The sequence below is a fragment of the Falco biarmicus genome, chromosome 6 (genome assembly GCF_023638135.1).
Source record: "Falco biarmicus isolate bFalBia1 chromosome 6, bFalBia1.pri, whole genome shotgun sequence".
Taxonomy (NCBI): domain Eukaryota; kingdom Metazoa; phylum Chordata; class Aves; order Falconiformes; family Falconidae; genus Falco; species Falco biarmicus.
Genome location: NC_079293.1, coordinates 34,488,845 through 34,560,933, shown reverse-complemented (window position 1 = coordinate 34,560,933; position 72,089 = coordinate 34,488,845). Strand labels below are relative to the sequence as shown.

Sequence of the window (72,089 nt, the reverse complement as noted above, 5' to 3'; positions counted from 1 at the left end):
CTGTCATCAGTAGCTAAAAGAGGGGTGTGGGAAGCCTGCAACAGTTCTGTTAAGTAAGCAGGACAAAGCAAAGCAGATAGAGTGGCTCTGCGTGGGAGCCACATTTCTCTGCTTTAGAAATGTTTTTTTTCTGTGTCCTGGCTATTTGTTCCAGTCCCTGCCCTGCTTTTCCTCCTATTGCCTCTTTCCTTCCTGTATCTTCCTTTTCCACTTTCCTCCTCCATCACTGGTGAAAGCATTGTGGAATAGGTTGATACACATGGCGCTCATAGTTTGTGCTGCCTAAAGTATCATCCTCCTTTTTTCAGTCCATAACAGACTTTTCGGCTCTGACTCATCACCGCAGACCCATCCAAACAGTCAGTGACAGTGCTGTGGGGACTCACACTCAGGTGGTGCCAAGGAACTGTGAGTATTAGCTTGGTTAATCAGAATTAGGAAATAAACCATTGCGCAAGAGATGACCAAGACAGTATTTTCCATGCAAGCAATGTTTTCCACCATTGGTTTCTCAGATAAAAGGCAGGAATTGCTTTCAAACAGATTGTAGGGCACAGGTCAACAAAAATGATCCGTTTATAATTTCTGCTGTCAAAACAGTATATGTACATAGATCTCAAACAGCCTTGTAATCTGCTATTATCTTTTCTGTTTGTTTTCCAGCTGAAACCTTAAATGGCTTCTCAGATCATGCCACTGTGCAGTGGACATGTTCCAGCTCCCAAGTGCACTGTTTGGTGATTAAACCCATGTCCCTCCATGCCACCACTCCCAACCAACTCTGCAACCCCAGGCCGGGTGTGCAGCAGCACCCCTCTGCATCTCTCTCTGTTTCAGCCGGGGGAAACACACAACTCAGACTCTGACTTTCACTGGCATAAGAAGATAATTTGGGGAACCCAAATGCAATTTTGGCAGTAAGGCCAGGGAACCCCTCTTTGACTAGTTAAGCTGGTGACACCATGGCATTAAAATGCCTACTAATGACATGCTAAACCGAAAGTCACAGTGCAGGATAGTTGTTCAGGGATAGCATCAAGATGAATTTCAGTGGTGACCTGCTGTGAGAACCCTGACCTCCTGGCGGGCACCAGACATGTACACAACACAACGCTCCTATTTCTAGGAGCCAACCTCCTGTCTGTCCAAGTCATGTTATTGCACAGCTATTGACGCTATCTGCTACGGCAGGATAACACAAGGTGACGTTAATGCACTGAGATGCATCAAGGAAGCAAGAAAGCAGGGGACAACATGCTGTTTACATGTCATAGATATTACCTGACATTGCAAGAACACCAGACTGGGCATCAGATTATGCAGCAAGGTGTTTACAGGCCCAGGGAAGACAATCCAGCACCAAGTCTTGACAACAGCAATACTCACTAGCAGCTGCCTTCAAAGCATCATTACTGACATCGTTACTAACATTATTAGATGCAGACATTAGTAGTTATTACTAGAGCTCAAGACTGCACAAAATAGAGGGAAAATCATGTCTGTTGATGTTGAGATTAACCTGCTAACGTCATTTGCAGAAAGTGTCAGCAGACTGTGCTTTTCTTCCATTGCAGACTCCTGTGCACATAGCAGGCAGAGGCACGGCTCCGGAACAGGGGCAGGTTGTGACAGTGCTAAGAGCTGTGCAGCAGCTCTGCTTCATTGCAAATAACTAAACACATGCTCTTAGCTGGGACATGTGTAATGAAGTTTATCCCCTTTCACCACCCTATGCTGGAAGCAGGGCAAGTCCCAGCTGGGGAGATGGTTTGTGTGCATGAGAGTGAACACAAACCAGAGATGTGGAGGTAGTTCGTGTTCACTTTCCTGGCTTGGTGGTACAGGAAGGGCACTTCACCCTGTTTCACCTCATCAGGTACCACTGGGGATGGAGCTTGGTCCAGCTCTGCTGACTCCCATATGCTCAGCAAGCGAAAGGCAGCACCGATATCTGTGGTAGATCTGTCAGATCCCTATTACTAACTTGCAAAGAAAAAATATATCTATTTGCAAAATACCTCCCTGTTTTGGAAAGCTCCTGTTACATGGCTAGTTGGCATACCTTAAATTTCATTTTTCCCAATGAGATAAGGGTATTGTCAGGGGAGAGGTGGTCGTCCCTTAATCTCCTTCCCTTAATCTTCCCAGCCCATAAATAGATATAACAATAATGTTATCTCCTACTTTCTATTTACCTTGTCCATGTAGATTGTAGGCTGTCTCATGCTTTGTATTTCCTCATGGCAAACACAGGAGTGATTTATTAGTTCTTATAGCAAAGATATAATGTAAGCAAATATGAAAAATCTTGTGACCTGAGAAACTTGAGATATGTAGGTTTGGGTAGTCAGGCAAGGGGACAGCACTAACCCAACCTGCACCAGCACTCCCCTCCCTAAAATGAACCTCACCTCTACCCCTCCAGGTGCCCATGCTGATTCCTCTTTGATCTCACACAGTTCGTTTTCCATTCGTCATTTCTTTCCTATCTTGATTCTAACTCCATTTTGGAAACAAAATTTGGTACAACTATGAAAAATATAAGGACAGCTTCTCTTCTGGAATAAACTGGCTCTGCTGAATTGAAGCAGAATATACCTACATACACTAGCCAAATCCCTGGCCCCTAACATCAATATTTATTAATTTCTGTACCAGGAATGCTAACAGCAAGTTTCAACGTGTTGAAAAGCAAATATTGATCTGTTTGCTTGAAAGTCAGATTAGGCTATGTCCATAGGTAAATATTCCTGCTAGCAAGTAGAGGAGAGATTATTTCCCCTCCCCCCTTCCCGAAGGGAGGCAAACCAAATAAATAATAAAAAAATCTATTTGATACCTAGTGAGTTTTTAATTAAGGAGGCACCAAACCTGAGGGAAACAGAAACCCTGGGGAGCTGTCAAGTCACTGTTCTGGCAGTTTTGTGGCAGGGAGCATGGCTCGTAAAGACAAGTACCCATTAGTGCTTCCACTCCTTCTGAGTGGGGAGAAAATGCTCCTGGGGGACAAGATCAAACTTCTACATGAGCAGAGGCAAAGGTACTCAAAAAAACCTGGCTGAGCACAAGCATTTCACATTTTGGTCTTTGGTTTGCTCCTCAGCTCTGCTGCTTCAAGGCAATCGTTCCCAGTGCTGACACATCCTCCCCTTCTTCCTGGGATGTCTCACATGGAGATAAAGACAGAAGGCCAAATTCTTCTTGGAAGGAGCTCCTCGTTTGGTATTACCAGCATCTCTGACTGTGTGGCAGTCTCCTGCCAGCACCCAGAAACCCACGCCAAGGCCACCCTGAATCCGTCACAAGATGGGTTGCAAGGATTGCTACAGGGTGATGGGAGAGCTGTGGGCTGACAGCACAGGCAGGGCCCTGGGCTGCACATGTCCCTGCCACTAATCTTTCGTGTCTGCACAGGGCAAGCTCAACTCGGTAAGAGCCAATCCACCTGACAAGCTTTTGGAGTGCTGCAAGGGTTACTGAAGGTAAAGATTGCTCAGGACTTTGCCAAACATTAAACCTGGACAGAGGATAGCCAGCTACTTTTTTCTGGTTTGTGCTGATTTTGCATTACTGCTAATTTCTAGCCCAGCATAAGGTACCTTCAGACCCAATGCCACACACCCCTATTTCCACCTCCATAGGACTGGGGACATATCAGCCTCTTGGCTTCCTGAGGACAAAGTTCTCAGTTCTCAATGGCTTCAGGAAACCTCTCCATCATGCCTCTTGATCACAGAGAAGACTCTCACTCCACTTCTGTCACTTATCACGATAGCCCTATGATGGATGTGCAGGCAAGATGTACCCACACTACAAACTTCCTCATACAGGTGTTGGTTACCCATCAAGGTGGTTTCATCCCCCTTGACAATGATGAAAGGCTGAATTAAGATCTGAACATGCAGTTCCAGGGAGTGCAATTGGTTCAAACAGGCTGCTAAATTTCTCAATAGCCTTCAGCTAGCAACAACAGGTATATGAATGTCTTCCTTGCAAATAAAACAAACCTCTTGCTTTTATTATGCTTATTTTTCTTGCCAGTATGGAGGAAATCTACCAAAATTGGAGGTACCAAATGCACAGGCTCAGTTCATTCATGTGGAGGGACTAAATTCAGCTTTAAGTCATCTTCTTGCTCCTGAAACCAAGATGAGAGTATAGTCAGAAGTTCGCTATTCAGAACCACCCCAAGGCTGCTCTATAGCCACCTGGGCTGGTTCCAAAGGGACTGGTTCCCTCTTGGGAGAGGGGATGGAGATGTCTGCCCAAAAGGGCAGGGACACTCGCAGAAGGGGGTAGCCCAGATTGTAAGTGCTGAATACCAACCACAGCTGGAAATTGCTCTTTGCTGGTGGATCTTGCATGTGTTGCTGGTGGGAACCAAGTTACTCAGTGCTCAGACATTTCAAACCTGTGCAAAGAGCAGCGATATCCTACTTACTGGTATATTCACATCTACTTCCTCTGCTCCTCTCCTTGCTTCTGCTCCTCCTGGAAGAAGGCTGCACAGCACCAACAGTTTGACTCACTTCTGCCTCTGTTCCCAAGATTAAAATCTAGTTAAAATGCAAGAGATGTTTTTGTAATTCTTGAGAAAGCAACTGAAGCATGTTTCATCTTCTTCTCACCTCTGAGCAAGGCTGTGGTGTCTTGGTTTAGCCAATAAATGATCTAGTGTGGATTGGGTTTTGCTTCATACAGCACCTAGCACACTGGGCATCTCACCTGAGACAGAAACAATTAGAGAAGAACCCAAATAAGCAGGATCTTTAGCCATGTGTTTCCCTTGGTTGCTCCATTTCTTCCTGCAGAGAATGGCACTTAACCAAGGAGTAGACAGGATAAGGAAAGGGTTATTTCTTTCACCGTCACATCAGAAAAGATACTAATTTCTCCTGTGGAGGCTGTCTCAATGAGTAGTCACTTGTTCCTCTTCTCCCAGACCACATATTATTTTACAAGTTCACATTAAAAAAGGTTAATGGGGGAAGCAAGCACTGACAGTGACTTTCACTCCCCCAGAATGATTCACTGCATTGCTGTAATTTAGCTCAGTGTAAAGGTCCATATAACAGTAATACCTATACAAACTAACTGTTATCAAAATATTGTTTTACTTTTTCAATTTCAGTACAATTTTTTGTCTTGACCCTTCTGTGGATGAACTTTGTCTTGAATAAACAGCAACATCTGGAATTCAGCAAAACACACCATAAAGGGAATAATATGTCCACAGCAGTTTTGCTGGAAAGGACAAACCCATTTATTACTCAAATGAAAAGTTACGATTGCTAAATGTCAGATGAAATTAGAAAAAAAAATTTAATCCTCTCTGTGTCCTTTGTGTCCTTGCCAGCTCAGTGTGTATAGAAAGCTGTCCCTCCGTTATCACTGTTCTGTCTTTCTTCTTCCTGGCTTTGTTGAAAGTCTGCAAGGACTTGCTAATTGCAGACACAAGATCAATTTGGTTACCTTTACACAGGGGCAGAGTTGCAGGCAGTGCTTTTTTAGCTCAGATAAGGCAAATACATCTGACAGAGTGTTTGTGATCAGATCATGCCATGACTCTAACCAAGCTGCATTCTCATTGCCCCTTATCTTGTTTGGGCTGAACTCAGAGGGGCAGCACCCTGCAGGCTGGGCTGGCTGGTGAACTGGTGCTTGGAGGCAATCAGCCACCCCAGGAACCCCCTGGGCTGCTGGGGACAGATGAGGACATGCAGCTAGTGGGGTAATGGGGAGAAGAAAGCACTGAGCACCTCAGAAAATGAATGCCAAATGTCATCTCTCCCTCCCTCCCTCCATCCTCCCAGCTGAGCAGCACATAGATCCTCCAGGAGGAGCAGCACCTTCTGCACACTCTGAGATTTTGATGGCACAGGGCACCTGAGCCCCAGGCACAGTGTGCAGAAAGATGGAATCCATCTCCCTTTGCTTTGTTTTTCAGTGGGTAGCTCCTGGTTTCTGGTCTAGACTTGCTTTCTTCAGAGCACGTGTAGAGGTCATGAAGTCACAGCTCCCATAAATCAACACAAGCTAAACACATTAATCCAGAAACAGAAGGAGGTCTTCAGCTAGTTGGGCAGTTTTTGTCGTAGGAGATTGGTTCAAGGATTGAAACGCTGCCAGCCTGGAGAATAAACATCACTTCAAAGGGTGACTGTGCATTTTAATTTTGTGCAAGGAAACATCTTGGGTTTTAGGAAGGGGAGAGAGAGATTGAATTTATTTGCACAAGGCTGGGGTGGGACCTGCTTCTATGCCTGCTTCTTCCAAAATTTCATATGTGATTGCAGATGTATTTCTGATGGCCAGATCCACCAAGAGACATGACACTCTCAGCCCTGCTGACACTCCTGGGATAAGGCGGGTGACTTTTAAGCACATGTGACTCTTTTAGTTAAACCAGTAAGTTTAAAATTGAGTATTACTGGCTCCATCTCAGCTAGAAAGCTAACCAGTGCATGCCATTAAGTTGGTGGGACATTGTTTTTGGCCCAGACCAAACCGCAGGCAGCAGTGCCCTCCTCAAAAGCACTGGGTCTGCACCTACAGCCCAGATCTGGGCCACCAGGGTGATGATGCCTGTGGCATTCTGCCGCCTTTTGTGTGTCCTTTCACAGCAGTGGTGATGTAGAAAGCCTCTTATCACTTGTGTAATCAAAACCTAAACAGACTTCAGCCAAGCTAATGTATTAGTAAGCAGCATTGTGGGTAAGCGGCATAATAATTTATGTAAATAAGTGAGAAGTTTTTCCTGTTTCCTCTTCTTCCCCATGGAGAAAACAGAGGTTACATCCATACTAACAAACTCAGCCTGAAGGTCCGGGATTGCAGGTTTAGGCCCCCAAACTTGCTCACAGGTACTGTTAAATTGGCAGTGCTGACATAGCACAGTTTAGGTCTGAGCTGTCAGTACTGTCCTCGCAATCCCTGTGGACAGTTTAGGATTTAGCAGGGGCCAGAGGTTATTCCTAGCTGGCTGTTTGGATGTGGCCAGCCTGACTGGAGGTGCGGGGATGACACTTGTGGGCAGGCCACGTGCCTGCGGCTGGAGAACTCTTTCTGGCTGTTTAAATTCACCAGTGAGGATATACCCTAAACGTTTATGTTTCTGTCCTTGGGATAACTGCAACCTGAGAGCTACCCTGCAGGGCAGAAGAGACAAACTCACACCGTCCTGGGTGATACTGCAAGAAAGCAATACCTTAGACCATAAATAAGTAAAATTACATTAAATATAACGTAGCCCTCACTGTGAGCAGGAACTGCTTAATAGTGTGGGTTACACATCGGTTAACCACAGCAATCACATCTCCATGGAGTACATAATATTATTTTAGTTAACATAACTACCTGAGGGTGTGCTTATATTAGATATTTCCTGCTACTAGCGGGGCTGAAGTCTCAGCAGGAGGTGCAAGGGACCCTCCCTTCCCTGGCTGGGTCAGCCACTATCCCAGGGGCATCGCCACCTGCCACCAGCTCCTGGGAATGAGTGCCTGGGAAAACAGCTTGTTTTCCTCTAGAAAATGATGGCTCGTATCCCCCCAGCTGCAAAGGACAAGCAGCCAAAATGACAGTGTGTGCTTTCAGCTCCCTGCATGCTCAGGGTAGGGCATTGAGCTGGGCAGTCCCTCTGTCCTAGCCAGCTCCCACCGAGCCCCCCTCACCTGTCAGGTCCCACAACGTGTTTGGACCTTCTCTAGCCCATTGCATTTCCCATGCATGTCCTCACCAGCCTAGTGCAGCCACACCGAGTTCTGCCAGGCAGCAGCTCTGCCTCACCGCCACATCCCTGCCAGTGATGGGGCAGAGCAGAGCACTGGGGCACTGCCTTCAGCCTGGCCTGGGATCCCAGGCTGCTTGGGAAATGCACCCGCTCCAGTCCTCCTCTCTCACTTCCTCTGTTTTGACAGCTTTTCAGGGATATTCCTGCTGCAGACTGGGCATGGTCCTGGATTTTTGGCAGCTTTTCAGGTGGGGGAGTTATTTTACACCCAGCTTGAATGATGAGATGTTGGGATGTGTACAGTATCAGGGAAATGTAAATTTTTATAAAAGCCTTACATATGAAGGCAAGGTTTTATAGCAACAGATATGGAAATGAGGTGGCTGGCTACTGCCTGTTCCTCTTCTCTAGTTTCAGGAATCCTGTTCCTTGCTAAGGAAAAAGAACACATATTTTATATTTTACTTTAAACCAAAATAGACCCAGGATATAAATGGGACCATGGATTACTCCTGGTATCCTTCAAGAAAAAAAAAAAAGTTCCAAGAGATTCCCGTAAGAAGCAATGAAGCAGACCTTCAATTTCCAATAATAAGCCTACAGTCCATATAAACATATGGTGCCGTTGGGTTGGAGATGCGGGGAGATATAAATCTTCAGTGGCTAGTCAACTTCATGTCTGGTATGTGCCTTGCCTCTACTGACATATCACATCCATCCAAGGACTACCATAAATTTTAAATATTTCACATTCTCTTGATCTTTTTTCTTACAATACCTGGAGGAATGCAGTATTTACCCCAGTACATGCAGTGCTGCTATTTATAACCCTGGACCTATCAAGATGTTTTGGGTTTTTTTTCCCTGAAATCTTGGAACAGTTCAACCAAATGAAAAACAATCATCTTTCATTTCTTTTATTTAATGCATTTAACTACCAGGGCTGAAAATGTGGAAGCAATCCCAATATAATGTCATCTCAGATGATACTGAATTCTTGCAAATGATTTATCTATGACCAGAAGGACAGATTCAGTGTCTGCTGCATGATCTACAGGGAACCATAAAGAGCCTTGCCTCACAGAAATTAATGCCTGTGTTCAGCCACTGCATAACAGACCAGACCTGGCAATGCCCTAAACTGTGCAGAAAGTCACACATGATCTAGGCCCCCAGCAGTATCGTGCCCACAGTGAAGCTTGGCAAAGGCAAGCATCTAGAATTATCCCATCCTTCCACACTCCCACATTTTCATTTCATTCACTTGTTACATCTTTCGCTAAACAAGAGAATGGGCTCTTTGCAGAAGGAACATTTACTTTATTCCTGGCTTGTACAGCACTTGGCGCTACAGGAGCCTGTCTCATTCCAGGCAGGGCTTGTTATGGTAGCATTGCAGTGTGAATAATAGCTGTATTTTGAGTTCCTGCCTCCTCTTGCTCAAGTTCCTTTTGCTCACATATGCATGCACATACCCAGGCTCTCCAGGACCCATTAACAGCCCCTCAGGAGGCTTGAGTCTGACCTAACTTACGCCAATTTTATGAGTAACAAAATTTACCTTGATAGAAATTGCTGTTGATTTATACATGAACCAGAAATAGGCACTGGACAGATATTGCTGGAACTGGGTACATGTGATTATCCTTTCCAGGAGATGAAGAACAGAAACAGAAAACTCAAACACAGGCATGAGAGGCTGCGGAGACAGGCGCTTACAAATGCAGATGTGGAGTGAGCCCTGTGCCAGCCTGACCTGCTCTCCCTACACACCCTGGGCACAGTTGGGCATGCATGGGTGGTGCACACCGGTCATGCTGCTGCTTCTCCTGCACCTGCAAGGAGGCCAGGGAGTGCAACAAGCACTACCCTCAATTGTTACTTATTTCACTTCCAAGCAGGAAGGTATTTTCACGTCAGGTTAATTTTTGCAGCTGTAGGGATGTTTTCTTCCCCCAGTGACATACTGTGATTTGCTTCTGCTCAGAAGAAGTAAGGACCAGGTTTGTCACATGCTTCCCTGGAGGCAGAGGGATGTAAACCAGCTGGGAATTGCTAATGGCTTGTAGGAATATAAAGAGAAAGATTACATCTTGGTAAGTGAAAGTACTGGAAATTCAAACTGGGTTAGCTGAATCCAGGTAGGAGGTAGAGCCTCCAGCTGTAGCCATGAGGTGTCCTGTGGGACAGCAAAGACTTTCTACAGCCTGATCCTTCACCCCAGGTTCTTCCCACCAGGGAGATCATGTACCGTGCTCCCCTTGGGCAGAGTGAAAGGGCTGCAGTCACCCAGGGATGCACTACCAAGATGTGAAGGGTGATTTCACATGCCACGAATCTGTCACGAGGTTACATGGAAAGTTTCACCCCCCTAACTGATCCCATCCTCCCAGCTGTCAGACAGGGACCCCACTGCAGCTGTACCGGTAACTGCGCAAGGTGCAGAGCACCAGTAAGGCCAGGCTTTCCCGGATGAAAGACCAGGCAGAAAGGTCTCAGCTCAACACATGAAAATCAGGCAGCCACAGCCTGGAGAGTCTTGTCTTGCTGAACTGGTATGTGCCAGAAAGGAGCAGCTCCCCATTCACCCCAACACATCACAAGAGAAATTTTACTGTTACTGACAAGTTAGGAGCAGATGGAATTTACTCCAATTGAAACTGAGGAGTCCCAGCAGCCAGCTTCCTAGTGCTGTAAGAGTACACTGTTTGTAAAGGGCAAAATGTAAAATTTCTGGTTGGGAAAGGAAGGCTGAGCCGAAATGAGATCACCGACAATGCTGTATCGGAGCATAAGCTGGGGTATTTCTTCTTCCTTTCTCTTGCATGTGAATAGTTTTATATGGTACATTTATCTGTAAGAATAAAACTCTGCTCAAGTGCCTTCTGCTTTGTCTGTTTTCCAATCTAGGGAGAACAAATTAATTTTAAAAGTCCAAGAAGAAGCTCTTTTATCAGCTAAAACATCCCCAGTGTTCTGAGATAAGGATTTATTTCAGCAATTTCAAAACTCTTGCTGATCCTCCCCAGCGTGGGGGTTGCTGGACTCTAAGATTCAGTCATAAATTTTGCAAATGCTCCCAGCAATTTTAATTAATGTAAAATTTGCATTTTAATGAAGAGGGTCATGGAGCCCTCCAGCAACAGAAACAATTACATATTGACCTGATGAAATAGCAGCAGGATTGTTGCAGTGAGCACATTTAGCTTGGTTTGTGATGGATTCAGAGTGTTTTCTTGGGTGCAAGCTGTGGTGATCCAGCCCTGCCCACAGATAATGAGCAGAGTTGCAATGCCCAGGAGCAAATGCCTGGAAGTCCTGCTGATCTGGGCAGGTTACATCAGGTGTTAGCAGCTTCACCTACCTCTTGATTAGAATTGCTCAAGGAGCAGAAAGTGAAATGAGGAACTGAGCCTTCTTTTCTTCCTTGTCCCCAGCATGGGTCCTGGATGTTCTCTGGGAGGATCCAGTGGTGACCTTTCCCTAGCACGGGAGCACAAGAGAAGGTATTCTGCAGTATTCCTTGCTTTTCCACATTTGCTGCCCTAAACAGAGACAAATGGCAATTTAGCTCAGTTTCTTGGTTCAAATCAGTATGAAACATAGAGAATTCTTTCCACCACTTTTGCAATCCCTCCCTCCAGTAAAGCAATTTTCACTTTTTCCAGGTGATGATAATCTGCATAACTGCATTTCAATATGCAGGACCTGCTATGGAAGCTTTGAAAATCTACAGCACTTGGCAATGTATCAAAAGGACAGTAATTTTTTTTGTATCAGAGAGCTTGCCTCAGCATGCATGCTTGAGAATAGGGCCGAGGCACTAGAAAATGTTTTGCATCCAGAAATTATTTATAAGCATAGATTAAGTTTAACATGACAGGAAACATTAAGACTTCAGCCTGTTGAACAGAGAGGAATATTATATAGTTTCCTAGCAGGTCTTGCTGTTCACAAGATAATTTATACATTTCCTCTCTCCAGATGCTTTACAATAAGTAACAAATGAATGGCCCGGGGGTTTTTTTCATTTAGACAGGGACAAGTAAAATCTCGGTTGAGAACTGATTTCAGATCACCTGAATCCAAACTCAGTCTTACTTGTGTGACCACTTTTTTCTCCAGCACATCAACCCCAATGAGAGCATGAGCTCTACTTATGCCCCAGCCCTTAGAAGCAACAGAGCAGATGTGGTGTCTGTACAAGTGGCTCTGACTCAGTTTACCCGACTGTCCCTATCTTCCTGTGAAGTGACACACTGGGAATTGGATCTCCCCAAATGCTCATTCACCTCCAGGTCATTGATTACCAGAATAAAAGGGGAAAAACTGGCAGGAGCAATGGAAGAAGGATATTTTATCTGCATATCGCAATATAAGAGCTATTTAGTCAATCTCCTAAAATGATAAGAGGGTAAGGTTTACACTGTAAAGTCTGGAAGAGAGCAATGCAGGCAGATTTAGCCAACCACAGTAAATGTTTTTTCTCTAGACCAACCTTTAAGAAGACCTTTAAGTCCTGACTGTACTGCATTTGCTAAAAACTCGGCTCCTCTTAGCCTAAATAGCAGCTCTCCTTTCCCCACCCCCATTGCTGCGGTCTTGACCTCATGTGCAGTCTGTGCGGTTATGCTGGTATTATCTGATCAATCCCTCTGTACTTTCACTGCCTCCTCTGCTCACTCACCCCCTGTTTTTCCACTGTAGGGATAGTGGTACATTACTTTTTGTTATTACGCCGTCAAGTGCCATCTTGAGCAAACCTGCCTGCAACATATAATCTCTACCTCAGCAATCCTTCCTAAACAGTGATTTGCACAGCCATTTGCAAGTAAGAGCATGTCACAAAGGGAGCATGGGAGCATGCAAACCAAACAGCACTCCTGAACTCTAACCAAGTCATTACAGAAAAGGAGGCAGCTGGTGTTGGGGCCTAGGTTCTGCTTAAGTCCTACATTAGGTGCTCAAGTGAGGATCTCTATTCTAGGAATTGCATCTCAGTCTATACTTGATCTTCACTTCTTTCATTCTCCTTGTTCTATTCATATGGGAAAGAACATTTTGCTACTTCATATCTGTCAGGTCTAACTCATCTCCCCACTCAGCAGTTCTCATTTTACATCTCTTTTTCCCTAGCTCTGACACAGCTGTGTCTGTCAGTCTTTTTTTTTTTTTTTTTCTAAACCCATTAATTGTCTACTTACTCTAGCATTGCCCTTCCCTGCATATTTTCTTCTTTGGAATACCATATCTGGATAGTTTTAGTAGCTGTGCCTTAGAGAAATCCATCCTTTCCACTCTCCAGGCTCTGAGCTTCTCAGTCCAGGTGACTTTGTTGTTTCCTTAATTTATCAAAAGTCATCCTTCTGAATACTGACAACCTTGGCAAATTATATATTTCGGTTTACTCTTCATGCAGTTTGAATCAAATCCACTTACAGTCATGCAAGCTGAGGCCATTTCCTACAATCAGTTCTCTGTCATAGCCATAGCATAACCAACATTAGGTAATGTAAATCAGAAGAGTATCTCCAGTCTGGTCATTAGTCAATTACATCTAAAAGAGACAGCAAGAAAAAGTGCAGCTTATTTATTATCCTAAAGTATTCCCTGTAATTATAATAAAAAGAAAGGAGAAGGGACAAATTCTTGCCTGCCCTCCTGAGAACCAATGAATGCTCTGAAGCATGACAGCAAATTCTCCAGTCTAACCTGCTGATTTATAATTTCAGTGAGTCTAATATCATACTATTCACTACTTGACCCTGTTACCTGCATTAGCCTCAAAATCCAGGTACCTTTAAAGTGGAGGAAAGCTTCTAAGCTCGAAGAAAGTTATGCAAAGGGGTCCTTGAACCTCTTCTGTACTCATGGGCTGTGGAAGAAAAGCACAAGACAATTTATTACTGCCCATTTCTTGGTATCAGGAGATCATTTGAAATCTTGGAGAGATTTTTCAATTCTGTGTCTCAGAATGTAGGGGAAGTTATTCCTTATAGCAGACAATAAACGGATGTCAAAATAGTTGGTTTCTTCAAAGATCTAGTCATTGTTTCCTAGTTTTGTGCTTGGGGATTTGAAGAAACTTTTAAGCTGAATGGATGCTTACAAAATGATAACCAAAGACACACTAACAAAAACATAAGCAAATAAAAATTTAAAAATGTCTACTTCCCTGGCTGGTCAAGGGAGGGCAGCTTTTACAAAATGTTATCAATATGTGTGCCTCTCATATATAAAATCCAAGCTTGAAAAAGACAGCTTATAATTGCCACTAGTTCTAGAAGGACCATTGTGCAAAAGATAGTATGATCCCGTTGTTGTACATAAAACACCTTGCTTTAGCTTACAAAAAATGGGCTACATTTAGAGGAGCAACTTCTCTCAGGAGCTAAAAGTTAGCTTCCAATTTGTGAACCTCCACCATCAATAAAGCTTCTTAAGGATAAACTCTCCCCTAACTTACTATTGTGTTGCTCTATACCCACAGATTTAGAATTTACCTATTACCTCTTACAAGAAGAATGGTTATCTTTAATCAAAAGTGAGAAAAATTCACCATCTGATCTTGTCACCTGATGAAGAGGGGAAGACAGAGATATGAGACATTTTGGGAAACAGTAGATTTGTTCCCCAAAATGAAGTTTCAGTCATTTCAGTACATTCATCTTATTACACATGAGATAAAGGTGACCTGCCTGAATTTTATTCATGTTTTTTTCAGTTGTAGAGATACTTATCTTGCTGGCAGATGTACAACTCCTTTTCCTGCCTGGTGGGACATAATGCTACAGGGAAGTCCCCAACTGCAAAACTACTGGCATTTGTGTGGGACTTTTACTGCTGCCTTTTGACACTTCTCTCCTGAAAACTCATTAATGCAGAACGTGCCACTGAGCTTCTTCTCAGTCAATAACCCTTCAGCTGGAAAGGACTGTATTTCTCATTTGCATGCAGGCCAGCCCAGCAGACTGCACAACCTCTCTAGGCAACCTGCTCCAGGGCTTGACTGTGCTTATGATAGAAACCTTTTCCCCACATCATGTTTGAACCTCCCAGGAACATTTTATGACCACTGTCTCTCTACTTGTTGCTGCAAACCTCCAAAAAGAGCCTAGCTCTGTCTCTTCTGGCAGACACTGGCAAGTTGTCATTAGATTCCCCCAAAGCACCTCATTTCCAGACTAAAGAAAATCATGCCACTTAGTCTTTCCTCACAGGACAAGTGTTCTGGCCATGGTCCCTGACCGATGGCACTGGCAACACTGACCTGAAGAATACTCCATGGCCACACTCTTAAAGTACCTACCAGAAAGCTTCAAATCCACAATTTGCCTAAAATGAAGAATTGTTTACATGCAGCATCCTGAAATATTTATTTCTTATGATTAAACCATGCACAGCTTAGATTATCTGGCAGCATATGGGAGCTACTTTTGTGGGTAGGTGGCAATAATGGTTAGGAAGATAAAATGACATATCTCACTGCAAAATATTTTCAAGCAGAAAAAAAGTAGGTTTTCAAGGGCTTAAATGTATTTCTGAAAAAATCTGCTTGCTCTAAAATTAAAACCTGCAGGTGAAAAATTCTTCAAACAAACATTGGAATTCCAATTTTCAACCAAAAAAAGGGTCAGTTTTTGGTTATCATTGATGTAGCAGCTTTTTTGCCATCAATGGGCAAACAACTTTCTTGAGTAAAAAAGTTCTATTGCACTCTTGTGAACATTATTCATGGCAAAACGTTGTTTTTTTCTAACCAGCTCATACAGAAGACATGATCATTGCCATTGCATGTCATAAATTTGCACAGTAGAGCACTCATGACAGTCTTCTGATGGGACCATTTTTTACACTATAATAAGTAGATCTCCTCAGCCTCTCCTCCAGTCTTGTCATAAATCTGTCACACCAACCCCTGGCTTTCCATTTCAGCCTACACACACCTGCCATAACCTATACTTTCGCTAACATACTTTATTTGTGCATAGCAGCTTTCCTCATGAGGATCTCACAGCTTGGATGCACAGCATCATCCCTGCCTGCCTTTTGAGTACTGCTTGACTTCCTCTGGAGCAGGATGAGAAGTGCCATCAAGGTTGTAGTGGCCAGAAGTCATGAGAAACAGCACAAGTTGCACAAAAAGGCTCATCTGTGCACTGTGCCAAAAGCCCTTCTTCGGGTGAGGTCCCCATGGCAAAGAACTTGCCCTGGAAGAAGGAGCAGAGATTGTAAAAGCACCTGGTGTTCTTTAGCCTTGGCCAACACAAGAAGGCAAGACGAAGATCATAACATTGTATAGGTCTGACAAGAGTATCAGTGTTTTCTTTCCACTTTTGAACTGGAGAAAGGACCAGAACCCTTTCAGTGCCATGCTCCCTTGGATCAAAACAGAACTCCCCCAGCAGCTCCTCCTCCAAATCCACCTTCCAAACATTTTACCACACCATCTGTTCTTATTTCTGAGTCTGGACAACCACATATACATGCTTATATGTACAAAGACCATGTAGCTCTTACCTTAAGACATATAGGTGCCCAAACTGAGCTGATGACCCTCAGGGTAGAATCATGGTCTTGTACCTATTTTAATCATCATGCCTTCTTTGGGGCATGGCCAAAATTCCTGTCATCAGAAGTCATGTTGAGAAATTTTTCATTTTTTGAAAATCCCCCTCACATCTCCAGCACAGCTGACACCACGGTTCCGTGTAATTCCTGCCTCCCCAGCCCCTCCTTGTCACATCCCAACCTTCCTGGCTCCCACAGCAACAGCCTGCATGCTGCTCCATCACAGACCCCAGCTATGGCACACATGAAAAATATTCTGCAGTAGATTCAACACCTGGAGAGCTGCAGCACCTACTGCCTCACCCTCCTGTGCCCCAGCGTAGCCAGTTCTCTGCAGTCCCAGACCTGCCAGCCCCGAGAAGCTGCAGCACTGCAGTCTCAAACCCATGCCCCGGGCATGGCCAAGCCCCACAACCAGAACCATGAGGGCAGCTCTGTGGGGCTGTGATCTCTGTTTGCGCTGACACCCCATGTGTCAAGCGTAACCCTTTGGCACAACGTAGCATCCACCTTTCAACTCGAAACCAAAGCAAGCTGGCAGGGAACTTAACCTATCACTGTGAACCATGCAGTGAAGGCTTCCCAGCAAGGGCTTCAAGGTCAGTCGAAGGTGTGCATCAGGCTCCTGCCTCTTGCCACTGCCTTTGCCCAGGCACATCACTCAACACCTTCTGGACTCTTTAAGAATGACCTTCAAGAAGGCACCCCAGTTGGTCATGAGCCTAATATACTGACCCTGTAGCAGAAAATAAACAAGAAAAAACAAATGTTGTTAAGTCTATGAGTTCCCTCAGAGCCCCTTGGTGTAGGCATCATTCCTCTAGACTGCAACAGAAGCAGCTCCTCTGCCCTGACTCAGGCTCCCACAGTATCACAGATGAATTACATCCTCAAACAGACTGTTTCTCTCTGTTGACTTTACTGGAAGCCCCAGACAGCTGGATCACGGGCATCAGCTCTACAGATGCCCACACTCGGATATTTGGATCCACTGCTCTGGGCCAGCTGCCAATGAGAAGTAAAGCCCTGTTCCTTCCCACTCCTCCAGCATGCCTAGAGCTGCCTGGAGATCACTGAAGCTGTTCTGCAGAAAGGGGACATCTGGGACTGGGCTCCAGCTCTGTACTAAGCCCTCCCCAGCCACTTTTCCCTCATTTTTTCTGCTTCCTGTGCCACACCACGGCGGCACCAGCAGAGATCACTTTGGTTCATTTCCAAATGGGAGGCAGCCTGCAGAGGTGGAGTCAATACCTGTAGAGTAATGAAGCTGGGTTAATTAGCATTGATAATATACAGCTGTGGGCTGGCTTCAGGGGCGGTGGGTTGGCTGATGTAGATAAGGTGCAGCTGTGGCTGTTCTGTTAAGGGGTTGTGAGCCAATGAAGAGGGAGCAGCTGAGGAAGAAGCAAGAGGAGGGAGAACGCATGCCCTGGATGAGGTGAGGCAGCAGAGGGACTGTATGAAGAGTATGCTGGTATGAGGTGGTGAAAGACTTTGTTGGAGCACGATAGTCTGGAGAGTGCTGTGAAAAATACCCAGTTTAGAGAAGTCAAAAGGCCTTCTAAATTATGCCGAGGGTTTTTTTAGCACTCAGTAGCCTTAGGATTGGGAGAGGAGATCAGGAAAATAGTTTTGACCCACCCTCCTTGCATTTCCCAGGTCCCCAGTTTGTTCAAGAGGCCTAGCTGAATGCTAAGCCTCAGATTTTCACCCAGAAACATTAGCATATATTCAATACAAGCATTTTCTGTGCAGCTTGTTTAATATTTAAGTTATAAAATCAAGTTTGTGTCATCTGTTGCATCCTGCTGTATGGGCATAGCTCAGCACTTTTGTTGCTACATGGTACCATGTCAACGGCCATAGGGCTGGTCTCTCCTAATCCCCTTACATGTCACCCCCTTTGAATCCATGCCCTCTAAAAATGTGTTTCTCATATTGCATTGCCTTGGCCTCCAAACATTTATTTGAACAGACAGCTACAGCTGGGGATTTTCGTCTCTGCACAGACTGAACAGCTGCTTGTGGTTACACCCAGCCCAGCTCACAGAAGTGCTGTGCTCTGCCTTTGGTGGGAAGCCTGTCAGGCTGGGAGGAATGAAATAGCAGCAATCATCTGAGAGTCATCGAAAAGCAACAGGAGCAGGGGCACAGCCCTGGCCAGGCAGGCAAGGTCAGCAAAGAAGGGGCTGATGAATTACATAGGACAAATGTGGAGCTCGCTGAAAGTCATCAATGAAAAATGGGGGCTTTTTATAACACAAATGGTAGATGACCCTGGCTGAGGAACGGCTGACTGCATGGGAAACAGCTCTGCACAGCCAGGCTATACCTCTTCCATGTGTCTGTCGGGCCCAGGGGAGGGTCGCTGGGATGTGCACATGCCTAGATATGTTCATGGCACTTAGAGATGTGCATTGAGCACAGATGATGGCATCAATATAAGAATTTTTTACCACTTGAAACTGGAGAGTTGCAGAAGACTTTGCAAACAAACTGTGCCCTTCTAAGAATGCAGCTTATGAATGGCTTAACCCTAGTGGATTAGCTGCCAGTAAAAGGAGTGGTCCTGCTCTTCCATTATCCCATCCCTGCAGCCTACTCCTCCCTCGTCATTTTTGCTGAGCGACACTGGAAGTTTTGTGGAATGGCTTTGTTGATTTGGCTGGGAATTAGCTTAGTTCTTGTTTTAGTGTTTTTTGATGGGCTGATTTTCAAGCCTGACCACTGACCTGATCTGATATACTGAGCAGGCACAAGGGCAGGCACTGAGCTGACCCAAGGAATGGAGTTTAAAACATATGAAAAGAGAATTGCCTTGTCCGCGCAAGCAAAGCCAAAGAGCAGACAAGGTGTCATGGTATGGACACTACAACCTGGCACTGTTACATTTTTCATGCAGTGCCTTGCACTGTGTGTCAGTATGCTGATGGTGTTGCTGCAGTAGAGGTTCACAGCTATGCAGGAGAAGACTTTCCCTCAAAGAACCATCTTCCAGGCAAGCCTTAGCCCGGAGTTTGTGTCTCTCTCTGGAGAAATGTAAAATCTGACTTGTTCTGAAGGGGGTGAGAAAACAACCTAGATTTCTCGCAGAAATGATCCCAGAGACACCAAGGTTTTATTCCTCTATCCAAAAACCTGTAGAAGAAATTCAAAGCCTTTCTGTGGTTTTATATGCAGAAGGCTGCACTAACACATGTCTGGAGTAAGTTGTTCAGATGCTGTCCTTATCAGGGGAAAAAAATCAATGATGCTTTTCTCTCTCCCTCCCATCTGTACAACAGGTCTTCAAGGAGACACACACCCAAGATCAAAATTTGGTGTTGCAAGGGGTATGGCGATTTGAGTTTGTTTTCTCATCGGTTACAGATCATCCTGAAATTTCTCAAAACTATTGTTTTGCTAAGACTTAATTTTTAGATTTTAAACTGTGATATTGAACAGTGCTGTGAAAGCAAATCAAAACCCCCACTTCAAAATAATAATAAAAAAGATGTTTTAGTCTGAAATTATGCTGAGACCAAACACACCTACGTGATTGGAACCTTCTTCTATTTGAAGTAAAACTTCACACTAAATCAACACAGCTTTGCAAAGCATTTTCATTGCATGGGACTCTTTTTCTAATGCAAAATAATTTCTCAGTGAGTTACATCCCAAAACTCTGGAATGTGGGAACTCCAGATCAGGAGCAAGGTTGAGTGTGCCTAGTTGGGCTCTTTGCTAACTGAAATGAATTAAGGTTTTGCTGTGGACTGGAAATTTTCTCAAAGGTGGGGCAGTGAGGTGTTGTCTCTGGTGAGATTAGGAAATGTCTTTTTTTCCTTTCCATTGCTGATACCCCAGACAATATAAATGTGCAGAATGTGATCCTGTAAAAGCTTTCAATCTCAGCTGAGGCTTTGCATTCCAGCTGTCAGGTTTTTACTTGTTTACCTTGGAGACTGGCTTCAAGGGATACGATGGAAGTGATAATTGGAGCGGAGTGGCTGCCAGCAAGCCAAAACAAATGTTTCAATAAAAAGTATTTTATTCTGCTAAGGATACTTATATGAACAAATGGCAACCTTGGGTACAAACCAGAAATAATCCTAAGCATTTGTCTCCCTCCCTCTCTCTCCACATACCTCCCCTGCAGCAGGTTTCATACCACACACAGCATCATTGCATGCAGATTTCTATCAATGTTTCAACGCCTCACCTGATGGGCCCCAGGAGTTTTTGGGACCAGGCTTGCCATACTATTAAAGAGGCACTGTGGATGGGGGGGAGTTCAATAGCTGGAGATGAGCAGGGGCCTGGGCTGTGCCCCTCCCGGGCACCTGCCTCCCCTCCTCACTCTCCCCAGGGCATCACTACTGTTGCAGATCTGCTCTGGGGAAAGGCTGAGCCCTAAGGCTGCCCCATCTTGCTGTCCTGCCTGACGGTGGCCTCCAGCCCTTGCCCACCCCCCAGATCTGGAGGGTTTGCTGCTGTGGCTTGTCCAGTGCAGAGATAAGAATAAGCCCTGAAACTCAAATAGGACCTCACACTTTGAACTCTGTTTCCCTCCCCGCAGCAGCCCAAATCTGGCTTTTACAAGAGATGAAAGGTTTTCAGGTCATGCAGGCCCAACCTTTGAAACATGTTCATGACCAAGTAACCTCCTTATCCATTATTAGCACTTCTCTAAACAAAAGCTTCTGGAGGAAGCACTGTGTTTATGTGCTGAGCCTGCTGTGCCTTCTGCTTCAGCAAGTCAGGAACACAAAGTCTGACTGCAAGAGCAGCCATAAAGTCAAAGGGAAAATAAGTCAAGGCTACGACTGGCTAATACTAAGTTTTTGCTGCTTAGCCCTGCCTTCCTGTGTCCCCTACCAGCAGCTAGGCCTATGAGCTGGATGAACTATTTCAGCTGGCCTATTCAAATCCCCTAACCAGGTATTTAGCAAGATATTTAAGTAGCACAGTGCATGAAAAAACCCTGACGCTGCATGTTTTGGTTGCTACCACCAAATGGAGCTTGAACTCTAGTGAAGATGTGGCCAGTTAAACCAGCTTTTCCATCCAGCAGCTGAAACCCCACATGAGCACTGGGAGCTGCTGCCTCTGTGTCACGCAAGCTGTCAAAGTGTGGCTCCATGCCCAGTCCTCGGCCACAGGATGAAGGACGTCCCTACGTCCCTGGGGCTAAAGCTGTGCGCAGTGGTAGGATCAGCTGCTGACTTGGGGAGCAACAATGCAGGACTAGTCCTCCCCACACCCTGCAGCATCACAGAGCTGGTAAGGGCTCTCCTGAAACTGTATGGAGCAGTGGGTCAGCCAGCTGCTGCAGCTGCAAATGCAGCCAGGACAAAAACGTGATCAGTTTTCAGGCTCCTCATGTCCCTGCCCTGGCTCCCTGCAGGAGCACCAAGGCCAGCACAGGCAGCCCTGATTTAAAAAGATGTAAGATGCTGTGGCCTTTGCCATCATAATTGCTTGCTAATGGTGTAAATTTGAAAGTTCACTCTCCCCTGCCTGGCCCAGTCCTGCACAGCTGATGGAGCTAAGCAGCTGCACTGTCGGTCTGCTCTTGGTGACTGCGTGGGAAGCCAGAACCCACTTCTGCCTGGCTCCTCATCTGGGTGTGCCTCTGTCTTTTGCCCTAAAGCTCTCTGTTAGCTTGCAAAGCCAAAGTTAAACCCTTCAGGTTTATCATTTGAATATGTCTCTCTGCAGGTCTGTGTCTTCATTAGTAAATGCATGTATGAATTGTCACTCCTTTTACACTTATCCTTCTTACCTTGTTCCTAATAGGAAAAGCAATTAATGACACCAATATTTTCATGCCCTTGTTAAGTGATAAATGTCTTTTACATCAACTACGCAAAGATCAGGGGAATGTGCAGGGCAGTGTGTTTCACTGCATGTTGCAAAGTATGACAAAACAAACCAAGTTTCCTCTTTTTTGCTGAGTATCCAAGAAAACAAGGTTTTCTTAATTAGAGTGTTTGGTATGACACTTGTTTCTCAGCAGGAGGAAGTTAAAAAAATGAAGCTACTGAACACCATGGGTGAGTATAAATTTGTTTTTGCTTAACATTACTATTATTTTCCAGTCACATTTTTAACTGCTGAACACTTCCTGTACAGGATTTCCACCAGTCTCCTTCTGTGTACTTGTCCCAACGTGCAGTTACGACCATCTTTCACTAGATACAGATGCTCACAGAGATAAACTGATTTTTTAAATGCTTATGGTGCTGTAGCAAAACCACATCTGAATGATCTTGAGACAGTTATTTATCCAAGGCTTAAATATTTCAGAAAAATTGCAAATTGATTTTTGTTTTAGTTTTTAATGTCAATAGACAGATTCTGCTGCTAGTGACATATGCGTGTAACCTGAATTGACCTCTCTCATCATGCTGCTTTGATTTCACTAATTCACTTGAGTGTGGTGTTTATGTACACAATGGGAAAAGGTGTCAAAGCACTTTGATTTATGCCAGATTTATACTGCTCTCACTAATGCCATGGTGTGGTTTATGCTCTGGGATGTCTGGGAGCTGGTAGTGCTGTGGGCTCCCTTGGAAGGACCTTAATGTCCCACGATGGCTTCTCCCATGGCTGGGAAGGGGCAATCGGCCTTCTTAGATCCCTGACCAATCTGTAAGGGCTACCGCAAAGTCTCCTCTTTGCACTTTTTGTGCTGTAATTTGGCGTATAAGGCATAACAAAGAGTGAAATCTTGGAATAATGCAAAGTTTCTCAAATAAAAATTCCTTCAAAGTCAAGCCCAGTGTGAGGCACTCAGGCAAACATTTCAAATAAGCACAGCATGAGCAGTCATGTGTCAAAATAGCCCTTCTCCAGGTAACCGCAACAATAAAATAACTACCACAGCTGGCACGTCTCAGACCCAGCAGGAAAAGCATGAAAATGCAGAGCCCTTTGTGACAACCCCGGGTGTCAGCTGAGGGTGCTGGAGAAGGGGCAAGGGGCATGAAGGGACTTGCCAGGGTGCTGTCTGCATCGGACTGGTTTCTGGGCTAAAGAGCCTGTCAGCTCACTGCTATTCAGAAACCTGAAAAGGGAAACCCACAAACACAGGCATGAAACAGCAAAGCACAAGGAAGGAAGCTCATACCTGCTTTATCTAAACAGAGTTAGCTGTCGCTTGAACCCAAATGGATGGCAGAAATGCCCCTGAGGTTAGGATCTCAGCTTGTCAGCTCAGATTATCCTTGTGTAAATCCCACAAAGCAGGGGGCATTCCTGCACAGTGTCAGGGGGCTGCTTTGCTTGCTCAGCCACCAAAATGCCTGCCAGGGTTTCTGAGCATGCTTTGCTCTGGCAACGTGACTGCGCATCCTGACAGTCAGCCCCGAGCCCAGCACATGGTGCTGTGCCACGTCAGGCTCCCTGGTCCAGCATGGGGACAATAACAACAGAAACCACCTGCTCTTAGGGGAAAAAGATGAAACCACAGTCCAGAGAGATATAAGGGCTTAAGCAGGGTGGGTCAAGCCTTTTAAAGTGCTGTATGATCAGATTTGACAGAAGTAATGCTAATAAAAGGCCAGATACTGGTAGATTTTAAGCCACTGGGAACAGACAGGGCAACTTGACCAGGTGTGAAGGAGGCCCTGCAACAGCAGTGTTTGAGGGGACGCTCCAGGCTTAGACCCTGATGCTTAAGGCTTTCAGCCCTGCTTTAGACAAGGGTGGGAGGCTGATCTGAATTATCCCGAGTCTATGAACATTTTCTAAATGTGCTGAAAAACTTCCTGAAATTTCTGAAGTTTCTTGAGGAATTGTAGGGATGAGAAACATACCATCATCATAATACATGCTCGTGTTGTCTTCTGGTGAGTGCTCTGTGCTGAGGCTGAAAATATCTCAGTTCAGTTGCTGGCACTGCCTCAGACTTTCTGGGTGATGTTGAAAATAAACCCAAAATATCAGACCAGTCAGGCTAAATGTCCCATTAACACAGCATCCTTTCTTTGGCAGGAGCTAAACCAGGTGCTGGGTTAATTGTTTAACTCCTATTCCTTGTACTGTGCTTTTGGTGCCCACATGTTCAAGGGTGAGATTAATCCTTTCTTCCTTCTACTGTTTGCCTCTCTCTAGAGCAGAGCCCTGGTTTTGCTCTGTGTTTGTACAGCACCCAGCAGAAGAAGCCCCAAGTCTTAACTGTGTCCTTGCTGCATTCAGTTGCAAGCTCCTCTATCCTCTGAGTGGCCATGGGCATGGCACCATGAAAATGCTGCTTTCTGTAACTTAATCTATCATGGTTTGTCACTGAAGAGCAAACCCTGCAGGATAAATTAAGATAATACTTCCTCTTTCTTTTTTTATAAAATTCAGAAATACATTTCCACTCCCCTTTGGTTTTGAAGGTGGTTTTATGAAAAGAGTTGGCACACGAGTCAGGCAGCAGTTTCCCCTTTACAGGTTCATAATGTGAATCACGCTCTCCTGCTTGAGCTTCATACCGCTGCCTGGCCTACCAATAGTGTAAGGTACAGTGAGGATGGGCAGAGAATGGCCACTGCTACCCTCTGGGATAGGAGGCAGTAAATCCTCCAGCACGGTTCCACTGCCCTCGCTCAGCATGCGCGGAGAGTACCTGTGCTAGGCAAAGGTGCACAACTCTCCTGCCGCTGAGCCAGGGGGTTAGTTTGTTGTGATTTAGGGAATCCAAAGGTTTTGCTCAGGTTTCGTGCCAAACCCTATCCCCAACACTTGTGTTGTCACCGATAACTATTGCAGGAGAGAGCCAGAGGAATCAAGCAGTAAATTCAAGAGAATTAAGACCATCTGCTGCCCAGGACTGCCAGCCCACGGCTCCCTGCAGTCAGTTGGGACAATCAGTAACAATATCCAAGTTAAATTCCCTTGAAAGCCACCTAAACCCAGGCGGTAACCCTGTCTCTCTTGCATGCAGCAATAGGTAAAAACCAACCGAAGCAACAATTTTGCTAGACATCCTAGAATTTCTTTACAGAGAGTAGTCAGATATATGTACATAATAAGTGAATACATTCATAGACATACATGCGCATCTTCTGGTTGGATCTGAGTTCTGACATCAGTTGAGTACCTGTCCTAAGGAAGCTCCCACATAAATGGGCGTCCATGTGAGTCTAGTTTCCATAACCTTGTAAATGATGCTCTGGATTCAGTCTCTGGGATCCCAAATATGGACAGAATGTGACCAGAGACAGTGATAACACGGTTCCTTACAAAGGTATATTCGTTATTTATAATTTAGAGGCAAACACCATCAAGGGGACAGTAAGATCATTTATCACTGGACTGCATATGGCTGAAAGATGAGCGTCCTCTTAATCTCTTTCTAAATGTCTCTGAGCTGAAAGCTCTCCTGCCTCAGCAGCAGTTTTCTTCAGAAGCTTGCTAGTGCTATTAGAGCCTTCTGCCAATAGCAGCTATAATTACATTAAATGGTTGATTTGCAGAAGCGGAAGGAGGAGAACAACATGTGCAGAGCAATGTTACACAACAATGCAAAGAGTTTGCACACTTCTGTCACTCCAGCAAACCACTTACAATGACACTCACATACTCCTATTTTCTCACTGTATTTTGGAGATAAGCCTATTTTGAATTCTTCCGTGGGATTATCTGATGGCTGCAGGCAGCTTGATTCATTGCAGCCATTAGAGGGGAGCTGGATGACCCCTGAAACAATTCCCTGCTATGAATAGCCATTGTGATCCCACATGAACAGCAGCACAAGATGTCATGCATCCTTTCCTGAGCTTCAGAGAGGGATGCTCAGATACAAGAACTTAAAACAGCATCAGTTCTGTGAAATGGAAGTGACTGCAATAGGCACTGCCTCTTCTCTGGGAAGCGTACTGGTCTTCATGTAAGTGCTTTTTACCTCCAAAAGGTGCCCTTTCTCCCCAGGCCTGTGCTGTAATTAGAATTCTACCTTTAAATCTGAGTGCACTTTGCAGGCTTAATAAGGCAACCAGCAGCAATAATAGCAGCAATTACAAATCTGTGCAGTGTTCAGAACTGAAGAAAAATACACTAAAGATGAAAAATGCCATCACTCAAGATTTTTTTTTTAAACAACACAGGCAGAAATGGGCAAGTTTGTGTGGCTATAAATACCACAAGCACAGAGCTTACATTATTTAGGGCACGTGTGTGATGAGTGTTCTTCTGAAAGACTCTGGGCAGTGTTAAAGCATGAGAGCACAAGCGATCTGGGAAATATCAAAATATTATAATCTGCTACGGAGACACACAGCTTTTCTTTATGGCTTGCAAAAATATACTTGAGATTCCAGATGCACTCTGCTGCAGGAGTGCCTGTTTATGGCAAATTGAGAGTGCACAGGGAGGTATTGCTAAACAAGTTGGCAATGGATCAGCATAAGCAACTCCGTAACAAGTTATTTTAATGGTATTGTATATCCTGTCCTGAGTGTCATAGTGAAATGTCTCAGGGAACAGTTTGTAACAACCACCTTACAGTCATCCCACATGTATCATCAGGATCCAAAACACATGCAAGAGTGGACAAAAGACAAATTGGTAGGGATCTTGTTTGTCACGAGGAGTTCCTGGGCTCTGCAGGAGAAATTCTGCTGGAATTTGGCAATATCCTGGACACAAACTGTCCCCAGTAAGCCATCAGGAGACCTCAAGTACTCTGTTTTCCCATCTGCCCTCCAAAGGGCAGAAGGATGAATTGGTGTGTCTAAACAACAGATTGCTGTAACTAATCTTATTATTATTTTTCATTTGCCAGTATCCATGAAGCATTTCTCCCAGTAGCTTCTCTCAGACATTACTAAGCCTGGTCCATAACAGAACAGGGAATTTTCCTATTTTTACAGCCTGGGAAATGAACTGTGATAAGACAGAATTTCTCTGAAGCTTTTATTTAACTCCAGGCTTCTCCTTTCTCCAGCCATTATGCAATGTGAGTCCAAGCTGTTCACCCAAGAGGTGCCTAACTCCATGCACTTGGTCTCAGCACATGCAATTCCATGAGGAACAAGCCATTCCAAAGGTTTTGGAACCTTTGCAGTTCTTTGCTCTGTGAGCTCCTTCTGGACTTTCCCACTTCTTTGGCCTTCAGCCTCTCAGGAGGAAGAGGTGGTACATTTTTTCTGCTGTCAGCGCTGCCACCATCTCTGAGTTCTCACATCTCTGCTGGCAGGGAAAACAAGGTCCTAGGCTGAAAACACGACAGATACTGTTGGCAGCTGATGCAATTAAGACAAGACCTTGTTCTGCAGAAGCAGGCGGAAGTCTACACAAGGCTCCCCACCTCAGATACGTCAAAATCCAACCTCAAACTGCATGCTGGTGTCCTTCTCCAATGCTGTTATCAGTTTAGGTGTTGTTGGCGGTAAGAGAAGCAGCCCTCTTGACATGCAATGTTTTCACATAGTTGAGAGTAGGAACACAAAGTGGTCCTGAAAAAAAAGTAATTTTCTGGCCCTGCTCTGAGTTTTGATGCTGGAAATGCTCTGTTCAAGCTACCAAGGCAACTGCTGCAGAGACGAGGCTCCAGGTACGTGCTAGATTCACCCTTTATTGCATTCTTTGGAAAAGACACAGGACCCACCCAGGTCACCCACTGCCGTCCCCTAAAGGCTGCTGGAAGGTTGAATCTACTGTCTCTGCAGGCAGCGAGCCTGGAGGAAAGTCTCCTGCTTGAACAGACCAGGTGGGTTAGTTATTCTCAGCCCAGAGGAAGGTCTCAGTCCACCACTGAGGACCCCTCAGAAGTTCAGATGCAAGCGGGTTGTGAAGCCCATGCATGCAGAGGAAAAAGTGGCATTAGGCTCAATGCAGTTGCCCAACCAGCAGTGCCCAGTGCTATTTAAGATGCCCTTTGGCCTTTGTTCCCTTACTGCTGCAAACTCTCTGTTCTTCTCCTAACCACTGCAGACATTTTGGCTCCCCTGGGATGTCCCACATGACACAGGGTGCCTACATTTCAGCTTGGAAACCTGGCCCACAGTCCTCAAATCCCTGTTTTTTAAAAAATTATCAGCATCGACAAAACAAGCCCAGACGTACAAAGTAGAGTGCCTGTCAGTTCGTGTTTGTGTGTGTAGGATCCAGTGCATGTGGATGAAGATAAAAATATGCGCCCAAGCTTACGCAAACTTTCTGCCAGGAGAGCAACAGCTCAGATGTACTCACCCACTCACCGGTGGTTTCTGAATCTCATTTTCTAAATATAACTTGCCTGATTCATGGGGGGAACACAGTGTTTGGCACCTCCTGAGGGGAAACACAGATGTTTGGCTCCCAGTCCCTGGAATTTCTTGAACTTCTGTGGACAAAAGGGGAAAGGCCAGAGGTCAAGCAGCACTATTTATTCTGCCCATTTCCTACCAATTGTTCAAAACCACCCAGCAGATAGACAAAGCAAGGGCATTTCTTGTCGGCAAGACCCATGGGGGCTGCCAACAGGGCATAACAAATTCCAGCCATTCCTCCAGGCTCCTGGGGGCTGCCTGAGCCCCACTGAGGAAAACTGGCCCCACCAGCCCACAGCCTGCTGAGGAAGGACCTGGCCCCAGACAGACCACCCTGTCCCCATGACACCGGCTCCATTTTTTTGCTGTCATTCAGCAGGGTAGAAATCCTGGGCCTCAAGAGGTGTCTCAACAGCTGGGAAGCCAGGCACCCCACAGAGGCAGCCCCAGTGAGGATGCCCAAAAGCCTTCTTGCTTTTCAAGCAGGACAGCAAGGGAGAGAGGGAGAGAGAAGAAGAGGCACTTGCCTGGACTTTAAATATTTCTTTCTTTTTGTGCCATTAAGCTTTAATTTAATTAAATTAAAGAGGGTGGTGAGACAGTGGAATAGGCTGCCCAGAGAAGTTGTGAATGATGTCCTATCCCTGGAATGATCAAGGCCAGGCTGGATGGGGCTTTAAACAACCTGTTCTAGTTGAAGGTGTCCTTGTCCCTGGCAGGGGAGTTGAACTAGATGGTCTTTAAAGGTCCTTTCCAACCCAAACCATTACGTGATTCTGTGAATGTCAGAGAAAAGAATCTGGAGCACACCCACAATGTAAAAGGCACTTGCTCAGAACTAGGTCATCAGGATCTAGGTAGAAAAAACCTGCAGCCTTAAGAAAAGAGCTGGGACCAGCATCCTCACCTCTTGTGGCTTTCTCCTAAAATGATGACTGCTTCCACAAGGACACAGACTGTCTTATAATTACTTTTCCCAGCCCAAGCAGTCACACATGGCTATCAGACAGCAGCCCACACCCACACCTGGGTACTCACTGGGAGGGGTACCAACAAGCTGCTGTGCTCTGAATTGCTTCAACCCACACAGAGCAGCAGCCTCCAGCTGTGGCAGTGCTTTCTGTGTCACCAGCAGGTCTGCAGTCACTGCAGGCACTGAGCATGGGGTATCTTCATCTTAAAAAAGAAATCTAGAATGTGCTCCAGCTGCTTTTTCCATAAATATGCTCTCTACTAAAAGCAAAACACTGCAGTAGCAACTGTAATGGTTCCCTGAACAGCAGGTCAGGATGGCGTAAAGCTCCCTGGCTGGTGTCCCTGGCATTATTGCTACTCAGATAATGGGGGGACACAACAAATGGTGGCCCGGCTCTCCATCCTGCTCTCACATCACCTGCAAGGATCATAACTGAGTGGTACTTGTCACATGAAAATGCCCCCAGTTTGCAGGATCTCTCTGCCACAGAGATGGCATTCATTCTATGGTACTGTCAGGTATTTCTATGGTGAGAAGAGATAGGACTGAGACCTCTACATCCTCCAGACAGTCCTGATCACTGGATCACTAGGATCACTGGGGCTAGAGAGATTTGTGCATCAGCTGCAACCTCCCCTTAAGGTGGCACAGAATCACCATCTGGCACTGGTTGGTTCCCTAGCACCTGGGAAGTGTGAATGTGGAGCAATGCTTTCTCTCCTTTCCCTCCCTCTGTCTCTGCCCTAGGCGTGTTTTGTGCTTATTCACTGTGTGGGCATCTGCAGCTTCAAGGGCTGCAAATACTAATAAAGATTTAAGAAAATGAAAGCTTCAGCCTGCATTCTTGTTGAATGCAGTCAAGATTTTTTTAGAAAACAGCCCTATTTCATTCACTTATATGTTCCTGCTGATTTAACATCTCACAGAAGCTTGTTGGGGAGCTTTTCAGTCCATAAAGCAGTAACATTCCATGTTGCCCCTCTCCTCCGTTTCTCTTATACCCAGGCCACAAGATGGTCACAAATGCATCCTCATCCACCCCTACTCCTCCAACAGGTAGAAACTCTGTTTAGAAATAAGAGAGAGAGCATGGCCACCTCTCTGGTCATTACTGCCATGCCTGCTGCATGCCAACACCACGAGGGCAGGCTAACCTGCCTAACGCAAGTCCTACAGTGAGCATTGAAGCGATCTGTCCCAGCTAGAATGCACTGGTGATGATACATGGTGGCTGCCTAATGTGTGCTGGAAAAGACTCACCCCTCAGACACTGAGGTGCTGGAGTGTGTCCAGAGAAGGGCAAGGATCTAGAGCACAAGTCTATGAGGAGCAGCTGAGGGAACTGGAATTGTTTAGCCTGGAGAAAAGGAAGCTCAGGGAAGACTTTATCGGTCTCTACAACTATCTGAAAGGAGTGGGTAGCAAGGTGTGGGTAGGTCTCTTCTCCCAAGTAACAAGCAATAGAACAAGAGGAAGTGGGCTCAAGTTGTGCCAGGGGAGGTTTAGATGGGATATGAGGAAAAATGTCATCACCGAAAGGGTGGTCAAGCATTGGAACCAGCTGCCCAGGGAAGCAGTTGAGTCACCATCCCTGGAAAAAAGACATGTGGATATGGCAGTTAGGGACATGGCTTAGTGGTAGATTCGGCAGTGCTAGGTTAATGTTTGGACTATATAATCTGAGAGGCCTTCTCCAAACTAAGTAATTCTATGATTCTATGATTTCAGGGCATGCTACAATCCAAACAGGTGTCACGCAAGAGTTAAAGCAAACAGTGCTGTGTCTTCATCACTGAGTAGAACCAGCCTAACATTTTGCAAGTTAGATGTACCCGGGTCTCTATTTTGTTCTGTATTTCTACAGTACCTAGCACAGCAGTACTTTAATTAATACATGATGTTCCTAGGCAGTGTCCCAAAACAAACAAGAAGTTGCAACTCAGCAACGGCAGGCTTAACTGATGGAGCTTAAATTGCCTGCTGCAAGCCCACTAAAATGAAGAGTGTAACTTGGTTTCTGTTGGAGCAGAAGCACTTTCTATATCACTTCTAGATCAAGAAGCAGAGCCCAGGAGGTCAAAATTCTTTGGCCTGGCCACCAGACCTTAATTGGTTGATTATAGGGGCACAAAACAGCTGGGTTAGTACTTCGCCATTCCTGCAAAGGCATTTGGTCACACAGTTTGGATCACATCTCCCAAGCTAGCAGCGGCCCTGTGACAGTATTGCTGGCATAACAACAGCCAGCAGAACGCTGTGCCACGGCAGCACTAGTGAAACTCCCTGCAGACAGCAGGGAAAGGCTATGCACAGCCGTTTGGGGTCATCAGTGTGGCCAGCACGTGCGCTACATTGCTTACAGGTTCCAGATCTGGAAATAAATAACTAACCCTCTGCACCTCCAGCCTGTCTTCAGTTAAACTGTATACCCCCCCTACCACTGTTCAAGTGAATTTGGACCCTGACTCAGTGAAGCATTCAAACATGTGCTCCATTTTAACCACTGTTCTTGGTGGAGCACAGACATAAGGTAATTGCATGTGTGGAGTTTGTCTTCTACCCTGGCAGGGACAGATGCCAAGCTCATCCTTGTGTTTTTGCTGGTGGGCAGTAGTAACCATGTTTGCAAAGGGCTGGTATCCCCTGCTCTGCTTGTCCCCAGGGGAAGAGCTGTGTAGTCACAGCACCTCTGCTCTCCTGTGTCCTGAGTGCACTCCTCCTTGTCCCTGCTAGCTGTCTTGCAGACCCTGGCGGACTGGTGAACTAGGCTGGATTTGCCCCAAAGTGCTGGTGGGGTCTTGTCATGGTTTAACCCCAGCTGGTAACTAAGCCCCACACAGCCGCTCGCTCACCCCCTGCACAGTGGGATGGGGGAGAGAATCGGGAGGGTAAAAGTGAGAAAACTTGTAGGTTGAGATAAAGACAGTTAAAGAGGTAAAGCAAAAGCTGCACACGCAAGCTAAACAAAACAAGGAATTAATTTACTGCTCCCCACCAGCAGGCAGATGCTTACCCATCCCCAGGAAAGCAGGGCTCCGTCACACGTAATGGTTACTTGGGAAGGCAAACACTGTAACTTCAAACATCCCCCCCTTCCTTCTTCTTCCCCCAGGTTTATGTGCTGAGCATGACATCATGTGACATGGAATACCCCTTTCATCAGTTGGGGTCAGCTGTCCCAGCTCTCTCCTCTCCCAGCTTCTCGCTGGTGGGATAGGGTGAGAGGCAGCAAAAGCCTTGGCTCTGTGTACGCGCTGCTCAGCAATAACAAAAAATCTCTGTATTATCAGCACTGTTTTCAGCACAAATCCAAAACACAGCCCCATATCAGCTATTATGAAGATAACTATCCCAGCCAAACCCAGCACAGGTGTCTGCCTGGGGCTGCTCTCCGCGGCTCCCTCATGCTTGCGGGGCTGGGCAAAGGCAGTGGGTAGGGCAGGCTGCAGCCCAGATCTGTGCAGGCCCTGTGTGGAGGCTGTCTCCTTCATGAGCCTGCTTAGGTGGAGTGTCCCAGCTCCAGCAGGTCCCTAAACACCACCACCACAAAAGCCAAGAGCAGGGTTCTCTGGCCCACTCCCAAGTGAAAAAGGAAGGAAGGGCTATGAAGCACACAGCAGAAACTGAGGGTGCTCCATGCCTCAGAATGACTTTCAACCTCTTATTAGATAAAGCCCAAGTGCAAATATGGTCCTGCTCAGAGCCAGATGATAAGGATTGATGCCATAAGCAAAGCAACTAGCTCTTAAAACACTTGCTCTGAATGTGGGAAGCCACACAGAGGAACTAGAAATAATGCGAAATGATGGGGGCTATGAACTCAGGAGCTTAGCTCTGGCCTGCTGGGATTGTTCTCATAACTCCAGTCTTAACACATGATCTGTTTAACGGAGATAGGAAAGGAAGAAGGAGTGCAGGGGTGCTGTTATGCATCAAGTGTACATACCACTGCCAGCAACCTGTCACTTGACAATGAAGAGTGTAGTGATGGAGCCTACTGAGTGCATATGGCATGTGAAATGAAGGGGAAAGCATTGAGGTCTTTGCTCTGGACCACCAGGACTGGTGAGCAGGAGAGAGAAATGTTTGGACTGACTCTCAAGCTGCCAGAAAAGATGCAAAGGAGAAGCTATTATCCCTGACTTGGGCTGAGGGTGGCTGCTGGAAGTCAGACATCCCTGTGTTTATACTTCAGCTGCCTCCTATGGAAAGTGCACAAAGTTTGGCATTTCATAGGAAATGTGAAACACCAGGGACTTTGATTCACAACTGGGATTTATCTTGGTACTACCCACGGTCCTTGTGGTAAGGCTTAGATTTTACAGTTCACTGAAGGTTGTGATTCATGGTGAGAGAGGCCGTTAAAAAGAGATTTACGGAAGATACAGGAGAACTGCCCAAATTATCCACTAAGGCTAAGCAGAGGAGCAAAGATTTGACTCTGCCTCTGCAAGAGAAAGTCACTTCCCTTCTGCCAGAATTAGACACCTAAGCCTGGTCAGTCCTTTCTTTCTGGCAAAAAGAAAGATGCACAGAGTAGCAGTGCACAACCAGACTGTACCTATACCAGTAAGGTGAGCAGGAAGAGGGCTGGGCCATGGCCCTGGTACTTCACACAGCCCTTGTCCATCCTGCAGGACTCAGCACAGTCTCCAGTATAGTTTTTCCCAGCACAGAAAGCAGCTCCTTATCTGGAAGAGGCATTTTCATGGAAGCAAGCTAGGCCATGATGTTGGCATCATAATGAGAAAGCAGGGTTTGGACTGCTTTATTTACTCATTAGTACAGGTGCAACATCAAACACTAGAGATCTGGTTTAGATTCCCTTAGATTCAAGTCTTCCATCACTACAGAGTGCAAACTATATGATGTGCAAGGATAGGGCTCACTTTGTGTCTGCTGCTGAAGGAGTTCTAGTATTATAAAATGAGTACACATTTATTGAGGCAGACACTGGACATCTCATCCACCAGCCCTGAGACTCAAAACCCCTAGTACAATATAGCTGTTACTGGCCCAAAGAAGAATTAATTGTTTTATGTAAAGTGAAAGATCCACAAACCCCAGGATTTAGAAAGCCACACTCTGACAACAGTCTGGTATATAGGATGCTTTCCAGGGCTGCCTGAGAGACCTGCCTCTGCCTCCTGCCTGCAGATAGTGACCCTACCCCTGACCCTGTAAGCACATGTTCTCATTGGGCACTTCTTTACCCTGGCAGTATTGGACTCTTTTTCACCCATGCCCAGGAGAGCTTGTTCTCCTTAAGACCAGGCTCAGTGTTGCCCAGGTTGAGGCAGACAAATATCCTCAATGCCATGCACATCCCAAAAGAAGTCTAAAAACCTGTAGCTGCGTTAGTGTCCTATTGCATCACTGAGCAGGGATACAGGATCATTTTCACATGTTATACTAGTTAAAATAGTAATATGAACTCCTTGCTTCACGTACTGAGGAATTTAGTCCAGGCAGAATGAAGCTGGCCGCATGCTAGACGGAACTGCATGTAATCTCCAACTGGGCCATGACAGAAGGACTCCAGTGTGCATCCCTGAGGCAGATGCATGACTGTTGTGGGTTGGGTGGGTTGGATTTGGGAATTTTCTTTGCAGTAACATCATTTTTAACACAGATAAAGATGCACAGATGTGTGTGTGGGTCCCATGAAAATGGTGATGCTTCAGGAGTCACAAAGGGCAACCAACACACAGACAATCCTAACTGCTGTGAACGTGTCAGGCAAATGAGAGGGAGGACAAGCTGTGCCTGTGGGAAGAAGGGCACAGCTGAAAATACTCGAGGGCCCATGGCTTGACCCTTAGATGAGCTGAATCTTTGATCACAACAGAGGACTCTCACAAGCTTTGCAAGCTCAACCAAGCATCAGCTCGTGGATATGCACAATTCCCTTATTCCCACAGGGCAATAGACATGCAGAGTACATCTTCACAGCTCCTCACTTCAGGGTCAATTCTTAATGTTTATTTGTTGACTTGAGTGCTTTCTAACATGGCACATATAGAAGATTTATTACTGGTAGTTATTTCCATTACTAGCACAATAAATGGTCATACTTACACACTCGTATCTAGAGGCTATAAATGCAGGTTCAGCTAACTCCAGCCTCCCAACGGCAAGGTAGGGAGGCCAGCCTCCCTGCACTGGGTAGGTGGCATGGATATGAAGTTCCCTTCCCCTCTTATTCGGTCAGAGCTTGCTCTGCCCTCAGGCTGTGTTGTTAGGCTGGACAAACCCCCCAGTTTTTCACATCCTTTGGTTGTCTGAAATAGGACTTTGTTTCAAATCCACCTCCAAAAAAGTCTTGTTTTTTCAGACAAGAGAACTGGGACATCTAGAAATTAAGACCTGATTAGACAAGTGGTGTAAGTTTGAGTCTAAATACTTCATCATCGTTTCTTGGCAAGTCTTTGTGTCCCAGTTTCTTTTTTTCTTTTTTATTTATTTCCTCAAGAATCACATTCTACTCGGGATTAATAGGTTTTCATGTTGTACTTACACCAGTCCTACCTAACCCGCAAACTTTCTCTTGCAACACCTTTAATAGTAACCTGTTTGCCTTCCCTCCTGTCTATCCTTCCAAACACTCCTTTGTTAAAATAAATAACTGCAGAGTCTTGAACATGTTCCAGGGAAGGGTAAGACACTGCACTAGGAAACACAAATGTCACAGTCTGCATAGGGAAAAATATAAGCTTTGTTTAATCTCTGTCTCATTAGAAGCATTGTGCCCTGGCTCTGAGAAACACGAACTCAAGCTGAGTCGATTTCCTTGAGAGTGAGTAACGGACAATCCAGCTGGCTTCCCAGAAAGCATGACCCCAGGGCTGTGCAGTACACAGCCTCCAGAAGAAAGGGCTGTATTTGTAAACAGAAAGCAACAGCACACGTCGTCGTCGTTAGCAGAAGCAATCCCCTATTTGACAGGTGCTGAAACAAAGCCACCAAGCTCTCTTCATAGGGAGCAAGTCTACCAAACAGGAAGGTCAAAGATGTGACAATGTCTGGATAAAAGAATTGTGCTGCATACAAGACTAGTAAATATTCCGTGATGGTTGAAAGTATGGCATATTGTGCAAGTGCTTTTGCTCTGCAGGATGGTGAAGCCAAGCCAGCAAGGACCATTTTGGTCCCACTCCTCAGAGAGGGTTTACACCTGCCCCGTACTCACTGGCACAGTGGTGAAGGTGTCTGTGCAGCATGAAGGGCTTTGAGCCAAACAGGAACCAGTCCATCTTGTGGGTATCAGCACTCACTGGTCATGTTGTCTAACAAAAGAGCACAGACTCTTCTTCATGCTCCTCAGAAGTCCATAGGAAAGCCAGAGACAGGGACAGATGTCAAAGGGTGAAATGCTGGCTCCTGCCAAATCCAAAGCAAAACTCCTATTGGTTTTAATGGACTCAGTTATTGATCCTTAGATTTCAAAGCTGAAGCAGACTGCTAAAAGCCTTGTCTAAAACTCCCAAGAGCAACAGCAGTTCAGCATCTCATGCCCACAGCAGCAGTACCCAGCTTCCCTTGTCCTTGGGCTACACAACAGCAAGTCAGACTCTGAGAGAAACAATACATCTTGCTCTCCTCATAGCCTCAGGTCTGTTTTTTTATTTACTAGGGCATAAGCAATGTCATGCCTTTTATGACAAAGATACCTGCCTGTTATGGATGGAAGGCTGCTGATCTCAGAGACATCTCTTAGAAAGCTATGTAATCTTGCTTTGATGGTTTCAGATAGCAAAGAGCCCATACATGCCCTTGGAAGTTCTTTCAGTGGTTAACTGTCCTCCTCTGTGGGCATTTACTGGATCTGTAGAGTCTTCCTTCCCCCCAGCTGCTCTTGGGGGCACATGGTTTGGGTACTAATGCTCTACGCTAGCACCAGACTGCGCTTCATGGGGAAAAATATGCAGCCTTCCATAAGCAGATTAGGCAACAAATGCAAACACTGAGATAAGGGGAACAGAGCAGGAAAAGAACTTGTCTCCAAACAACACCGACAGCAAGAACTGAGGTCTCCCCTCAGTGAGGAAAACAGCAAAAATGTGGGATTTAAAACTGCAACTGATAGGAGCCTCTGTTACCTTACAGCATTAAAGAGGTACCCTAGTGCTCCCTTTCTTCTGACAGGCCCATCATGGCCCCATTTAATGTTAAGCTCAGTTCTGTGTGAACGTCAAAAGATGTCCCTTGTTCAAGTCAGTGGCACAGAGTATCATTTGGGAAAGCAAAGGCATCTGGATCATTCAATGTTTACATGGTCTTGTGGGTCTTGTTTTACAGGAGCAAGGTGCCTGGACCCCACTAATCTACTTGCCACCACAACTGAAAGAAGCGATTTTAGCTTGACCTAAGGTGGACAATTGCTGAAGAGCTCATCTTCAACAGATGGCTAGTCCACCAGCTGCCACTCTCTCCAGTGTTTGTCCACGACTGCAGATGTTACAACTATTATTAAGTGGGTTTGCACAGTGATATTGCTAACCTACCATAAACCCCTGGGCGGACTCTGTCCAAAAGATCCTCTTAGTCACACTGTCTATCTGGATCTTTTTCTGAGCTTATACAGGTAGGTGAAACCCACACGCTGCTCCTACCTCCTCCAGACCTTCACCTCTCTTTCTTCTCTCTTCCTCTCTCTGCTTTTCTCTCTACCTTGTCCCTTGGACCTTGCACCATCTCCATGACTCAACATTGTACAAATATTGCCAGCAAAAACTGGGCATTACATTAAATAAAACCAAAGACAAAAAGAAGGCAGAAATACTTAATGCATAGATAGACAAGCTGGTTTGTAGGAATCCTAATGTCATTACTTTAGGAGAATAAAGGAGGACTATAAATTCTAATGCAAATCTCCCACTCAGTTGTAAAACATGCTGCTGTATTTACACTAAAATAATCATCAGACAAACAGATATGTTGGGGTTTTTTTTTCCCAAAAAGCTGTATCCTGAATTTGTTCTTAGAGAGGAAGTTGCTCACAGCCTCTCACACTCCCCTCTTTGATGCCTGCTATTTTAGGATTGTTCTACTCCTTTGCCCTTCTCCCTATAAAGCCGGAATCACTTTAGCCCACAAGGTTATTTCATAAAGCCGCCTTCTCAGTGTATGAATCCAATTTTAGATTTTTAGGGTTAAAAATAAATATCTGACAAAAAATAAGGTGATCTACAGAGGGAGGAGAGAAAAGAAAGATCCAGCATCCATTGTTTCAGCCTTAGCAATCTCCAACATATTCAGCAGTTGCATTTATTTTACTGTAAGGGAAGTGTAATCTCCGGATAAATCTGCTTAGTAAAGATTTAGTATTGAACGGGCGATGCCTAAAAGAATAGAAGTGTGGTTGTAGTGTGCTGCCCAGGGATGGCAGCTCACTAAGCTGCCCAGAATAAACAGTGTATGCATGCAAATTAGAAAACCCTTTGGAAAAAAAACCACTTACATAATAATGGCCCAGCTCTCAGAAAAGCTGTTCTGTAAAATAATTTATTTGTGGAAGACTGTACTTGACTTTTATACTTTCTATTAAGTGCATAAAAATACATTAGCCTTTTGCAAAAATGGCTGGGCAACATTTGCAGAAGATGTGGTCACTCGGGAGCTGTATTAAGATGTACAAGCATCATTTTCACACAAGCCTGAGACTACAAACTGTTAGCTGGAACAAGGGGCCAGAACAACCCTTTGGGAGAAAGCAATCTGAAATACATTTGAGGCTGTCTTCCCCATGAGAAATTGTTTCAGCCATTCCTTCATAGTCATCTTCCCTCCCCAAACTGCAGTTCTTCGAAGAGAAGGGGGTTTGTATATGAGGTAGGTGTCCAAACTCCAATAAGCAGTGAAGATGTGCCTCAGAGAAAATGTCCACTCCAAAGCTCTGGTTCCCATGCACAATCCCTCTGTTACCATGTGGGACTTGGTTTTCATTTCTTCTTTTCTTGCTGCCAGGCTGTCAGCTCAGCCTTTCCCATCCCAGCTCCTCAGCTCCTTGTGAGATCCCCCAGCTCCTCACGAGATCCCCAAATCTTCATTTAGGCAATTGCATTTCTCCAAATTATTACTGGAAATGTGCCAAAATGGATGTTGACAATGCTCAGATGCTAATGATGTTTTGCTTTGGTTTAAATAATGGAATATCCATTCTAAAAAGCACAGAATTAAAACTTCTGGAGACTTAACACTTTGCCAGGAATAATCCTTTATTTTTCAATCCATCCTACCCGCACTTGAACAGTCCTGTTCAACTTATTCATAACTGGGCAGTTCTCACAGCACCCAACAGAGAGCAGCAATACATACACACTAACTAGAGTTAATTCCTTACCAGACTTGATCCCTGAAGAAGTTATACGTTGGCTGATAAAATTATCATGCGTGTGTTTATCTCACTGCTTAATTACATTTTAATCAATGAGAATTCTTCTGCTACAAGTACCCAGTAAAGCACTTGAATAAGTACACTTTCATCCTGGAAAAATCTAACTTCTACAATTTTCCTATTTTGCGTGGGGGATATCACTTTTATTTTTAGTTTAATTCCTATCCAGTAGAAATTTCCTACCCTTTTAAGCAGAAACATGGCAGGCAAATTGGATTTTTGGAGCTCAACCATACATAGCAGTAATCCTGTGCTCTCATGACGTGATGCAAGTGGATTTGCACAGTACGGCACCAACCAGCTGCTGGGGTCCCATTTTGGGACAATGAAGGTTGGTTGTTGGGAAGAGACAGCAGCTCATGCCTCACCCTGGGCGTGGTGTCAGGGGAGCAGCACAGAGCTGCGACCTGCAGCTCCTGAGGGATCTGAAGGGATTTACCTGGGCATCTTCAGCAGGAAGGACTGTTTTACCACCACCCCCACTACCCCCTACAATTCCAAACAAATCTCCCAGTTACAGCCTTTTCCTGAACACAGGTTCACACACCATCAGGCAGAAGAAAGGAATTTTCAGCTTGGATTGCTTCTACCTTGGAAGAACCCCGAAAAGCCTAAACTACACTGTAAAAAGGAACAAACACAGCCCCACTTTTTACACCTATGCTCCTACTCTGCTCTTTGTTTTTCCCACAGATGCCAAACATGAGACGTTTCATAGCAGGGCTAAGTTGGCTGGTTTGGCTGAAATCAAACACTATTTTTCAAAAGGACTTCCAATCCAGAGAGATATGCCTACAAAGCTGCACAATACATTGTGTTTGATTGACAGCTAATTTTTCTCCCTACTTTTCTGTCTGGCTGCACAACCAGGAAATCAAATGTTCTGCACAAATCTTCAATATAGAACCTCTTTGCCATCCTTCAGGATATGGTATTAACAGGCTACATTCCCAGGGCTTCCAAAAATCCTGGGATTCATGCCTGGTGGCACAGTACTAGTGGTGGAACTTTTAAGATTCACGGAGAGCAGGGATAAACTTACTGTGATTGGGAACAAAATCAGAAATCACATCCCTGGCTTTCTCCTGGTTTACATCTATCCTATGATGTTTTTTGTTCCTGGCAAGTCATTTACGGCAAAGTTTTTGGAAATGAGTAAGCACTGCAATAAACAGCTTGATCTTCAAATGCATCTAAGAGCCTATCAGTTTTTCAGAAATCGGAGTTGTTGAGTGCTCAGTATTTTAAAAATGAGTCTGATTTTCTCGTGCCCAGCTTTGGATAAAAAAGCTAATTTAAATGTTCAGAAACAGAGGATTTGCTTGTAGTGCGTAAGCATTCTGTAATCATAAGTTTTCTGTGATCCTTAGAGCTTCTAAATGTGAGGTACTGCTGTTAAATCACTTATTCTGGTGGGGGGGGTGAGGTGTTCAGTAAAATAAATTGGAAATGTAACTTGGAACATGTTTTAAATGCTTTGAGGAAACAAGATCCAAATGACAATTGATGTGACATACTTATCACCCGCAGCAGAAAACCACCGCTGAGAGTGAAACCTTAAGGCTTCTCCCCATGCCCACAGTGTTCTGTGTAATTTGTGGTACAGCAAAAAAAGTCTTTGCAGCCATGTATTTATTTGTGTTGCTTGGTGCCCTCTGTGTTACTCCCACACACCGGACTTTAAAGTTTTCTTTGACAGTTTTATTATCTTTCATATCTTGCAGCTTTTAAAGACATTGATGTTGCAGCCTGTTCCGGGGAACTGGTGGCAAAGCTCTCTTTGTTTCTCCTAAGGGAAGACCCCGAAGGCCACTAAAGCTGCACAGCAATGTTTCCTTTCCTTTTAAGGGTGAGCTGAGGGAGGCAGCCTGCTTTCATCCTTAAATCTTACCAGATGAGAGGGAAGCTAGTGCTGATGACCAGGCAATGATGACCAGTGCTAGAGCTCCCACAGCCAGTGGAGATGCAGCATCAGCCAGAGGACGGGCGATGTCAGGGCATTGAAAGTTGGGGTCTGTATGCCGCCCTGCTGCTGTCTGCAGTTCTTCCTCAGCATCTTGTCTGTAGAACAGAGTTGACCATCTCTCTGCCTCTGCTGGCAGGATGCCTAGCGAGCCCAGGCATTGCTGGAGGACAAATACTGGTGATGGTGGCACAGATCCACGTGCATGAGAAAGCAAAGCTTTTCCCAATGACGCTTGCTGTATCCTTTTCCCTAGTGGGATCACTGCCATTCCTTACTTAACTACAGAGGTCCCCCCTTTCCAAGCAGGGAAGATTTGAAACTGTATTTGAAAGAGGCTGTATTTAGATGCTTATTTCCCTCTTGCTGAAAATTTTTTTAGTAACTTTGTATTGTAGTAAAGCTCTTTTCACAGGCATAAATGCTAAGCAAGGAAATACTAGCTAATAATAAAAGATGGACAACCTATCTCAAAAATATGAGCACCTGCCTTGAGCGCTGGACTATTCAATGCTGAAAATTAATCATGCTAACATGAGCCTCCACTGTAATAGCAAACTGTGTCATGTTATGACTTTCAGCCCAATAAGTAAATATGTATACTGCAAGACTAAAAATAAATCATTGTCTAGCAATAAACAACGATCACATTTCCTTCCGGGGGTAAAAAATCCCACCAAACAAAACCACAGGGAGATATATGGGACTGAAAAGGGGTAAGGAGGGAGATGGAGAGACTTCTTACCAGGGCTCATTGTGATAGGACAAGGAGCAAGGCTTTTAAACTGAAAGAAGGTAGATTTAGATTGGATATAAGGAAAAAAAATTTTACGGTGAGGATGGTGAGGCACTGAAACATGTTTCCCAGAAAAGTTGTACATGCTCCATCAATGGAAGTGTTCAAGGTCAGGTTGGACAAGGTTCTGAGCAACCTGATCTAGCGGAAGATGTCCCTGCCCATGGCAGGGCCTAGATGATCTTTAAAGGACCTTTCCAACCCAAACCGTTCTGTGATTCTATGAGGTTATTCCAGAAAATGTTATTAGTTAAAAATCCTCTTCTATATGGGCTATTACCCCTCAGCCCATAGAGATGTTTGCTTTCCCCGGTCTCCTACAACAGCATGCCATGTTTTTATGGATTTAAAGATGGTCACCAGATGCTGCAGCCTGATGATGTGGTGTCTGGTGGCCCCTTTTCCCCAGGGGGTCATCTGGAGACTCCCCCAGCACTGGCACTGGCTGCTCAGCAACCCTGCGAGCAAAGCTCAGGCCTCTCTCATGGGCTTCACTCGGTTCCTGGCTATTGAGTTGACATCTGACTTGTCTGATTGTTGCCTGCCTGGACACAAAACAAACACTTGCACTCGTACCAGCATGAAACCAAGGTCCAGGAGGAGGTAAAGGTATTTCAGCTCTGCCTCCATGATGGGGTATCTTGTTCCCAAATACATCCCATGGCTACCTCTGCTTCTCCACCTCTCCCTGTGTAGAGCTGGTTGCTCTCCTGCTGCCTTCTCTTTCTTTCCTCTGTTTCTCCTTTCCCTTTTCCAGATCAGTCAGTACATGCTTTAAGTTTGGTTCAGCTGCTTTGCCTGACCCCTGCAGGGTCCTCTGGGTCATTTTTCTTCCTGTGGATTAATCGTCTAATTCAACATACACCTCAAAATATTCAGCTGTCTAATACACCTTCCACAGCCTCTTCAAAGCCCTGTCTGAACTCCAGGATCTTCTTCAGCTTTGTCTCCCCGATGCATCTTGTCTCCCATAGGTTCCTCAGATGCTGTTTCCCACTCAAGGAGTTTCCATTAAATATATTAGCCAGGATTATCTACCTCCTGCAGCCAGGCATCCTTGCTCTCTCTGTCTTTAAATGACATTCACTGCTTTCAAAATTGCCTTCATCTCCCTCCTCACCTCTGCAAAAACACCAAATCAAGCTGTCTCTATAAACTCTAGGCAAAATCACAACCCTTTTCCCCAGTCAAGGCCTCCAGCAATCATCCTCTGCTTGGATTTTAAAGGGTTTTGCCTGAATCAATCTTGTTTTGAAATGGTAAAGATAACAGCTTGCAAAGTACATACATTTACATACCTCACTTCATTCAAATTAACTAGGAAAGATAAGAATCTCCAGCAAATTAATTCTGCTAATGTTCTAAACTGTGAATTTCAATCAAAGCTGAAAACCAAACCAATTCAGCTAAATTGCTGACTCTTGTTACACTTTAAGTGATCTAAAAGCATGCATCAATAAGCAAAGCAACTTCACTTTGTGCAGCTGAGCTCCAGACTGATTTGCTGCTTTCCAGGATTGTCTGATAAAAAAAGCTACAGTCAGCTCCAGCTAATAAGAGAAAATCAATCCAGAGCCAAAGAGCAATAAAAATGTGGTAGCAAGTTCAGAACATTTTGTCACAGCTAAAATTGGTTTCCTATGAGCCATCTGAAATAATATGGATTGCAAAGCTTTGCAGATCACAGCCATTGAAACAACAAATGCCTGGGTGAATAGCAGTTCCAGAAGCAAGGGAGAAAATCCACTTTTTGCCCCAGAATGAGATGACAGTGCCAAGGTGAAGAGTTAGATGTGTTACACAAAGAGTTTGGAAATTAACTAACTGCTCAGTGTCCTGGGACACTTGAAACCCAGGAGCTGAGCTGGAGAAACTTTGCAATGTTCAGGCTATCTGCATGTTTCTTCGGGTAACTTGCAACTGGGCTGCAGCTTTTGAGACAAACAGAGCCTTATAGATAGAGATCAAAGTAATGTGGAAAACAAAAGAGCAAATACAAGTGAAAGGTCTGGAAACAACTGGGATGTTTTATTTCCAGAGTTCCCACACTACCACAGCAGCCGGGTGCCCCACAGCCTCTCTTATTTGGATTTCTAAATATAAGTTACACTGGTGCAGCTAAATCCCAGAAGTGCATGGGGAGAGAGGAGAGCAGCGTTTACAGACTCAAAGATGCAAGACTCCCACGGGGACTGTGGGTTCAGTGTGGACATCCCCACCTCAACAACAGCCAGGGCAATTCCTAGCAGCTGGGTCTTGGAACCCAGAGCAGAGGGCAGGGGGAGGAACACAAAGGGCTCCAAGCAAATAAACTAACCACGCAAGGAGCAGAACTGCTCATGACAACATTTGGTATTTTTTGTGTCCTGAGAGGCTGGGGCTGGTGATGGCAAGTGCAGGTACCACAACACTCTGACAAAGAGGTGCCCGTATGGCAGGGCCATCTGGCACAGCCACAGCCTGGCTGCTGCTCTCCAGAGACCAAGGCCACCTCCTCAACCTCCAGTCCACGTCTCCCACCTTTGAACCACCAATGACTTGATCTTGCTTTTGTAATCAAGAGACAGAAACATTTCCTGCAAGCCAAAGCAGCCCCTGACCTTTTTTTTTTAAAAGAAAAACTTGTGTTTCCACTGCTGGAGGAAGCCTGAGTCCTCTGTATGGCCACAAACAGACTTCCCACGAGCAGATGTGCTCAGAGCATCCACCCACACAGCCCCGAAAGGACGAGCCTTGGGAGGGAGAGGGAAGCTTGGTCTCCACCAACTCTTTTTACACAGATCAATGCATACTCGCTAAACAGAAACTCCTTTTCATCCACAGCAGTGGAGGCTGTGCTCCAGCCCATGACCCTACAGGACTCGAAAAGAAACCTTGATTGATGATAAAAGACTGCTTTCCCTTTTGTGCTTCTCCCCATGACACCACACAGCTTGAGCAATGTAGCAGTCTCAAACAATTTTAAAGCAGGGCCCTGCTTCTATTTTTGCGGTAGCATTGCAACCCTGCAAAGTTTGGTGGCTGTTGCTTATGGTATGAATCGTCCTCCGCAGGCAGCGTGGGGATTTAAGCAAACAATCCCCAGCTCCAGAGGGAATATGATAAATAAGTCCATATGAGTCACATGGAAACGGTTTTCAATGGATAAAGCAGCTCTGACTCTGCTGCCATCGTGGTGATGAGCACAGCTTCCATGCACAGTGTGGAGGGCTCCATGTATACTCTATTACCCTGACAGGGTGTTAATCTGCTGTGGTCCACCCTGTTCCCATGGGCAAATTGTACATTTAATTGATTATACTACACACATTTCATTCCTTGCTGATCGTACAAGCTGATAACTACCTTGATAGGACTATTAATTTAAAGTGTTTGGATATTTTCCTCGGCATCTGCTATGAAGAAATCCAAGTGATGTCCTTGAACACTGTGGGTAACACTTCCTTCCCCTGAGCCTCAGAAATAGCTTCTCAGCACTGTTGGACCTATATCTCACTGATTTTCTATGTAAGATATTTTTTTTCTCAATGTGGAATGATCACACTTCCTTTACCCCCTTGCTCACTCAGACTGCTAACCCTTGGTAGAAGAGTTTATATTTTGCAATGGTCTTGCAAAATGGTTGCACTGCTCTGCTTTTGCTCAGTAGTGCTACTGTGATAAAACTGTAGAAGATAAGTAGTGAGAGAGGAAGCTGCAGGAATCAGTCTAATGACTTTTACACGCACAGTCACCACTTTTGTATGAATTATAATGCAATTAACAGTTGCAAGATCACACAGAATTTTTGAAGTGATATTAAAGCAGTGTTTTTATACCAAGGGATAGGCAAGAAATGGAGCCACCACAGGCAGAGCTAAAAAAAATGGCTTATCACGAGACTGGGTTTGTGCCTGTGCTATTCAATGTCTACATAACTGTCCAGTTGAGCTACTCAGGCAGACAAGATTTTATCCTTGTGGAACATTTTTGAGCAGACACCCAAACAGTGACAGAAAGGACCAGAGATACCTTCAGCAAGTGAGATTGTTCTAAGAGTAAAACAGATATGCATGTGGGGAAAGCAGACTGCAAATCACCAAAGACACAACCAGGACTACACAGGGGCCGTTGCAGGAGGCTGGGTTTGGGGGGAAAAAAAGAGTATTGCTGCAGTAAAAGAACATAAGAAAGTGAAGAATTTAATGCTGATTATGTGTGTCACAACAACTAAACTCAAAACCACCCCTGCTGTGAAATGATGGGACTCACAGAGCCCACAGAGAGGAAACAACAAGAAGGCAATAGGGGAAGAGGCAGAACAGCTTCCCAAAACCCACAGCTGCCTTACTGGCTCTGTGCATGATTTAGAGTCCTTCATTAAGATCTTAATTCATCATTTCTGGGGGGGAATGAAAATTACCAAGTGCTACATCACTCCCTCTCCATGCACTGCCTGCTGTCCTGCTCAGCATGGCATGCATTGTCATCAGGAAAATGCTGGCTGGGCAGCCAGCCTCTGCCCATCGATGCAGGTTGCTGCCATGCCCTTTATGTCTACCCCTCCTCTTACAACATCCAGCTATTCTGCTAGCCAGGATCCCACAGCACATACACAACGCTGAACAATTATGCTTGCTGGTGGCATGGTTTCTGCCCCAAAATCAGATTCTTATTGATTATGATAACTAAACCAGCCTTACAGGGAAACTGTTTTGGCATTTGAGCTACTCTAGCACTATTATTTGTCAGAAAATTAATGACATCCTTCGATTTGCCTTCCAGATGGACAATGTAAGCATCTTTAGGCTCCCCTGAAGCTACCTTCTGCTGCTAGCTTTTTGCAGCTGTGTTCAGCAGAGCCCTGGCAGGCTGGAGCTCAGCAGACAACTAGAACAGGGAGAGAAAAGTTTCTGAGTTTTGACTTGCATTAAAATGTTTATCTGCTTCGTACACAGCTGATGCTACTTCATAATATATGAACATGCTGTTGCTAAAACTTTAATGGGCATAATTACTGCTCTTTGAAAATTCTAATTATATGGTTTATTAGGAAATAACTTAAGAACTTGGATAAGATCAGGGGATTTGGATGGGCTGTCAGTGACGCAACCTCTGCGCTTATAACTCCCTGTAAATTAATCATTTTCCATGATTTAGGTATACATTCCACTTCTCCACGTAATATGACACTGCAGGCAATGTGTTTCATGGGGTGGATTTCACATCCTGCCTTGCTCAGTCACTCCAGGTTTGGCCCTGTGCCTCCCCAGGAATGCCATTGCTTCTCTGCAAAGAGCTGCTTGTTGTACCTTCTTACCAAGCAGACCTTGCCTGCGGTCCCTGCTAGACCCCAGCACTCAAATACTTGTTCATTCTACTGCTTTTAAGGTTTTCTGCTTATTCCTGTCTCCTATGAGTAAGATGTAACTTCACTTTAAAAATATCTATCTTGAGGACTTTTCTGATAGGTAATTTACAGGTTTATGTTTTCATATTTTTAGATTTTACACGTTTTGTAATCAGCTCTGCGTGATAACAAGAGTCAGAGTTGCAGAGGAGCAAAGCTACAAATCCAGCATAAATCCAGATTTCTTCATTCACCTTTGCCTTAAATGGATTCTTACTCTTACTGTTGGACGTTATGGGATGAAACCAGGAATTGAACTATTGAGTATTATGAGAAACCGGCTTGCCAATTTATATACTGATTATAATACTTGGTCTAAAATGTTAACCTGCTACTAATCAAATTGCTGACTCTCTGTATTAGAACATGTAAAAGTGTTGTCCTCAGCTTGGGGCAGCACAGACCAAAATTCACCTATGTGGTGCCTTTTTTATACCATGAATTTGTCCTGTAAACAGACGAGCCCTATGACAGAGATATTTTTTTCTTTTGAATTGGCCAGAATGTGTTATAAATGAAGATAACAGTGCTTGCAGGCAGAGTTTTCTGGCTCATACTTGGAAACTGCAGGCTGTCATTTCCTTTTCTGAATGTAAAAATGTAGTTAACATTTAGGTGTTTTGTACAAACTCTCAGCTGACCAAGGAAGCAGAGCTCTGGGTGCTGCATGGCATCACCTCTGCTCCCAGACTCCACCACACACCTGGGACCAGTTATAACAAGCTGTCCCTACAAACTCACTGCCCCTCTCAACCTGCAGATGAGGTTTTGGGGAGGTGAGAAGGACACTGTATCACCTCGTGCCTTGGGAGAGGGAAAATATTTTGACAGGCCTCCTTACATGCTGCTGATTCCGCAGTCAGCTGCACCCACTGCTCATGGACATTAAGATCTGCTTGAGCAAAGTCTCCCTCCAGCCCTCAGAAAGGCTCAGCACATGTGGCAGGAGTAGATACCTGTGCCAGACCACCCTCCATCCCTGCTGTCACTGCTGGCTAGCCACCCAAGTGGGAATCCATGTTCCGGAACCTCTCCTTGTCCTTCCCATCGAGCCAATGCCCTCTGAGGTTTGTCTGCTCTGATCTACCAGCCTGCCAGCCCCAGTCCATGGTGTTCTTCATGCAGACACAAGTTACAGTACTATCCAGAAAGTTAGAAAGGCTCTTTCTGATTTTCTGGAGCAGTTATAAATTGCCTGCCAAAATTTAATTAAATTTCTGTGAAGACACAGAAAATTTCAGCCCATAATGTTCTCAATATAAAACTCCACCAGCTTTTATTGTGCATGGAAGATTACTTATATAGGTGTTTTACCAAGACATAAGAAACCTCCGTGTGGTTAAGAAAACTGTTCAGGACAGTCTGGGAAAGAAAGCAAGGAGGAAAGCTGTCAGTGAGGCTCAAGCAATTTCCAAAGCACCGCATGAGATGTTTCAGATGGCCACAAAGTGAAAATTGATGTCTGGGCTGCCCATCGGCAGCATCATTGCCTGCACATTCTTTGCAGTGGAAAAAGCTCAGAAAAGGTCACCAACACAGAAGAGAGGTTGAGTGAAACTGGGAGAAAGTTGTGCACCAAACACTTAGAGCATCCAACATGAAAACACAGGATCAATAATCCTGTCTATTACAATACAAAATCAGACCAACAGGGCTGGCTTTCATCCCACATAAATAGCAGTTCCTGTCACTGCAGCCCTTTCATGGTATGCTTTTAAGTGATTGTAAGCATTTCAAAGATTTTCATTTTCAGAAACGTTACATAAATAATTCTGGGATTTGAAATGCTCTTTGAAACTGTAAGACGAAAAACTGAATAATCCTCCCCTTTCAGGGATTATCCATTCTTCATCTTTACAGAAAATACAGGAGTGCATTAAGTAAAGAACATAAACAATGAGTAGTTTTTATTTAAAACTTTGTTACGACTATCAGTGATCAAATACATCACATCAGTATGTATAAGTTAAGGGAAATGTCCGAGTTCAGCCTTCAAATAGCCTGAACACAATGTTTCTTTCTATTCAAGACAATAAATTTGGTTCTACAGTTTTTAATTATTTGTTCACCATTATGTTTAAGTGCTCATGACAGAACTGGACAAGTAATTCATAGGGAATAATTTACTCAATTCAGCCATTTTTCTGCTTGCTTATTGTTCATAAGGAGACTATAATATTCTCACATTTATGCCCTCCTTGAATGTATTCATCAAATAAGCTCATCATATTATTATCTGCTTGTAGCCCCTGATTTGATCCTGCTGGAGCAAGACATGAGATGTGTTCAGGGGCATGCAGCAATCACTAGAGGAGAGAAGACATAAAGAAGAGAACCCCTTATCTCAGGCAAAGGATGATTAGAAGAGAAGGGGTTGAAGTAAACAAAACAATACAAAGGTAAAGTGATGAAAAGGAAGGGCACTTATTTTTCCTCTCATAATACAAAAAGGAGAGTTATTCAATGAAATTGCAAGCCAGAAACCACACAATGTCAAAAATATTAAAAAAAAAGACCTCAAAAAATATTACAGCATTGGAACCTACTTCACAAGACAGTACCAGTGCCAAGAGCTTAGCACAATTCAGAAGAGGATTAGACATTTATATGGATAATGGGAATAACAGATCTGAGAATATGATTTTAAAAGCAATATAAACCCTTTTGTTTCAGGGCATCAGCAAGTCTTGCAAGGTCAATTCCTTACAAGTGCTTGTATTTGAAATTCAGAATATGAGTGTCTTGGTCTCCCACGATCTAAGGACACAGTTTGCATGGTGTATTTCTGGCTCTTGCTGGGATAGGTGAAGATTCAAACTGGGTGCACAATTTATACACACAGCCTTGTAAATTTATTTTTTTACAGCACTATCTTCAGCAATATCACTTACGTCAGTGTTCCTGAGGGTGAGGAATGTAGCCAGATCATAATCTGGAGCACAGGCTTTCCCTGGGTACACATAGGGTGTGAGCTGTTTTTCAAGAGGACACTTCTGGAGCCATTTTTCAGAGGCTAACCCTGCTCTCCAGGCCTGTTCTGTGGCATCAGCTGTGGCTGCATGGGAAGACAAAGCCAATTTCCATAAGCAAAGAACCAGAGAAGGAGGAGGGCTGGCAGCTGGAGATGTGCTGTGGCTTCACTAGGAGTAAGGGGCAGCACTTGGAAAGACAAGGAGAGAGACCAGGGAGCATGATCACCTCCCAGCCTTAGTCTTCTCCCAGCACTTAGTCTGTATCAGATACATGGAGGAGGGACAACTCAAAAAGGTACCTAGAGGTATCCTTCTCATTTCAGTCCTTAAACGTCATGGGATGTCAATGCATTTGGTAACACCTCTCCTCGTTTCTCGTAACCAGGGTTTGGCAGTGCCAAGAAGAACTGAAGCTTGTTTACAGGTGAGGAAGCTGAAGAACTTTTCCAGACCCTGTTTTCTATAGATTTCAAACTTTTAGAAGTGAACATGCAGATTTTTTACTTCAGATTCACCAACTTTATGAAATTTTCCCTCCTTCATAGCACTAGCAGGCCATTTTATGATACATGATTTGTAAGACAATAGGTATTTAATCAGCTTAGATGTTAAATAGGCTCTAACATAAGAACCTGGCCCCTGCTTGTGCAGTTCCAGTTCCCTCCAGACTTTCTATGAAGAATCATCTTGTGTTTTGTAACGAGAACAGTAAATTACAGAAAGCCCATTGGGTAAAACGGCCACGAATCTCCTGCACTCCTCGGGGAGACCCACAGTAATTAGAAAGGTGAGCAAGGCTTTTCCTGCAGCACAGCCAGGAAACAGGTGCCTGTGTCACCATTTCAGAAGGTTACCCAGTCGTTTGCAGCACAGGGTTTCCATTTCTCCAGGGTTTTTCAGTCAGCACTGTTGAGGCTGGACCCAGCCATGTTCTGCTGATGCACATTAAATGATGCCAGCCCAGGCCACAGCTCAGGATTCTTCAGGGGAATTTTTCCTGTTCTGGTTTCACTACAAATAAGTGAATAACATTGCAGGTGCAAGGGTCCTAACCATCTGGACTTCGAGCATAGTTTCAACAAACCTGCTTCTGTGTCGATCATTTTGTCTAACATATCTTGTTCAGTGCCTCTGTGTACCTGCGCACACACACACGAAGCTCCAGGCACATCTATGCCCTGCCCTAAGACCAAATGGCATAGCCTGGCCTCATTCATGTTAAACTCTCCCAGCCTCCAAAACTGTGTGGCTACCTCCAGGCAACCCCAGGGGAATGCTCCCTTGCTGGCTCCTGACGCAAGCCTGAAGTCCCTGAGATGCTGTCAAGGAGCCTTTGCCCGGCATTAGTTACTATGAGGCAGATTCCTGGGGAAAAAAGAAAACAACAAAACAAAACTATAAAGTCTACTGCCTGGCTCTAATGGGGAACTGGATGCCATATGAGAGGGAAATGTCTCACTTTAAAAGTTCCCATTTTCTCTGGGGCAAGGAGTACACAGTTTGTTCTGGTTTGTCACTAAAAAAAAAGCAGAACTGACAAATTTATTTAAGACACTGTGATTTTTCAGTCTGTTTGTCACACCATATCCTGGTTGGTCTGTCCTGTGTGAGGCTAACACTTTGTATTGTTGCATCTCGATTGCCACCCACATGTAGGAACTGAAAAGCAACCCCATAACATTAACTCAGCCTTTGACCATCACATAGAGCATCAGGTCACTGGCAGGGAGCAAATATCCTTCCTGTTAGCAAGAGATAACATTCACTTTCTTCATCAGCCTCTCAGTGAAGAGCACAAATGCTCTCTGTCACCAAGAACTGATCTCAGAAATCTCTCACAAAGGGCATCCTAGACAGTAATGAAGTTTCAGGAATATCCAAATAAATATCACTCCTATGTCAGTCAGCTCAGTTGTGTTTAAATAGTATCATCCACACAAAGAATAGAAACAAAAATTTGCTATCTACCCCATTCTTCTTCATCTTTTTTTTTTCTGTAAAAGAGGAGCTGGCACGTTGGGTTTTCTTCTCTTTCTCTTTTTAAATAATATCACTGCATTTTGTGGAGCACACCTCCTTCTAGGTCTCCTAGCAGTGCAGAGAGGCAAACAACCCAGAGACCAGAGACATGATTAGGAAGATGGCCAAAGGCTCTTGCTGAAATAGTACAAATGTGATGTTGAAAACAAAGGCTCCAGAACAGGTACAGATGACAACATGGAACTGTTGCATACAAATGCTACGTCAGCTAATGGTCCATCCTTGCATCAAGTGCGGAAGGAGCCATCACAGTTCCTTCTATTAGCTACCAAACCTCAGCAATCTATGTGCAGTGGGGAGAGAGGGGAAAGGCTTATTTTAAGATATCACTGTTGTTTGTGTAGAGAGCTGGTAGTCATGTCGTGGAGTCGTGACTCCCATGGCTGTGACAGCCCAGGAAGCTCTCAGCTTCTCTGCTCCCTCACAATGCCTCAGCCTACATGTCAGGAGGCTTGAGGATTGTTGCAGGATACTGGTGAGAGCTCAGTCCTGTTATCAAGGTCCTCTCAGCAGTGACAAACCTTAACAGTTCAGGCTGAGACAAATCAATCAATATGGCTTGGTACCCTTGGTGTCCATCTACTTGAAATTAAGGGCCAAGCTAAAAGAAAAGACTTTTATCTCATATAGCAGACATCCTGCTTGCAGCCTGCACACTCCATACATGCAAGGAAATACATATAAAAATATCCATGAATGTAATAAGCATGGAAATTTTGGCAGGCACATTCTCTGGAGCTCTTGAAAAATGTGTGCTAAAAGCCAAACATGCATCCTCAGTTCTAAAACCCAAGGCGTGCTTTGGGAAGGTTGCTAGTCTGCCTCAACACACTAGTTTGATGTGCATTCAAAATAAACCGTATTCTTTCAAAAGGATGTTATAGACCTAGTGTGAACACTGGAGATAGGAGGTGCAGCATTCTAGTAAATTAAAAGTGCCAGGACACCAGACCGGGCATGAGAATTCAATTTTCTGTGGGCTGACTTTTGTCCTGGATGTGTTATGGGTTTCCTACACATTGCTCAGGAGATAGCAGACAGCAGGAACCATTCCCAGCAGCAATCTGGACAGAGCCATACAGCTCTGGAGGTGAGCAGAGGTCCATAGCACAGACCAGGGCAGACAAGCCCGCCCGCCTCAGGCAGGGACCAGGCTGTGGCAGTGTTTGATTCACTAGTATTGATGTAGCCAAACTCTCTTGAACATAGGGACTTCGTTTCTCTTGGGTTTACTTTTAAGGATGATTAAGAACATGAGCTGAGAAGGGAAAAATTTTACTGCTTTGCCATCCAGCCTCTCTACTCAATGTCAATACCAACTGCAACAGCCCAATGATCTGCCCTACCATAACATCTGTATTTTCTTGCAGGCAAAGCGTGCCCTCCTTGAATGACATTTATATCCAAAAACACCTTGCAGACACCTCCAGTGGTTTACAGACACTCTGGTACACCAACCAAAATGCAACAGCAGTCAACCCCGTCACCTACAGGGATGAAAGGGAAGGCATCAACAAGGGACCATGATCCTTAGATGTATCCATAGTCACAGTCCCTCCCCTTCCCTCTGTTATGAGCATAGAAGTGCTGAGATCCTCAGAGGTTTGAAAAAGATTCTTAAACGCCTTAGAGGAACTGGGCTTCAATTACTTTCTTCATCTGTATTAGTTCCATTTGCCTGGCTAGCTGCTGTAATCAGAGGGAAAAGAGATGCAGTCACAGATCTTCCCATCTCTTGCACTTCCCCATGTGCTGGCTTATGGTAGTCAATAGGAGCATATCTGTTTGTCACAGCTGGCATCATGACCTAGAAAAAAGGATGATGAGGAAAATAAGAGTTGCTTGCACACAAGTATGTGTGTACACAGACACAACAGAACAGCAGACCATAATAAGCAACCTCCGGGGAGGCGCACAGAGGAGCTTTGTTGTTCTTACATTTGGTTTCAGAACACGTAAAAGAGGGTGGTTTTACTTTCTTTCTCATTTATAAGTGTGTGCTCTATAAAGCCTAATTAAAGCCACCCTGTTTCCAGACAGGTGAAAAAGCACAACCTATACATAAATCCTTTCTCTACAAGCTGAAAAGCCAAAATTATGTTATTCATGTCTATTTAAAAAACAAGTACATTTTAAACCTGGAGCAGTCTCAGAAGTAACATCTAGCTATAAAACAAAGCAATGTGAAAACACAGCTTTGAGAAAACATGGCCCTGCCTCTCATTTAACAGACATGTTTATTGATGGTAAGGCATAATGCACTTCAATCTTAGCTGAATAACTCACCTCAAAGGTTTTGAAAAGACACACATTTATTTTGAAAATATATTTCGTTCTGTAAGCACAAAACATGTCCAATTTACATTTTTCAAGTATTTCATCTTTTCTGAGCAGAAAAGCACGTTAAAAAGTAAATGCAGAAGTCTGCAAACCTGCAACATTTTGTCCCTAAGAACATATGTTTTATTTGTGTCCTAATAAACATAAATAAATCAAGGTAGCATCTAAGAAAATTAAGAGCTAGGCAGAAATGTAGAGGAAGGTCTGACAGCAACAGAACAGAATATAAAGTATTGCTTATGTGTAAAAGTGGGCTTTGGGACAGTTTAGAGCTTTGCAATGTAATGTGCTTAAGTAATTCAGTCCAAAGAGCAGAGGGGAATTGTGGCTACTGGGTTCTTTTGCCAGGAACAGAAAACTCTCTTTTTTTTGGTGGCAGAAAAATATATAACTGACATCAATACTCAGCTTGAAAGAGGACCCAGCTAAGAGACCCTGCTCTGGGCAACACCACTTCTGCCTTCTATGAGACAAAAATTTTTATGGCCTTTCCCTGCAATACTGTGTAGCTCAGGGAAAAACAGGGATCCCCTTCCCCATTTGAGAACAGTTAGCTTTACATTTGAGTTGAGATCCATTTTCACTTTCCTGTGGCATTTAGTCATCTCTCCCTGCCTGGCTTTCCTGTATTTTACATCCGGTAAGTACTGAATGTAAGAGCAATTAGTGGCTTCGCATGGGGAGCAACCTGGGAATAAGAGCTCTCCTGCACCTCAGCGCCGGGCATCCCCCCAGCCCACACCAGCAGCTCACAAGGATAAAGCTGAAGCAGGTTTCTGCCTGCCTGCAGGATCTACCTGCACACAGATTTCTTTAGGCTAGGATTTTACCACGTGCATATGACATTTCATCTTAAGCAGCTCTTGTTGTAGTTGATATCTGATAATCAGCTGCTGGGAACAGCATTGGCACCGCCCCAGTTATTTCCCAGGGGAGGATGTTAAAAATCTGACACTGTGGCTGCTTCCACAGCAGTGTGGGCACAGCTCTGACAGGGATATGCTGTTACACAACAGATCTACATCTCTTCCAACGGGGATGGGAGGCAGGGGTGATATGGCATCCTTAACCTCTTCTGCTAAACCTATTCCTGCATTTATTTGTTACTAATGCCCAGCAGTCCACTGTAATATTAGAGGTGGCATTTTGGGAAGGAACTTGTGAAAGGATAAGATACTGGCACAAAAGCTGGGAAACATTTGCTTCTGCAATGCACAGGTGAAGCTCTGGGGAAGGCTCTTCCAATCACATGATTTCTGTGATCCCCCTTGCAAAGGGGCTGTGTGTGCAGTGGTCGTCAGCTGTGCCATGACGTGCCACTAACAAACTGCATAAAACACAGAGGAATATTAGTTATATTAAGTCTGCCAGATTCAGTTGTTCTAACAAAAGGAGTTGCAGGACCTGATCCAGAGGGAGGGATGCCGCAGTGGGACCTGCACCATGTTACACAGCTGGGAAAGACTCCCTGACTTTCTCCTGCACCCAGTCATGGTACCTGGCAGCCCCCCAACCCCCCACCCCCACCCGCCACCCTGCTCCTACACCTGCTGATACAACTGTGCCAGGAGGGACAGGACCGAGCTGTGGCTTGCCTGCCTCTCCACCTGCCCTAGTGACAGGATTTGCTCCCCAAACTATTTTTGCTATTTGCTGAGACTTGTTGAGGAGCAAGGCAAACACAAAACCTAACTACTAGGCCATAATCAGCTCCTCAGAGCAAATATTCTCAAGGATTTGGTACCTTGAGTGTGACAAGTGACTTGCTGAGAGCAAAGAGGCTGAATAAAAGCACTGAAATGCAGCAACAAGCACTGAGGTCTCCTCAGAGAGATGTCCCCATCCCTCTCTCCCTCCTCTCACTGTTTCCCTGAGGATGAATCACATCTCATGGGCACCATGAGCTTTTTTTTCAGCAGTTCCCATCCTTTGGCACTTCTTCCATGCAGCCATTCAGGAGCCATGAGTTTGCTGGCACTATGTTGGCCCCCAGCAAGAAAAGCACCTGACAGCAAAACATTGGAAAGCCTGCACTCTTTTTGTAAATTTAGCTCCTAATCATGCTGTGACTTGATTCCCTGTTTGGAAAATGAGCATATTAATCCTTCCTTTATCTCCCTGTTCATCAGCCTTGACTCACAAGACTATAGACTCTCTAAGGCAGCGCTGTCTCTTAGGATGTGTGCTTGGTTCAGCAGAGCCTTGAAACACTTAGAAATTTCTGAATGCTGTTGTTCATATATTATCATATTATTCACCCTAATTAATTTCTGTGTTGCATCTTTAAATGAAGATTCCTATTTCCTGAACCTCAACTCCAGAGCCTAGAATCCAAATTTATCCCTGCTGTAATGCCATTAAGTTACATTACTGTTAATAATTCCTCATTCTGAATGCACTGGCTTGTACTTTCCCATTTTGTATTTCTTTCACAAGTGATAAAGGATTGCTTTGAGGAATTTTCATGGCAAAAGAAATCAGTTCTCTGCTAGCAGGGGAAGATAGCAAGCTCCATATAAGGTGATCTCATACCACCACCACTGCCTTGAACAAGAGTATATTTTTTTGCAGGCTGTACATCTGGCTGGCAGCTTTCTGAGTGCTGGGGTTGATCTATCAAACACTGCAAAACAATCTATCTTTAAAATGAATGATGCAAATTGTTCTCAGAAAAGAAATCTATCAAAAAAAGAATATAAATTACAGACCGGACATGTTGGTAGAGGAGGAATGCTATGTGGTTTATATCAAGTTAATCCACTGCCAAAACTTTTACTGATTTATATACTGAAACGGCAACCTTAGGCTAAAGGTAAAAGGGGCACACTGCCAACAAAGACCCTGTTTCTTCAGAGGCTCTGCACATACCTAACTCTTTGCATGCTCTTAGTCTGCTTGGAGGAAAAGCTTCTTAATCCACTGCCACCTCTGAGACGCTGAGATGCTCCTGGATGTACCGCAGGGTGGTGGGTGCCTGCAGGGAGGCAGCGAAGCAAAGGTTGCCCAGCTGGATGCCCAGCTCCAGCCATGCTACTGAAACAGGTACAAGGAGGAGTTCAGCGAGTGATGGCAGCTCCTGCAACCCTGGCAGGCTCAGATCCAAGCTCAGCCTTGCTCTCAAACCCCAGGGGCTTATGCAGGCAGCAGAGGGTTGTCCCAGAGGCCCCGTTAGTTCCAACTCCTCCACCACAGCACTGGCAAGCACCGGCCCCGGGGCTCAACCCCAGCCCCAGTGTGGTGGCTATGGTGCTGCTCACCCTGCTGTCACCCTGCCCAGCGGGACCCCAGACCTGACCTGGGGCAGTGTGCTTATTATTAGCGATGAACTCATTAATAACCATCAACCTGCCCCTGTTGTCAATCCTTCAGCCACTCAGCAGAGCCTCCTGTTCATTTCACTTGTGGCAGCCCCTCTTTTCGCAAACAGGCTCAGAGTAAGTCGCGCCAAGGCTGGCTGAGCCCAGCAGCACCCCATATTTCTGGGCTATACCACTGGCTCCTGCAGCAAGGAGCTCCATGCCAGAGAGGACAAGTAATCTGGTTATACAGGAGGGTTGTTCAATGGGACCCAGCCAACCTTGGGCCCTGTGCAACAGGAAAATGACGAAGACTCGTTGCTTATGGTAATTGCTTAGAATATACAGTGCACATCTGAGACTCTTTGATATCTCAGTGACAGGTGTTGTTACTTGGGGGACATTAAATACTGCCTATGTTACACACAAATATTAGACTGCATGAACATTGAAACTGCAGTGTCAGACACTCAGAAGTTGAGAAGTGCCAGAAGTAAGATTGCAAATGTGTCTTTCATTCAGTATACTTTTGCATATGTACTTGATAAGGTCTTTAATTACATGATCTAATGTTTACAGTTGTAGTATAAAATAAGCACAGGGAAGCTCAAACCAAGCTGTATGGCAACTTCAAACATGGTTTTTACTAAATTCTGAGTTCTTAGTGTCAGCAAGGCAATGTATTTTTGAGCAGAATTTTTGTTCATAAAATACACATTTGCCAAATCTATTTTGTTTCTCACATTTCTGCTTTTCAGTACCTCTGATACAATGCTAACTGAAGCTATTAGCATTGCTGGGAAGAGCAATCAGAAGCCACACATGAATTAGGCACTCTCTATTACAGGCTGAGCAAGGTTTCAGCTAATTGATGAGAAAAGGTAATTTCTGGGATTGAAAGTCTTTACTACAGATAAAGCACCGCATTATTATCAGGTAATGCTTTGATTTTTTGTTAATTACTACACTAACTTTGGAAAAGGGAGGAAGTATTTATCCCACATAAGGCAAAGAAACCCAAAATGTATACTTGGCACAGTCACAGTGTATTTGTCTGGGCTGAAAAACAGGACGTGTCTGCTGGTAGACAGCTATCCAGTGAGGTATTTTTCCCCTGCTGCACTGTTTCTCTTGGCAGCACAATATTCTAACTTTAGAAGTGTCTGAATGCCTTCGCTAAACTATTAGCACAAAATAAGCTCCTTTGTGTTTTACCCATTCATGCTTCTTAATTTATGTTCTGGCATCACTTTTCCTTGTATTGTGCAAGTCAAGAGCCTGCACATGGGCCAAAATCTGTTTGTGCATGGGCAACGATCAGGATAAGTGCTCTTGAAGTCAATACAACTGCACCCAAGAATGCCAGACCCCCCTGTGTCTATTATTTACAATCCAATTCACACATGCCTTCCTTAAAATCTTGCTCAGAAAGTAACAGTCCACCTTCCTCTGCCTCAAGAGCTGATGACAGGCTAACCAGAAACAGGAACAAGCCATGGTGCTTGGGGCCAGAGCCATGCTCCCCGTAGTGTGCGGGTCTGGACTTCCAGTTTGCCCCTTGCTGGGAGAGCCAGGGGCCACCATGAAGTCCATCAGCAGAGCCAAAACATCCCTAAAGTTAAATGATCCTTTTTCTTTTGCTACAGCAATATGTTTTATTGCCTGGGAGTGAGACAATAAAAAAAAATATCTGCAGCAATAAATAATGTGAAACAGTATATTCAAGAACAATAATCCAAAGCACTGCATGAAGTGAGGGCCTTTTCCTTAAAACACTGGACACTGCAAGTTCCCTGGGGCATCAAAACACATTCTTTCATTGTTCTTTATGGAACCAAGGGAATTACTGGTGCTTGACCTATCAAGAAAATATATACTTTATAAAGGGTGATATCAAGCCAAGAAGGCTAATGCCATGAAGCTTGGCTAAGTGACACCATTTGCAGAAGCAACTGTAGCCCAAGAAGTTTAACGCTTTACTTTTCCAAACCCAGAGGAATTCACCACCTTCCCAGTGCAAGGAACAGAGAAGCAGAAGTGTTTTGGGAACATTTTGGGAGTATTGATACCCCAGAAGGCTGTGCTGCCTTTCAGCAAGACCTGGACAGGCTAGAGCAGGGGTCCTCAAACTACGGCCTGCGGGCTGGATATGGCCCCCCGGGGTCCTCAATCCGGCCCCCGGTATTTACAGACCCCCCTGCTCCCCCCCCGCTGGGGGTTGGGGGGGGAAACCAAGCAGCCGCAGATGGCCTCTGCCACTTCATCCGCGCGCCAGACCCCTGGTTAAAAAGTTTGAGGACTCCTGGGCTAGAGAGTTGGATGTGAAGAAACCTTAATGAAGTTCAACAAAAGTGTAAGGTCCTACACCTGGGGAGGAACAGCCCCATGCACCAGCACAGGCTGGGGCTGACCTGCTGGGAGGCAGCTCTGTGGAGAAGGACCTGGGAGTTCTGGTGGGCAGCAAGCTGCCCATGAGCCAGCAGTGTGCCCTGGGGGCCAGCAAGCCCATGGGGTCCTGGGGGACCTGAGGAGGAGTGTGGCCAGCAGGTCCAGAGAGGTGATCTTCCCCCTCTGCTCTGCCATGCTGAGGCTGCATCTGGAGTGCTGTGTCCAGTGCTGGGCTCCCAGTTCAAGAGAGACAGGGAACTGCTGGAGAGGGTCCAGCGGAGGGCTACAAAGGTGATGAGGGGACTTGAGCATGTCCCTGATGAGGAAAGGCTGAGAGAGCTGGGCCTCTGTAACCTGGAGAAGACTGAGAGGGGACCTTACCAATGTCTACCAATATCTTAAGGGTGAGTGCCGAGAGGACGGGGCCAGGCTCTTTTCAGTGGTGCCCAGTGACAGGACAAAGGGCAACGGGCACAGACTGCAGCACAGGCAGCTCCACCTGAATGTGAGGAAGAACTTCTTTCCCTTGAGGGTGACAGAGCTCTGGGACAGGCTGCCCAGAGAGGCTGTGGAGTCTCCTTCTCTGGAGACATTCAAAACCTGCCTGGATGCGATTCTGTGCAACCTGCTGTTGGTGAACCTGCTTTAGCAGGGGGTTGGACTAGGTGATCTTCAGAGGTCTCTTCCAACCCTGACCATTCTGTGATTCCATGATGTACTTCTTGGGCAGAGGGGTGTTCTTTAAGTTAATTCCACCTGAGGCGGCAATAAGGATTGTCCCTAGGGCAGGCTGCACAATGCTGGGATGGGAGCTCACCTGGAAACACTAAGTGCTGGATAAGGCCTGGACAAACCCCAAGAAAACAGGCCACTGACACCCATCTGAACCCCTTTTTACAGATGAGTGGCAAAAAAAGGAAGGGCTTATCTAACAGGAATCTTCAGCCTCCTTGGATCAACGTATCCTTTCGCTGACAGAGCAGCCGTTGTACCACCTGGGAGATCAGAGTGGGACATGAGGGCTTAGTGTTGGGGTTGCCTGGCCTCTCTGCCCCAGAGTAGGGGGACGTGGGGTGCTGATGTCTCTGAACCTGCCAAAGCACCTGAGGTTTGGCATCTTGGCAGAGAGCTGAGCTCTGACAGTCTATGGCCTTTCCTCTCATGCACAAGTCCCCAGGCTGCACACATGACAACAAAACTGCATGCCAAATCCACAAACCTCCATCCTGATTCCTTGAGGGCTTTTCCTTCCTTTTCTGTCAGATTTCAAGTCTTAGAAACAGGCACTTTTCATCCTTTAACTGTGCCTTGTTCCACCCTCTTCACATGATGATGCTTCTCCAACATTCATGAAAAGCTGCAGCCCCAAAGCAAAGCTTAGCTCATATAAGCAGCTCAGGTTATAGATGACTGGTAAAGAGGAAAAGAAAGATGAACAGCATAAGGAGAAGATCTCTCCTGCAAGCACCAGCACACCCAGAGTCTTGTTACAGCCTACCAACACTCAGGCCAACACAAAGACATGATGACTGCAAAGTTGGCAGGTAAAAGTTAAATAGTGGCACCTGCCAACTACAGGGTGAACACGATGCTAAGAAAACATGGCTAAGTACAACACATGAAGCCATCCAAAGGAAAACAAAATAAGCATCTACATTATCTCTTTTGAACTGTTTATAGCTGGGGTCTGATCGCAGTCCTATTAAGGTCAATGGAAAGATTCCAGTTAGCCAGGGCTGAAGCTGGGTTTGGCTCCATAGCTTTGTTCTAACTAACAAATATGTTTAATGGTGTAAGAGGGCTAGAAGCACCACCACTGCCTCTCGGCTGCACAGCTCAGGACAAGGAACTGGCTCAACAGCCTTGGAGGAGAAAGGCAACTCTGCTGCAGAAACACATCGCCTGATTCAGATGCCAAACCTCTAATTTATGCAGACAGACATACTTGTACACGTACAAACACACTTTTTCATCATGTTTTTTCATCACAGTATGTGGATGAGTGGGCTAATAAAAAAAGATGACATATCTTTCTCTTACACACACGCCGTCACCTACACAAAACCATGCTAAAAATATTTTGTAAAGGCAGCAGTCAGGCACACAGAATAGGGGATGGCAGAATTAAGACTGCCTGTTCATTTTGATACAATTTTAAGGATTAGAGTTAAGCAATAATAGTATTGTCTTCAGTGTTATGCTAACAATTCCTGCTCTGTTCATTCTGAGAGAACACTTCTTGTATTACAAATACCTTCTTTTTTTTTTTTTTTTTCTATCTAAAGTCTTGGGGAAAAAAACAGGAAACAAGCCCCAAGCCTTTATTTGTAAAAGTTCCTGAAGAGTTTTCTCAGGAAAAGCAAAAGCAAAACCAGAGATTAGGAAATGTCAGTTAGGACTGCCCAAACATGGAGACGCCTTTGATTTGCTCATGTGCCCATCTCCAAGGAAAATGAACCACAACTGCATAGCTAGCCCTGACTTTTGAGTGACTCACTTTGCAACCTCAGTAGCAGTCTTTTAACAGAAAACATTTATGTATTTAAATTTGAGGGGGGCATTTGCTTGCTTGCTTTTAGAAAAGCAAGATGAACACCATGTCATGGTGGTGTCCCCCATCCCTGGCGCTAGCTGAGTCCCTGGCAGTGGTCCAGGCTGCCATGCCCAGTGAGAACAGCTTGAGGGAGACAAGACTTTAGCCAGGTGTTTGGTGACTAAGTTGTCACATTCTCTCCTTCACATCTATTCCCTGTTGGAGCTCTCCTGTCCTTTCCCCTCCAAGCTGTCCCTGCTCTGGGCCTGTCATATCATTTCTTCACTTATCAAAGTCCTAGTCTCCTCATCTTGCCAGCCCTGTCCCTATTCCTCTCCTTTCCCAGCCCTTATCTCATTGTTAGCCATTCCCAGTTCCCTTGCCCAGTCTCTTTGCTATGCATTTCCAGTTCTCCCTTATTTATCCACCCCTTCTCTCCCTCACAACTCACCTTCATCCTATCCAGCTCCCTCTCCTAATTTCCTTTCCCTTCTCTTTCAGTTCAGTTCAGGCAGCAACATCCGTACTGTCTGGGCTCAGTGGGATTCAGGGACACAGTGGGAACAAGTCCTGTGCTCTCAGACCTGGCAGTGCACTGCCATTGCTGGGAAGGTCCTGTACATCCCTGCACTGGAGCATGCTCTGAGCAAATATGTCATTCAGGGTGCAAATTGAAATTTCAAGTGAGTCTTTGCTGAGCATGTGAAAATCAGAATTTTTCCTAAAACTTACCACTGAGGCAGATTTTAACAACTACTGAAATGGGAGGGAAGGAGTAAAAATAACACTAGACATAGGATCAGCCTGTGGTAAGTATACCCTCCCCACTCAAAAGCAGTAACCTTCTCATCTTCAGTATAGGCAAACACACCATTTAAAATCTTGGTCATTTCAGGAATGATTTGACAGTAACAGTTTTTTGTGTGTCTGTAGCACCTCTTAACCAAGACTTTTGGATATGGCTTGTAAGCCTCAGACAGCTCTGTTCTTCCAAAGGTCAGGGGAATGATGGATAAACAGATGGAGGATGATGAGGAAGCCATCAGTGCACCCACAGCCAGCCCACCAGCTCAGGCTCCTCGGGTGGCCTGAAAGGCACCCCCCCGGCATCTCCCCAGAGGTGTGATCTTTCTAGATTACCCTTTAACTGTACAGTCACTACGTCTAATAAATGGGGGGAAATATAAGGTTTATGCACATTTATCACCACATAATTATTTTACTTCTGGACAGCACAAAAGCACATACAGCTTATTAAGACAGTAAGAGACACATCTCCTCCTTCAGAATATAACATCCACTTATTTTCACACAGAAAGCCAGATGTTTGTCATCCCTGCCTTTATTCCCTCCTTAGCTGAGCCAGGACCTCTTGCTAGCGTGCCAGGACCTCTCCCCAGGTAAACCTGACCCTTCCTTTCTGTATGTGGAGATTCTGCTCAAAGAGACTCTAATATATCTCTGCCTGCTGGCTTCTAATTAATTTGTACTGTTCCATGCCTCCCTTTTCTGCTGAAAAATAGGAAAAAATGGTTAATTTTTTTAAATCATCACCTGAATATAGTCATCATCACTAAAAATTCAACCTGAACTTGCAGATATGGACCATAATGGCATAATCTCAGTCTTGGTCTAGAAGGGACAGAGCGGGCAATTTATCAGAAAATGGGTGGGAGGAAAAAAAGCCTTTATGCTCTCCAGTGTCTAGGAGAGATCCAGAACTCTATTTCAAATCACATTTGAAAGGTAAAAACTGTAAAGACTTGAAAGACAGCACTGAGGCTTCCCAGGCTACCTTCTTATACTGACTTTACCACTTGGACCTGAAGAGCTTGAACAACATGTTTTGGTTATTACAGAGAACTTCACTGAACAGGCAGGTGCTGGCATGATTTTAGGACTGTAGATGAAGTTCTCAGAGGAAAAGTGCTCTATTTGCCAGTCTGTCTCCCCAGTCTATTTCTGCAGTCATAAAACTAAGGAAGTAGTTTGCATAGCACAAATTGCAACTGATGAAATGCAGTTACATTCATTGGTTGAGAGTGAATGCAAAGAAAGGAGGTGGGTGGAAAGGGATTTCTGTTGATATGTGATGAATTTTGAGGGCTGGTAAACCACAAAATTAGAATCTCAACTAAGGATTTTCTGAGTTTTCGTATTTTTAAAACTGAATGCTCACAGTCCTACAGCTCAGTTTGTGCCATTTCTTCTTAGGTCCTCTAAGGACTATACAGAAACAATATTTTTTTCTATTCACACATTGCTTGGCTTATGTTATGCACTTGCAGCAACAAGTAAATTCATGATTCTTCATGTCACCCCTTAAGTCTGGGTTGACATATTTACATCTGAGATCTCTCAAGACAAAATATACAAAATACACATCCACATGTCCAGGAAGTCTGCAGCTACTGCGGTGGGAACGCCCAGCCTGCTCCCTCTAGCTGGTCTTAACACATTTCATGATGACTATGTACATCAAACAGCTACAGTCACATCATGCAAGTCCAGTGCTTCCCAGAACTGCAAGTTTACTGTACCTGCAGTGTACAGCCAATACATGCATGTGCAGTAAAACTGGCCAGCACAGTGGGAGTGAGATCTATTGCTGTGCAGGCACAGTAAGTGCAATGTTTTCCAAAGGCATCAGACTTCTCTTGTACATACACCATGGACATGACCAAGGTTTCTGGATGCACAGCAGCCCAGATAGATTTATTGCCTGTTAACTCCAAGCTGGTGACAGAACATCTGGAAACCCTGGACAAATACAAAAAAGCTCAAGACTGTCTGAGCAAGGTTTCTGGTCAAAAAAAGTGATCATGCCAGTGGAAATGCCAAAACATCATGGTCTAAATTACAGTTTGGCATTAGGATCCACTGGTATTGTCTGCCTGACCATATAGTTTGTAAAGAATTTATTTTTATTATTTGCAAAAGAAAATGTTTGAATGCCTATTGTCAGTGAAGCAGAATTACTTGCACTCAATCTTTTGACTGTCACCTATGGCACATCTACAGGAAAGCATCCTTTTACCCAAACACATGACTGTTGGACATATTTGATGACAATATATTTCAAAATGATCAAAGTCAACTGTCAGAGAAATTAGATTAGTTATTATTAGTCTTCAGTAGTTCCCATGAGAACTTTAAACAGCTGGTGGTTCTTCTTAAAAGATTAGAGTAAGCATGTCAGAATATATGTCAGAATGAAAGTGGTAAAGATTTGGAATAAAGGGCAGAGTGCTGTCTTTGTTTCTAAAGGTAGACGGTTTCTAATCCAGGCTTTTAATTGTACTGAATTTTATCAGCCTGTAATACAGAAAACATTAGAACAGGACCTATATCTTTCCATGAAGTGCTGGAAATGGTATTTTAAATTCATTCCTATGAAAGAATCTGGTTCCTATTGGTCAGAATCAATGCCAGCAGATATTCTTATTTCCACACCATTTCTCTTCACTCTCTTTGATTCTTACTAATGCCAAGATGAGAAATGATGCTGATAAGCAGTCACAGGACTAATTATTACACACTGAATCCTACAGCCTTATCAGTGAATTTGAAACAAAATTGGCAGTATATTAGCCATGACCTAAATGTAAAGGTGGAGTGTGTCCAAGCAAAATGAGGTGAGGCTTTAGCTATTATGACTGTTGGTCTGCAGTATAACAAAAAAAACTTCTGCACTGACTGTTTTATTCTTTCCACAATGGGAAAGTTCTATGATGTGAAAAACTTGGTGTGTAAAAATGAAAATACTATAAATTCAAATAATAAAGGGTATCACTTAAATAATATTTAATCCAAAGAGGCATTCAGATAATCTAGGATATCTGTAAACAATAATTTCTTCAAAGCAGTAGCCAAGATTTCTCTTTGAAATGGCTTGTTTGAAGTCTCTTTGCATGTCCATAAAACAAAAGGATCTCTGTTTAAAGGATTACATTAAAGGAGCCTTTTCTTACTGCATTTATTTGTTGAAAAATGTTGATGAGAGAGAGACCCCCAAACTGCTATGGAAAGTATTATGACTGTCATTTCAAAGAAGACTGATAAGTTCTTTAGATCTTTCTCCAACAGTGAGGTAATCATGTATCCTTGTCCTTTCATTATGATTTCTTTGCCTAAAATTTATCAAAGAGCATAATTTTACTGCATTTTGATGTTCTTTATTATTAATGCTTTCTTTTTCTTTTTTTTTTCTTTTTATACATCACTGAAGCACATACCTCAGATAATACAAAAGGATTTAAACCCTTAATAATAGTATAATATAATAGCATGAGACTTACAAAAAACAAGGTATGTGTTGACCAAGTGCTCATGCTCCTTATTTGTGCAATCGGTCTACATGATGTCAGTTACGGCCATTTCTTCATTATGTGAAAGCTCATAATGCAAACAATGCACAGCCATTGCTATACTGTGTGACTTGGTTACATGAGGTCCTTCATGGCAGCAGCTTTTTTCCTGGTTTACCTAATCAGTGCAGCCCCTCCAAAACCACTGAAGCAACAACAGCAGTAACATGTTAAGTCCCTATAGCCAGAGATTTTTAAGGACAGAAGGGATATCTGTGAGCATTTACCTGGCCACCACCGGCACAAAGGCCATGGAAATTTACCCCAGGGACAGCCCGAGGTCAAAAAAAACCAGTGGTCTGAATCTCACTCAGCCTGCATACAGTTGCTGGTTTTCTGGAAGAATTGCAAACTCTGTATGGAATTTAAGTTTCCTGACCAGCTACTTGCTTTTTCCAGTTATCTTCCACAAACCCCACTAGAAGCAGTCTCCTTGACTATAGCAGTACCAGTGAAATGATGAGAACTGCGATGCTGGCTCCAGTGCTGCCCCAGATCATTCACACCACTTGACTTTTAGCAGTCTCCTTGGCTTGGGTTTGGCCCTGGCCAGCTCTTCCAAATAATGCTGAGGCATTGTTTGGGAGACAGCCAGGCCAGAGACCATTCCTAGCTGGTGATTATGGACAAGGCTCCAACGTTTTGGGAAGGAAAGGGGATGGAGTCTAGCCAGATGGATGAAAATCAGGCCATGTATTTCTTGCCCTCATGGCCAACAGTCCCTGTGGTTCAGTGATTTCCTGAGTCAGAGTCTTTTTGGGAGTTTAGCTGTTCTCAATTAATTTTTCTTCCATGAATTTGTCCAAATGCCTGTTGGACCCATGGAAAGCTTTAGTATCTGCAACATCCTTTGACAAGCAGTTCCACAATTCATTTCAGTATTATTAATACCACACTTAAATGTAAGTGACAATAATTCTATCACATCTTGGCAAACTCTTCTAGGAGGTAATGGTTTTAATAACTGTTAAAAAGGTTTGCTTTGCTTTCTGTCTGAGTATGCCTAGCTTCAACATCCAGCTATTTGGTTGCTGTTAATGGCTTGTCCATTAGCTGGTAAAAAAAAAAAAAAAAAAAAGTATTACCAAATACTTTCTCTGGGTAAAATCTGATGAAGCCACTCCTTAACCTTCTCCTTTACATGCTAAATCAATTAAGTTTGTGAAATCTCTCCTAACACGACTTGCTTTCAAAACTCAAATAATTATCCTAAATATGTTTAGACATGATTTTCCTTTCAGAAAGGAGCCCTTTTTTGCTGCATAAAACACACATTGACAGAAATAAATAAAATCTACCCTCTCTTTAAGTTTTTGACATCATGAAAAAATTACAGAGAAACCTTTGGTCTGTCTCCATGAAGAAGCCTTCTAATTGTAAAATAAACAATTTCACAATGAGTATCCCAGAATATCCCCTTATGTGCAAACTGTGCTCCAAAATAAAAGTGTATTTTAGTCCAAAAATGTTAGTCTGGGTTCAAAGCGTCCTAAGTACTATGGAAAATAAACAGCTTATTCAGCACTATATGCTTTGGGACATTTTTCCATGGAGTCAATCTCTTTCCAAACATGAGAATGGCACTAATTTGTCCATATGCATATAATTAACTTAATTCCCCTGATTTTCTTGCACATTAGTTAGAAGATGAGGATATCTTTATGATAACTCCACACCAGCAAATGCAAAACAGAAGATCTTACAAGATATGTATTGCCAAAGGAAGAAAAAATAATGTCAGTATAGTTCTGGTGATTTGGCAGTAGAAATACTCAGTGTTTCATGTAAAATCTGGATTTCAGGTGTATCTTCTCTCACATCTTCATATTGTTCTGTTGTATAAGATTAATGTTGAAACATGACCTTCTGGTTGAAAACTAAGCATGCATTAAATTTCTTTCATAGAGATTATACAGTGATGATAGCTACTAAAAAAATTAGCCCTTATTTAAATCTTGATTTTCAAGTTCATATCACTCCTTAGAACTCCAGGCATATACTGTAGATTTCTGACTTATTTGGAAGGAAGAGATCCCCGGAATGCTGCCCATGGCAGGGGGTTTGGAACTAGATGATCTTTAAGGTCCTGTCCAGCCCAAACCATTCTATGATATGATTTTACACATCCACCTTACCAAAATATTATGACTCCATTTACTCTGCAGAAATTTCATTTTCTTTAGTGCTGACACTAGAAGCACTCACTGCATGGAGATATAAATCACAGATATGCTGTATTTCCAGTATCCTTGCTGAGGCTGAAATGAGTATATTTGAGGAAAAACTGGTGAAAGGGTTCTTCAAAGCAAGTGACTTGGAGCAATATTGCCACGGAGAACTTTTTCTCCGTAAGCAAAAATACTTTTTCAAACTCTCCAAAGTACCTCCACAGTATCAGAGAAGGTGTAAATAAAATCAGTGGCAGCTCAGCAGGAACTGTTCATAGCTGCTGTGTGGAAGAAGATCTGGGAGGACATGGGAATACCATGTAGGATTCTCTGCTAAGGACTGAGCACCTTCACTGGAATCCAACCCTCACACTTGTGCATTGCAAAAGGTTTCAACAAAGCCCTGCTGGAAACCCGTGCTTTCACCTTGTGAAATGAAATAACTGAGTTAAAATCATTATCGCTGGAACCTGAATCCTGAATATGAACATGAATCTCTTCCATCCTGAGAGGTACACCACATACCACATACTACACATTTGAGAAGATGGTCACTTGATTCAGAGGGTGGACAAACTAAATTCTTACTACAATGGGATGTGCAAATCAGACAAGGGAATTTCATTTTACTGATTCTCTCCTCCTTTGTTAAAATTAAACTTTAATATATCATTATTGTCCATTTTGCCATTTACTGCAAGAGAAATAAGACCATGTCAGTTGCACTTACACAACAGCTTCAAAAAGGTACCTCAAGATTGTCTGAACAGCATTATTCTGGGAATTTTCTAGGTTGCCAATACTTCAATAGCGCTAAACTTGCTTTGCAATTAACATCAAAACAGACATTCAGGGGTTTCAAACCTTCTTTTGAAATTTAATTCATTATCATAAGGTTAACCCTTGCCTTGCAGGCCCTCTCCCCCGTAGCGGTATGCTTTAATCTCAGAGGAAAGGGCCTGGAGCTTTCAAATGAGTCAGGCTGGAGTGTGATTCCACTTACTTCCTCTGTATTTTTTTCTGACCAAATTTTCTCACCATCAGTTTCAGCTTCCCTGTAAAATATATTTTCTATTTAATTTTGTTTTATGTCTCTAGCACCGAAATGTAATGCCACCCTCTTAAAAAAAAAAAAAAAAAAAAAAAAAAAGACATTGTTTTACAGATGAAAAAAAAAAACCAAGCCTTTTAATCTTTCCTACATTTTTCTCTGGAGGGCAAATTTCTTTTAATCACTTTCCTGAGCACAATTTAGCACATGTAATTATACCTCAAAACAAATGGAAGTGAATCACCTAACATGATGTTTTGCTTTTAGGAAATACTAAATATAGTTAATCTAAGGATTTTTTTACTATGCTTTTGATATAGTCGTTATTGTCAAAGACAGAAGTGCTTCTTAGGGCAGAATAAGATAGTGTGGCGCTTGTTACAGAACAATCATTCTGAAATACAGAATTGCTGTCTGGAGGGATCATGGTTCAGGTCTATCATGTAAACGTGCTGCAAAATAACACACTTAGGTTCTGGCCCACTGTTGCAGTCCTGCTTTCAGAAAAATCATTTTTTTATTTTCTTTTTATTACCATTGTTACTCTAGTTCACATACACGTCCTAAAAGCCACACCTTCCTAAACCTGTGCAATGTTGTTAAGCACAACAGAAAGGATATTTCCTGAAAGACTAGCAATCCTCTCTCCACATAGTCATCCAGTGAACATCAGAGTGATAGCCTGCAGGCCATCTTCTCAGGGTCAGAGTATCTCACTCTTAGGGTTTCTTCCCTATCTGACCCTTGTTTTACAACATCTTGGTGCCCCCTCGATGTCATATGTCCTAGCTACATCCTCTGTGGCTGATGAGAAGCTGGTTTGCTCTGTGTTCTTCACAAGGGTCACTCTCCAGCCACGCAAGCTTTTCTTTCCCACCGCTGACTTTGCA

At 44.3% G+C, this 72,089-nt stretch overlaps 1 long non-coding RNA gene across 2 annotated transcripts; it reads left to right on the top strand.

Annotated features, from left to right (window-relative positions):
- Positions 1–22,273: 22,273 nt before the first annotated feature.
- LOC130151973 (uncharacterized) lies at positions 22,274–42,447 on the top strand. Of its 2 annotated transcripts, none has more exons than XR_008822828.1 (3): positions 22,274–22,338; positions 37,799–38,084; positions 41,621–42,447. It is a non-coding gene; the product is annotated as an uncharacterized LOC130151973 (long non-coding RNA). The 2 variants fall into 2 exon arrangements; XR_008822827.1 differs by lacking the exon at positions 22,274–22,338 and adding an exon at positions 27,606–27,827.
- Positions 42,448–72,089: the final 29,642 nt, after the last annotated feature.